Source organism: Tiliqua scincoides, chromosome 5 (assembly GCF_035046505.1).
Source record: "Tiliqua scincoides isolate rTilSci1 chromosome 5, rTilSci1.hap2, whole genome shotgun sequence".
NCBI classification, from domain to species: Eukaryota; Metazoa; Chordata; class Lepidosauria; order Squamata; family Scincidae; genus Tiliqua; species Tiliqua scincoides.
This window is the reverse complement of record NC_089825.1, coordinates 105172705-105244348: the sequence shown is the minus strand read 5'-3', so window position 1 is coordinate 105244348 and position 71644 is coordinate 105172705. Positions and strand designations below refer to the sequence as shown.

Below are 71644 nucleotides of genomic sequence, written 5' to 3'. Positions count from 1 at the left end.
AAAAGGCCAATTCGGGAGTGACAATCCCTTCCGCACTGGGAGCAAGTGCAGTCTGTCCCTGGTCTGTCTCCCTGGCTATGGGCCTTACTTCTTTGCCTCTTTGCCTCAGACTGTTGGCCAAGTGTCTCTTCAAACTGGGAAAGGCTATGCTGCACAGCCTGCCTCCAAGCGGGCTGCTCAGAGGCCAGGGTTTCCCACTTGTTGAGGTCCGCTTCTAAGGCCTTCAGATCCCTCTTGCAGATGTCCTTGTATCGCAGCTGTGGTCTACCTGTAGGGCACTTCCCTTGCACGAGTTCTCTTTAGAGGAGATCCTTTGGGATGCAGCCATCATCCATTCTCACGACATGACCCAGCCAACGCAGGCATCTCTGTTTCAGCAGTGCATACATGCTAGGGATTCTAGCTTGTTCCAGGACTGTGTTGTTTGGAACTTTGTCCTGCCAGGTGATGCCAAGTATGCATTGGAGGCAGCGCATGTGGAAAGCATTCAGTTTCCTCTCCTGTGGTGAGCGAAGAGTCCATGACTCGCTGAAGTACAGGATGCAAGCTCTGTAGACCTGGATCTTGGTATGTTCTGTTAGCTTCTTGCTGGACCAGACTCTCTTTGTGAGTCTGGAAAACGTGGTAGCTGCTTTACTGATGTGTTTGTTTAGCTCGGTATCCAGAGAAAGAGTGTCGGAGATCGTTGAGCCAGGGTTCACAAAGACATGGACAACCTCCAGTTCATGCGCAGAGATTGTAATGCAGGGAGGTGAGTCCACATCCTGAACCATGACCTGTGTTTTCTTAAGGCTGATTGTCAGTCCAAAATCTTGGCAGGCCTTGCTAAAACGATCCATGAGCTGCTGGAGATCTTTGGCAGAGTGGGTGGTGACAACTGCATCGTCGGCAAAGAAGAAGTCACGCAGGCATTTCAGCTGGACTCTGGACTTTGCTCTCAGTCTGGAGAGGTTGAAGAGCTTTCTATCTGATCTGGTCCGGAGATAGATGCCTTCTGTTGCAGTTCCAAAGGCATGCTTCATTAGGACAGCGAAGAAAATCCCAAACAAGGTTGGCGCAAGTACAAAGCCCTGCTTCACGCCACTTCGGATGTCAAAGGGGTCTGATGTGGAGCCATTGAAGACAAGAGTGCCCTTCATGTCCTTGTGGAAAGATCTGATGATGCTGAGGAGCCTGGATGGTCATCCGATCTTGGGGAGAATCTTGAAGAGGCTGTCCCTGCTGACTAGTTCAAAAGCCTTTGTGAGATCTATAGAGGCTATAAAGAGTGGCTGTCGTTGTTCCCTGCATTTCTCCTGCAGTTGTCTAAGGGAGAATACCATATCAGTGGTGGACCTGTTGGCTCAGAATCTGGACTACAATTCTGGATAGACTAAAGTGAACTACCTTCTTCTCAAAAGAGCCACGTTCCCCTTACTGCAAATCAGGAAAGGCCCTATTTGAATCTGTATTTTGACATGGATACAATGCCTCAGTCTACCCATCTGCAAGAGGAGCAAAATAGTGGTCACTTACCCTGTATGGTCATTTTGCTGATGACCACGAGATGCAATTCTCCAAGACTTCCATCTTCCCTCTCCCTCCCAAGAAGTCCCTGTAACCAGTGAGAGGGTTTCTTTGCCACTCTCTGCCATCTCCTCCTAGAAGGCTGCTATCAACCTGTTGATGTCATCTGGGTGATGGCCTCCAAATCACATTCAGTTGCTCAGCAAACACAGAAACAAAAGGAAAACAAAATATTTTGTTTGGAAGATGGGGCAGTTGCAAACTTGTCTTACTTAAAATGAAAGTTTGAAATGTATCAAACTAAGGGATGCATCCATGTATGGAAAGTCTATGTAGATTGGGCAATCTTCTGCCTCCACTTGTGTGGTCCTCAGGCATTATTTCATCCCTGAAAGTCATGCACCCTTAGATACTTTTTGGGAATTGTTCACAAATCAATACCTACCACATGTTTTGTTTAATTATTTGACTCCTACATTTTTTACACCATATCCCAGTTTCATGAATTTCAGATGTGGCTTCAATTAGGCAAACACCATACACTTACAGAGGCATATTTCACTCTGAAAATCAATGTGGTCATGAACTATAATTTGTATCTCTCTATCAGCTGCACCATAATAATTTCTGCATATCAGATTAATTAATTGAATTGGAAAAATAGATTAAGCAAAAGTTTTGCTTTTGTTTGGTTAATTTCTCTCATGAGAAAGTTAAGAATGCACCTATGGGGGAGTGAAGTTACTGCCTAGTCCTGTCCACATTCACAGCAAAAATCAAAGTCCAGACAGTCCTCAGTCTTCCCAATAATATACAGAATTTAAAGAACCTAAATCCCAATCCTGCAGCCATGCCAAAAATGAGCTTGCTGTATCGGGGTGGGGGGAGGGGGAGGGGTGGTTTGGGAGATACCGCTGCCCGAACGGCCCCTCCTAACCGAGGAGTTAAGTCAGATAGAGGTTAAAAGAGAAGATGTTTCAGACCTCATTGATAAATTAAAGATCAATAAGTCACCGGGCCCTGATGGCATACACCCAAGGGTTATTAAGGAATTGAAGAATGAAGTTGCAGATCTCTTGACTAAGGTATGCAACTTGTCCCTCAAAACGGCCACGGTGCCAGAAGATTGGAGGATAGCAAATGTCACGCCTATTTTTAAAAAGGGAAAGAGGGGGGACCCGGGAAACTATAGGCCGGTCAGCCTAACATCCATACAGGGTAAGATGGTGGAATGCCTCATCAAAGATAGGATCTCAAAACACATAGATGAACAGGCCTTGCTGAGGGAGAGTCAGCATGGCTTCTGTAAGGGTAAGTCTTGCCTCACTAACCTTATAGAATTCTTTGAAAAGGTCAACAGGCATGTGGATGCGGGAGAACCCGTGGACATTATATATCTGGACTTTCAGAAGGCGTTTGACATGGTCCCTCACCAAAGGCTACTGAAAAAACTCCACAATCAGGGAATTAGAGGACAGGTCCTCTCGTGGATTGAGAACTGGTTGGAGGCCAGGAAGCAGAGAGTGGGTGTCAATGGGCAATTTTCACAATGGAGAGAGGTGAAAAGCGGTGTGCCCCAAGGATCTGTCCTGGGACCGGTGCTTTTCAACCTCTTCATAAATGACCTGGAGACAGGGTTGAGCAGTGAAGTGGCTAAGTTTGCAGACGACACCAAACTTTTCCGAGTGGTGAAGACCAGAAGTGATTGTGAGGAGCTCCAGAAGGATCTCTCCAGACTGGCAGAATGGGCAGCAAAATGGCAGATGCGCTTCAATGTCAGTAAGTGTAAAGTCATGCACATTGGGGCAAAAAATCAAAACTTCACATATAGGCTGATGGGTTCTGAGCTGTCTGTGACAGATCAGGAGAGAGATCTTGGGGTGGTGGTGGACAGGTCGATGAAAGTGTCGACCCAATGTGTGGCGGCAGTGAAGAAGGCCAATTCTATGCTTGGGATCATTAGGAAGGGTATTGAGAACAAAACGGCTAGTATTATAATGTAGTTGTACAAATCTATGGTAAGGCCACACCTGGAGTATTGTGTCCAGTTCTGGTCGCCGCATCTCAAAAAAGACATAGTGGAAATGGAAAAGGTGCAAAAGAGAGCGACTAAGATGATTACGGGGCTGGGGCACCTTCCTTATGAGGAAAGGCTACGGCGTTTGGGCCTCTTCAGCCTAGAAAAGAGACGCTTGAGGGGGGACATGATTGAGACATACAAAATTATGCAGGGAATGGACAGAGTGGATAGGGAGATGCTCTTTACACTCTCACATAATACCAGAACCAGGGGACATCCACTAAAATTGACTGTTGGGCGGGTTAGGACAGACAAAAGAAAATATTTCTTTACTCAGCGTGTGGTTGGTCTGTGGAACTCCTTGCCACAGGATGTGGTGCTGGCGTCTAGCCTAGACGCCTTTAAAAAGGGATTGGACAAGTTTCTGGAGGAAAAATCCATTATGGGGTACAAGCCATGATGTGTATGCGCAACCTCCTGATTTTAGGAATGGGCTATGTCAGATGCAAGGGAGGGCACCAGGATGCAGTTCTCTTGTTATCTGGTGTGCTCCCTGGGGCATTTGGTGGGCCGCTGTGAGATCCAGGAAGCTGGACTAGATGGGCCAATGCCTGATCCAGTGGGGCTGTTCTTATGTTCTTATGTTCTTATGAGGCTTCAGAAGAGAAAGGGAATTGGGTAGTCCAATTCTAACCCCAGTGACTCCAACCAATGGCATCACTAGGATTCGCATCACCTGGTGCGGGAGGCCTGTGCGTCACCCCATGTAGTGGGTGGGGCAACACCCCAGGTGGTGGGCATGGTGATGTAGTATCGCCCCACCCACACTGGTTTTTTGGCTGTACCTTTTGTTACATAGATATTTCAATGTGGTTTGTTTCATTGCATTCTGCATGAAATTACGCATTTATTGATATATAACATGATGGTATTATTCCTCCAAACTCTGATTTTAGTGATTTTGAAAAGTTGTAGAGTCTCTCTCTCTCTCTCTCTCTCTCTCTCTCTCACACACACACACACACACACACACACACACACACACACACCTGTGTCAACTTATTAACACCTTATTGCAGCAGTTCTCAATCTTTTAGCACCAGGACCCACTTTTTAGAATGGCAATCTGTCCCGGACCCATCAAAAGTGTTGTCAGGGTCAGAAGTGACATCATCAAGCAAATTAAAATAAATAATTATAAATAATTAAATTAAAAGAAAAGAAATAATTAAATAAGGGGGAGCCAGTCCTCTTCCACCAAGTGAATTTTCTCTGTAGCCTGCCTGCAATAACCCCCCCCAAAAGAATCAGTGAGATTTCCAGCCCTCCCCAGTGCCCAGTTTCAAGTTCTTCTATTTCAAGCACGTCAAGATGAAGACCCACCTGGTTTTACAAGTGCAAAATAAAAAACTTTCCCCTTACCAGTTGAAGCCTCTTTTTTTTGTCCTTTTTAGTGGGGGGGGGGGAGGCTTCTTTCTGGAGCATTTGTTGCGCTCCAGTTCCATTGGATCAGGACCATTCTGGTGTCCTCACATTCCCCTTTGCCTGGTCTGACCACCAGCCAAGGCACGCCTGCCTAATTGCTAGTAAATGTGACCATGAGGCTGCTTTGCTTTCCATAGGGCTCAACAGACTCACAGCTGGGAGGGAGGGACATCCTTCTTGGGTGTTTTTGGGGACTGCATTCATTGGATCAGGACCATTCTGACGTCCTTGGAGTCCTCTCAGCCTGCCCTTTCCGATGGACTAAGGCAAATTCACCTACTCACGAGTAAACATGGCCACGTGGCTTTGTTTTGGGCTCAATAGATTTGCAGCTGGGAGGCAGGGGCCTCCTTCTCGGTTGTTTTTGGGGGGCTGTATTCATTGGATAGGCACCATTCTGGTGTCGTTGGATTCCTCTCAGCCTGCCCTTTCCAAAGGACTATGGCAAGTACACCTACTCATGAGTAAATGTGCGATACGGCTGACTTTCACTTTCCATAGGGCTCCATGCATTTTTTCTTTCTGGTTCTTTGGCCATAACCACTGAAGGAAAGGAGCTATCTTGCTCTGGTTTTATGCATTGCATTCTGCTGGACATTCTGCATCCAATGGTGTATGACACCCTCCAGGTGCCACGGACATGCCTTATGACACATTTGTGTCACTCAGCACCTGCACCGGATCTTAGTGCCAGTGCTTGAATTGCTTAGGATTGGACCCTCAGGTCCCTTATCCCTCTTGCTCTTTAGTAGGTCTCCTTGGACCTGCGCCAGCAATTTCACTGGTGCAAATCCAAGGAAAGATAGGGGATGGGGAGGGTGTAAAAATGAGGGATAGGTTCTGGTGCGCATCATTGCTGCTGGATCCACTTCCTCCCCAGCTGCCCCACCCCATTCCTCCTCCCTCCTGCCCTGAGTTGCCCTCTCACCACCCATGCCACTGCCTTACCTTCTCTGGCAGGTGCAGGCAGGTCTGACAATGGCCAGGGGCACTGCTACTTCATACAGCAATGCTGCCAAAATGACTGCCAATCTTCTCCATCAGCAGACATTTTTGACAGCGGAGGTCTCTTCCACTCTACAAAGCGCAGCATAGAGCAGCCCAGACCTTCCCAGAATTGGGCTGTCACTGATCTTGACCAGCTTCTTACATGGTGCATTTCAAAACCTTACGAACCTCCATTTTGCCTGATGGAGCTTTTGTGCTTTGACGTTGCTCCCAGTTACATCATACCAAATAGAGTAGGAGAAGACAAACTGTCCCTGCCCTCTCACATGCTCCTTGTTTCATCATATGGTTCCCTGTTCCAGCCATTCTCAATGGGATCCATATGGCCACCGCATGGGATTGAGCATGGAGTGCGGTGTCAGTTGTGAAAAAAGCTGGTCCCAAGAGACAGATAGAGCTGGGAGTTCTGATTGGACTCAGAGGAAGAAATATGCTTAGTCCAGGGTCAGGATGCAGACAAAAGCACTTTATTTCTCTTAAGTCTAAGGCAAAGCATACAGAGCAAAACAAAACTTACAGTGTTAGGTGGACTCAAGGAGTGATGCAGCAGCAGGCTGGTGTTGGGGGGAGGGGGGTTAAGTTATTGCAAGATTATATAGGCTTAAGTGGTAAACCAGTTTGGTAAACTTATTGGTAAACCAGTGCTAATTGGTAAGCAATAAGCTAAACAACAGCAAGATCTAGCCGGTGCATCTAAATTAATACGCATGAAAAATAGATCTTGTCTGGGGCTTTGAAGTAGACTCACATCTTATTGCCCCATCTCATAACATCAGGCAGGTGGAGAGGCTGAGGTTGGGTCCGACTTCTCTTGCTTCTCACGGAAAGAGCTCAGTGAGATGCAGGCAGCTCCCAGAGGCTGGGAGGCATGCAGAAGATCACTGACAGACATGGAAGATGCTTGATGGTTGCCGGGCCTTGCACTGGCCCTTACAAAACCAATGGTGTGCCTTGACAATTTTAGTGCTTTCTCATTGTGCCATGTGACGAAGAAGGTTGCAAATAGTTGTTCTAGAGAGAAGGGGGCAAGAACTTCCAGACAATCCATGCTGGTGGACCCCAGTAAGTGTCCCTCTGCTCATGGCAATCCCAGGTACTGACAGCTCTTCCCAGGTGAAAGTTGCTTAATCCTACTACCTCCAACTTTCTTCTGCTCTCTTCTCTGAAATTCTGACATATGGCAACATTCCTATAAGTTCAGGGAGGCTGGAGTTTGGGTTATGAATCATCTGCATAGTTTCTCATGACTAAAACGTTATTTCAGGCCTCTTATCTTACCTTGCAGGAGGTCCAGTCACACTTCACAGCCACAGGATGCCACATACTGCCCCTCCCTCAACATTTATAATACATACACTGATAATACATAACCCCTGCTGATTGGGTAAGAGGCACTTTTCAAGTGGGTGCTCCTCTTTTTTTAGCAGGGGGAGAGTAACTGACCCACCTCACCCCAGCACTGTCTGTTCTAGTGACTGTCTAGATTGTCTGTTCTAGTGACTGTTATTTGATTTTTCTCTGTAAACCGCTTTGTGAACTTTTAGTTGAAAAGCTGTATATAAATACTGTTAATAATAATAATAATAATAATAATAATAATAATAATAATAATAATAATAATAATAATTTTACACACATACAGAACTCACTCATACAAATAGAAGATCAAAACTCTATTTTTAGGTGTTCAGAAACCCAAAAGTCTTCTCACTGTGTTTTTGATCTCCTTATTTCTCATGCTGTAGATTACTGGATTCAGCAGGGGTGGAACCACAGAGTACATAATAGTTATTGCTATGTCCAGGTGAGATGGATTGTCAGAGGAGGGCCTCAGGTAAGCAAAACTTGCAGTAGACACAAAGGTGGAGAAAACAATAAGGTGGGGAAGGCAAGTTGAGAGGGCCTTTTTCCTGCCTTGCACAGAACGTATTCTGCGCACTGCAGTGAAGATGTGCACATAGGTTACAACAATAAAGCAGCCCAAGCACATGAAAATGCTGAATACAAGAACTCCCATTTCAATCAGGTATAAGTCAGAACAGGCAAGCTTCAGTAATTGAGGGATTTCACAGAAGAACTGGTTGACAATGTTGGAGCAGAAAGTGATTGCAAAAGTGCCACTGGTGTGCAACACTGAATAGAGAAAACCAGTGATCCATACAATGGCAATTATTTGCAGACAAGCGCCCCTGTTCATGATCAATTCATATTCTAACAGACTGCAAATGGCAACGTATCTATCATATGCCATGACTGTGAGAAGGGAAAAATTAGATGCTGTAAAGAAAAGGTACAAGAAGACTTGTGCCACACATCCAGAATAAGATATGTACCTGGTGTTCATGAGGGAGTTGGCCATGGATTTGGGAATAAAGATTGACACAAGCCCAGCGTCCTGTATGGCCAAGTTCATTAAAAATAAGTACATGGGGCTGTGCAGGTGATGGTCAAGAGCTATTGCAGTGATGATGAGAAGGTTCCCTGAGACAATCCCCAAGTATAACAGCAGGAACGCCACAAAATGTAGAATCTGAAATTCACGAACGTCTGAGAATGGCAGGAGCAGGTACCCAGATGCTGAAGACACTGAAGTTTTGTTGGACATTTTGCATTTGGTGTGCTATAATCTGTAGAAGGAAACAGAAGCCTTCAACAACTACATCCTGATTTAGTAACGCATTTATGACTATGATGATGATGATGATACAAGTGATGATTTCTCATCTGTTCACTTATTTTCTAGAATATTTGAAAACTCCAGTTCAGTATTGGTGCCGGATTTCTTGAAACCTCCAGGCAAAGCTCTGGAATGCCCACAGCACCACAGCCTGCCCTCTGATGGTGAATAGCCAACAGCTGAGAGTTCCTTGTCTAGTCTTTACCCGTTCCTGCTCAATCATTCCATGTAGTGTGGGGACCCCGGATATTAGACTGTACTCCAAGAATTCAAATTGTGTAACCCAAAGGAACTTAATTTTATACTCAGAACAGATCGTGCACAAACAGATCACAGACGTTTTCTGTATAGCAATCTAGCTTGGTAGCAGGGAAGTTATCTTGTGACTTGTGTCTTTAATTCTTGCCTGCTGTATGCAGCTGTTGTAATAAACAGATTTGCACATTTTGCAAGAGAGCCTTTGCACCAGCCTTTCTCCACAATATCAGTTAATATGTTTAACTAGCTGCTGTCCCTAGGTAGATATTCTCTGAAGCCTGCCTGCAATAACACCCCCATTGGGTGTCAAATGACCTAGCTACGCCTCTGCTGTGGCTGACCCCTCCTTGTGGCAGGTGGTGCGGGGTAGAAGGAGTGAACTGGACTTTGGGGTGCACCTTCAGGCAGCATAGGCAGAGCAGAACCCACTTGCAGACCTCAGGGGCCCTATGGCACGAGGACATAGACAGGACCCTGGGCCATGACTGCAGGGTCTGCCTCAGAGGGTCAGTGGCTGGAGGTGGCATGGCCCGCGGTCTGGCTGCCTTCCCCTTACAGGATAGACCTGGATGAGCTGCGCTGCCCGAGAAAGGGGCGTGACTTGGAGTCAGGTGCACAACCAACCTGGGGGACAGATGTGATTCTGGTGCCTTCCAGTGGTCCAGCCTCTGCACTACAGGGGCTTCACTGCCACAGCAACTGCAGGTCTCAGCCGCTCCCTTCTGTATTATAACTGCTAATAAAGTGGCCCTTTCTCCCATGTCTGTTGTCTTGAGTGTTCATTGGGGGGTGCACAAACAATGGAAAGTTTTGTTGTTGTTTTTAAAAGTGGAATACCTTTTTTTCTTTTTATAAAAAATGTATTTTGCTAGGAGCTGGGGTGAGACAGGGCATGGCATGAACCTGCTTTAAGTTGGAGGCTTTAGATTGAATCCTAGAAGATTTGTAATTCCACACAAACCTCTTTATAACAGATTGAATCATAAGAACATAAGAAGAGTCCCGCTGGATCAGGCCAAATACCCATCTAATCCAGATTCCTGTAGCTCACAGTGGCCCACCAAATGACTGAGGGAGCACACAAGACAACAGACACAACCTGCGTCCCGGTGCCCTCCCCTGCATCTGGCAATCTGAGTCAGCTTTCCTCTAAGACCAAGAGCTTACACATACCTACTATGACTTGTAACCCGTAATGAACTTTTCCTCCAGAAATTTGTCCAATCCCCTGTTAAAGGCATCCAGGCAAGATGCCATCACTACTTCCTGTGGCAAAGTGTTCCAGCAACTAATTACATGCTGGGTAAAGAAATATTTTCTTCTGTCTGTCCTAACTCTCCCAACACTCAACTTTTGTGGATGTCTCCTGGTTCTGGTGTTATGTGAGAGGGAAAAGAGCATCTCTCTATCCACTCTGTCCACCCCCTGCATGATTCAAGTTCAGCGGGCTCTTTTAAGACTCTGGTTGTCATGCTGAGGAAGGAAAAAAAATGTGGATAAAAAAAAATAGTACTTTAATTTTTGCCAACTTTCCAAGCCAGAAGAACTTGACCCCTATAACATCTATTGCTTCTCCTTGTCAATATTATTTTTTAAGCAGATCATTTATACCCTCAGGGAAAAATCAAAACAAACAAACAAAAAATCCCCAAATTTCTGATGTCAATTTGCCATTCTGCCTTGTGCAAACAAACCATTTCCACTTGCTAAATCTGTAACCAATCCCTATATTTCCAGTTTACTTTGATTAGTGCAGGATTTCATACTAATGAACCCTTGTGATGTGAGAAAGGCTGTTAGCGCCAATCAGGCGCTAGCAGCAGATTGCCCCCTCCCCGCCTCGTGCACCGAGGCTGAGGCTTGAGCCGCAAATGGTCTAGGCGGCTGGGGAGGCGGGATCAGAGCCGTGGCGTGGAGCGCATGCCCCAGCCAGGCTCAGAGCGTTCCTGGCCGGCAACCCCGCCCGCCTGCCCTATTAACCAGTCTGGGATTAGCTGGTCGCTTTCTAGGGCCGGGTAGGAATTTTTTGCGGTCAACCTGATTGGCCTTGGCTGGCTGTTTTTTCGTCTACCTCAGACTGGCGAACAGGTGGTGCGGTTTAGGTTAGGTTGGGTTGGTCACTCCCAGTGTGGGCAGGGTACGTGCGGGGCTGGGTAGGTAGGGACTTGGCTCGGTGTCTATCCAAGGCAGCAGGGTGAGGGGTAAGTCTGAACTGCTCCCATGATGCCTGACCGGCTCCAGGAGGCAGGCAGGCGAACCCCTGGCCTGGACAGACAGGATGGTGCGGCTCGGCCGGCTATCCTGGAGTCCGGCTGCCTTGCCCCCATTGGGGGTGGCGTTGAAGGACCTAAACTGGCGATTGACGGCTGGGGTGTCGAGCCAGGTGGTACGCCCAATGAGAATGTAGGGGGAGGCAGACGGCTAGGACCGTTTCCCCCATATTGCCCCGCACGATTGATGTTCAGTGATATTGCCCTGCTGCAGTTGAAGTTCAATAAAGTGGCCCATTTTCATCCAAGCCGAAGTCTGGTGTCTTTATTGCGGGTGTGGGGGTAAGAAGTCCCACTTATGCAAATGGGAGAAGAGGTTTCCCTTTCTGTTGATCCACCCTTCCTGCTGCAGCCCCTCATCTCTATATGTTGTATAGAGACACGACATACTACATGGGTCTTTTAGTACTCTCTGTTCAGTACTTGGATGTAGATTGGGGGGCACAGGGGGCTGCAGAGGGAAGGGGACAATGCTGAAATCAGGATTCAGTGTCACCATCTACATTGATTCCCAACCATTATAGCATGTATATTTGGTTCTAAGCTTATCAGTCAGCTGAAAACATAATGCAGATGCCAGATATTAAGAGTGACAAGCTCCTTCTCAGCCCTAAGAATCTTCCTAACATGATATTCCTAATACACATAAGATTACTTGTGTCTGAGCAGTTATTTGCCTGAATAAATTGGATGCAGTGAGAGAAAGCCTGAGTGAGAGAATGAATGAATGAATGAATGAATGACTTACCCCTTTGCTTCAGAGATATCTCCAAATCCACTCCAGATATCATGCTAACCATTCTTAAAACGGCAACAACACCTTGACTCAACTTCTAGAATTTCAGACAATCAGCAACATATTGGAAATAAAAAATCACTTTGTGCATATTTGTCCATCCACTTCATGGTATTTCCACCCTTTTGTGTTTCTTAACTAGGCAGTGTCCCCATCTCCATTGGCAGTGACACATGGTCCATGCTGAGACAAGATGTACTGAAATCTCTGATGCGTTCTTGGAGATTTGCTCCCAGGAGTCCACCCCAATTAAGCAGAAGAGGCTGTCAGGAAAACACACAAACACAACAAAACCTTAACTCTGGCAAAAAGTTTGCTAAAGTACTGAAATGGGAAGTCTGCCTCTGCAGGTGGTGTGAACAAGTCAACACTTCTGTTCCATAAGAACCACTTTATCAACTCCCCTAATGTCTCTCTATCCATATTGACCATATAGCACCAATCTGGTATCAGCTATTATCAGTCCCTGTTTGCTTCTAGGCCCAATTCAAAGGCTGGCATTACCTTTAAACCTCTACGTCAGTTATTTTCAACTGATTTTTATAGCACAAATTTTTATAGTCTGGCACAGGTATCCCACAGGAGTTTGAGGGAGGATCATTTATTAGTTGGGCCATTGCAGGATGTGAGCCCCCCACTGGCAGCATGGTATGCCTTGTCAATTGCCAAAAAAAGCAAAAAAACTAAGGGTGTGCACTTAAAATTTTAGTGTCTTGTCAGTATGCCATGAGATGAAAAAGAATGACACTGTGGATCTTGTGATCTGCTGCCATAAGGCCCAAGCTGCTGGTGTGCCAGGTACACTGCTGTTCTATGGGCTGCTGCCGCCAGCACAAAGCCCTAGAAGCTTTACATGTGCGACACAGGCCAGCAAAAATTCTGCTGCTGTTGGTAAGTCTGTGATGGGGACAGAGAGGGGCAGAGATATGGGGATTGGAATGGGGAGCTGGCCAAGCCAGAGGCAGGATGGGAAGAATCTTGGTGGCAGCCATATTCAGATCCTATTCCCCCTTCCTAGCCTGATCACGGCCCCTGAGTCTTACTAAGCCTTACCCCAGCTAAATTGCTGGGGTAGGTTTGAGGAGACCAATTGGGAACCAGGTGGTCAACGGGGAGGTAAGTAAAAATGTTCTTTGCTTACCTCCCCTGGGCTATCTGGTGACTTCCCACCCATAGCAAGGAGTGCGTGTTCCGTTGGTGGGACTGCCTGCTCTGGGCTGGCATAGGATTAGGCTGTTAGTCATGGATCTAGCCTAATATCTCTTTCAAGTCTCCTCTGCTGGCCACTTGCTATCATCATTCATTCTACACCTTCTCCCCTTGACTGAAATGCCGGCAACCTTCAAATTTCACTGTTTCAATCCTCCACGTGACCAGTGCGGCTTCAATGGGATGAGGGCAAGGCTGGCCCAAGTTTCCCTGATTTTGATCCCATTCCCCACATTCCTCTTCCTCTATGTTCCCCTCTTCCTTTTCCATTCTAGGGACTGGAAGGAGGACCAGTGGAGGTAAGAAAGCAAACAGAGATGAGTGCCTCTGACTAATCTGCAGCCTGACACAGCTGCAGTTGACTTCATGGATGGGCAGGATGGTTTGGAGTTATTTGGTAGCACTCATTTGTAATCCAGACCCCTTTGGTTGTGAAAATTACACTTACCGAATTGTGAAGATAGTTCAGTATAGTTCAGTACTGAAGTGTAGGAAGGTGCCATTAGCTGAATTGGGATAGAACCCCGAGTCATGAAAGAACTGGAGGTCTAGGTCACAAAAATTCTTTACTTGGGCCTTTGTTTGACAAATGGGCCCTGTCACCAAACTGTCATATCCTGCTGCTGGCAGTGGCTGCCCTCCCTTGACGGACTGGGCTTAGCACTGGTGCAGAGTAGTCAGCTTCATCTACTGACTGGTAGTTTTACAACTCCCAGTGGGCTTCAGCAGAATGTCAGGGGAACGTATGTAAGAATAGGCTTGGACGTTTGGAAGCGTCCTGTCCCTTCACTGAATCTGAAGTACCAGAGGTGGATACTGTGCATTACGCATCCCCTCACACTGGAGGCAAGGGAATAATATTTTCAGACCGATTGTCCATGCCAGCCAGGTGTCGGCATCCAAGACTTGGGAGTCAATCTCAACCAGCCTGCCAGTGCCTCAGTGCCCACCCAGGAGCCCAATGGATGCCCCTGTTACAAGGAAAAGCCACATGGAGCTTGCTGTACCATATGGTTCATAATGAAATGTGAGACCCCTGGTGGCCAAGTGCCCTTCCTGAAAATTAAATGGCAGCTGAGAACCAAAACTTCCTATTTTGCCAGTCTCCAAACTTAGACCAAAAGCACATACAGACATCCCTTGACTTTCATCGCTTTGCTCTTTCTACTGCTTTCAGTTAGAACTACATTTCAAATTTCTTCCACATGCTTTCCTATTTCATTGGATTTCCAGGATAGTCACCTATTTTTTAATTTAGATTTTATTTGCATTTGCACGTTACGTAATTAATTATTTATGGTTTTCACTGACACACTCAAATACCCAGGAGTTGAGAACCAGCCCCTTCATTTCTGTCTCAGCCACCTCCCCTTCTGCATCCCTCAGACCCAGCGGTAGGCTTCGTTAATTAATTGATTGATTGATTGATTCATACATTCATTCATTCATTCATTTCTCTTCCAGACAGAGACAAGAAAAAAAATGCCACCCCCATTGGCCAATCAATCACCCATCTCTTCCAAGATGAACAACATTGCACATCCCCCCCCCCGTCCTGGCTACCCCTGCCTTCTAACCATGAGGGGTAATGTCAAGCATAAGCTCCTGAGTGAAGATGTGACATGAAGGGAGGCATCATGCCCCACCCATTCCACCTGGGGACAGGACAACCACCCCAAGGATACTAAGGAGTAGACCCAGTGGAGGGGAAGCAGTGACACCCTCCCTGTTATCCCATACATCCCCAAAGCATCTGGATCAAGCTGAGGAACCTCATCTACAGCAGAAGAATCAATAATGGCAAATGTATAGCTTTAAGCTGGATTCTTGTAAGTCCTAGCATCTCTGACAGGCAGGGCAGCCAGGGGTGAGCTAGAATCAGCACATTTCTCAAGGGCAGCCACCCTAGAAGATACACCCAAGATAAGTTTAGCTGAGAAGGCATGCAAGCCTCACCCCCCATCACTACAGTTGGCAGTGCAAGTAGCTTTTTCCTGCTCAAGAGTGTCAGTTCATGTGATCAGGACCCACACATTAGAAGACTGATCCTCCTCCTCTGAGGAGGGAAAAAAAGAAACATGGACTTGATGAGCAGGAGGGCACTTAAACACTTTCCCACCAGACTTTTGGACCCTCTTTGGTATTTTGTTAAAATGTGTAAAATAGGCTTATTAATTCCTTATAGAACATTAATTGTAAACACTCCATTTGTAAAGATGAGATTTGGTGACAGCCTGCCTATGTGTACCACCAAGGGTCTGTAAGACTCTCACTCATTGTGAGAATTGGTGAGAAAGGTGGTATAGAAATACTATATGATGATGACGATGATGTTTTAGACATAGATTCTAAGAAAATTTGGAATCTGTAAGCACACCAGCTGTGAAATGAACATTAGCCAAAGCAAACCATGCTATGAATACCGTGTAATATTTATTTATTTATTTTATATATACAGGTATTTATATACCGCCTTTCTTTGGTCGTCAGATTTCTCTTCGGACTTTAATCCAAAGCGGTTTACATAGGCAGGCTGTTCTAAACCTTACAATTGAATAGTTCTAGTCTTCCATAGAACTCCTCGTTCCAGCTGGATTCCTTCCCGGTCTGGTCTCTCTCTGGCCCTTCGCCTCCCACGCTCCACTTGACGGCAACTCCCCTCTGCCACCGAGGGTCAGCTCATCAGTATATCAGTGTGTCGTCAGTTCTGGGGTACTTCCGGTTGTTCTGTTGTAATTCCGGCTTCTGAACTGTCTGTGACAGATCAGGAGAGAGATCTTGGGGGGTGGTGGTGGACAGGTCGATGAAAGTGTCGGCCCAATGTGCGGCGGCAGTGAAGAAGGCCAATTCTATGCTTGGGATCATTAGGAAGTGTATTGAGAACAAAACGGCTAATATTATAATGGGCCTATGGCCTGATCCAGTGGGGCTGTTCTTATGTTCTTATGTTTCGAACTGGCAGCCTCAGATCTTCAGGCATACAAGGGGGCAAGCTCTACCAACTGAGCCAGACCTCCTGCCATACCACATGTAATATGTGCTTTGAACTTATACTCTAAGCTTTCAATAATGGCAATAGCTTACACATAGAGTTACTTCTCATCTTCAACTTTCAAACGCTGAAGCCATAAATCTTACACACAAAAACCTAACTAATAGAGCTCCTTGGAGAAGTGCCTGTAATTATATTTGCAATTGTGATTGAGAACTTAGTTCTCATGATGGTTCTTTCATATGTTTACCCAGGGACAATACCTGGCAACGTATTAGCAGACGTACAGACCTGAAAGCTAACAATTCTCTGCATGCCTCTACTTCCCAGTTGTGTTGGGCTCCTGAGACCATATCTCTAGGAGCACCAAACATAATAATAACCAGCTGTCAGAGGATGACAACTTCTGGCTGCCATTGTAGACAGAGCTTTTTAGGGCTGCAACATGAAAAGAATAGGTGGACTTTTCAATAAATCTTCATCGGTGGTTGGATAGGAATAATACTTCAATATGGCTTGAGAATAATCTGCTTCTGGAAATTCAAATATACATGAAGATAAATAGTAAGTAATTTGTACATGTTCAACTTTACTGATTCTTGAGTAGTTTTGCAAAGGAACTAACATCCTGAGTTCAGCAGTGCTGTAACATAAGGTGCTCCAAGACTGTAACCATATCTTCTTTTTCCTCTTCATTATCAGTTTGGTTTTTTAAAAAACAGATATGTATTATAATTTTACATGAGAAATCAGTCTTTGTTCTCCCTTTATTTAAGATGAAATGAGACTATTCAGCAAGCTGCACATGAAAATCATGTAGAAACAATGGATGAACATACTTTGTTTTGTCTCAGGATTGTGTGTCATTGGAGGGAAATGGAATGTAAAGAATGATAAAAGGTTGAATCTGTCTGGAAAGATGCACAAATCAAATGTCCATAACCAGATGAGGCCTTGGACATTTTATCATATATTGCATACTTTGTTGTATCCAAAAAGTCTTGGGGGATAAAAAGCAGGACATTCTTTTTTTCTGCCAATATTGGAAATGGGAACACAGAGGGTATCAAGTTGTGAAGGGTGCACAGATATCAGAGAGCCCTTTTGGCCAGACTGATAACTGAAACTGCCACTCTGTTGGCTATTCACCGTCAGAGCTGAGGTAAGGATGCCATGGAGGTCTCAGTGCAAAGCTTTGCTTTTAGGTTCCCAAGAATTCTGGCACCAAACAGTGAAGTGGAGGATATTCTAGGAAATATTCTATATTCTATAAGAAATATATTTCTATAAGAAATATTAAGATATTCTAGGAAATATCCAGCAGCCTTGAAATCATCATTCATCATCATCAACAACATGTTACTAAATCAGTATATGAGCATTGACAGTTTCCATCTGTTTCTGTCTACAGTATGAAGCAGACCAAGTGCAAAATGTCCAACAAAACTTCAACATTTGGGTTCCTGCTCTTGACCTTCTCAGATGTTCAGGAATTGCAGCTTCTACATTTTGGGGCCTTCCTGCTGTTGTACTTGGGGATTGTCTCAGGGAACCTTCTCATCATCTCTGCAATAGCTCTTGATCGTCTCCTACACAGCCCCATGTACTTCTTTTTAATGAATCTGGCCATTCAAGACGTTGGGTTTGTTTCGGTCATTATCCCTAAATCTATGACCAATTCCCTTATGAATGCCAGGTACATATCTTATTCTGGATGTGTTGCTCAAGTCTTCTTCTTCATGTTCTTTTTAGCATCCAATTTTGCCCTTCTCACAGTCATGGCTTATGACCGGTATGTAGCTATTTGCAACCCATTAGAGTATGAAATGATCATGAACAGGAATGCTTGTCTGCAAATAATTGCTATTGTATGGATTACTGGTTTTCTCTATTCAGTGTTACACACCACTGGCACTTTTGCAAGCCCTTTCTGCTCAAACATTGTCAACCAGTTCTTCTGTGAAATCCCTCAATTACTGAAGCTTGCCTGTTCTGACTTATACTTAATTGAAATGGGAGTTCTTGTAGTAAGCATTTTCATGAGTTTAGGCTGCTTTATTTTCATTGTCATAACTTATGTGCACATCTTCAGTGCAGTGTGGAAGATCCGTTCTGTGCACGGAAGAAGAAAAGCCTTCTCAACTTGCCTTCCCCACCTCATTGTTGTCTCCACATTTTTGTGTAGTGCAATTTTTGCTTACCTGAGACCTTCTCCTGACAATCCATCACATCTTGATATAGCAATAACTATTCTGTATTCTGTGGTTCCACCCATGCTGAATCCAGTGATCTACAGCATGAGAAACAAGGAGATCAAAAATGCTGTGCTACGACTGCTGGGTTTCAGAGCATCTAAGAATATAGTGTAGAAGAGGCAATTGGACATTTTGGTGAGGCTACAGAACTGAGTGCTTCCTTCTCCCTTTCCAGTTAGTCAGTTTTAGTTGACGATGAGGACACATCAGTGAAGCTGTGAAATGGATCTTTTTAGGGATCCTGAACTGTGACACTTTCAGAAATGGATTTGGTGTGTTCACTGGTTTTCAGAACCAATACAAATGAAAACCAAGGTGCCCATAATTTTTTTCATTCATTTCGCCTTGGAAAGAAATGTGCTAGAACGGAAATTCATTTCTCCATTAAGATCTGTTCAGAAATTGTAGTTTATAGGAGAATCTGGGAATTAAATCCTTAGGAATTATGATTTTCTTAGAAAAGTGTGCGATGAAAGAAGGAGTGGACAATGAGTTCTGATTGAAGAGTGGATTTCAGACTCCAGCAACTACAAAGGTCTGGGTTACTTTTAGCCTGCCTGAAAATATAGCAGTTTTAAAACTTCCCTCTGAAACTTCATTGATATATTAAATTTCTTCATTGGGCTGTTTAGATTATGTCAAAAAAAATCCAGAATCTTTCAAGTGGCTCAGAAAATTCACTGTCTGTTTCAGGTGATGAGAATTTAGATGTTCTTATTTTTAGATCACAATTGAAATAAGGAAATGTTCTCCAATGTTCTTTTGCTGAGTCCCACTGGTATGTGGCATGGTGCAATGCCATTTGTTTGTTGCATGGTACAAGCCCCTCCTTGTATGTGGTGTGTTGCTGTGTGCTTGCAGAGTGTGGCTTATCATGGCAGCATACAAATACCAGTTGTTCTGGTCCCTGGTCATGACCTGGAGGATTAAGCCACAACCATAAGAAACTAAGAACATAAGAACAGCCCCCCTGGATCAGGCCATAGGCCCATCTAGTCCAGCTTCCTGTATCTCACAGTGGCCCACCAAATGCCCCAGGGAGCACACCAGACAACAAAAGACCTCATCCTGCTGTCCTCCCTTGCATCTGGCATTCTGACATAGCCCCTTTCTAAAATCAGGAGGTTGCACATACACATCATAGCTTGTAACACGTAATGGATTTTTCCTCCAAAAACTTGTCCAATTCCCTTTTAAAGGCGTCCAGGCCAGATGCCATCACCACATCCTGTGGCAAGGAGTTCCACAGACCAACCACACGCCAAGTAAAGAAATATTTTCTTTTGTCTGTTCTAACTCTCCCAACACTCAATTTTAGTGGATGTCCCCTCGTTCTCCCTCAGATCTGGCCTACAAGCCTTGAATACCTGGGGATTGGCAGCATAACCTCAACCACAGTGCAGCATTGTTACCAAAAGAGCTGATTTTAAGGGGAATTTTGCACAGCTCTGTTGGAACATGGGATCTTATGATTGGATATACAAATTGGCATAATGTAGAGAATCCCTTTCCTTCAAAGAAAAAACAGAGAAATAGCTTTCAAGAGACGAGATTGAGAGGGAAGGGGGCATAAGGAAAACTGGGCAGAAGGGTTTAACAGGCCACAAAGACCTGCACGAGGGCAACCCAATTGCTTACATTTAAAAGCTGGGAAATGGTAGGAAATAAACCCAGGGAGGAATGGCGGGGACAAAGACCAAGTCTCTTGCAAGAAAATAATGTCAAAAGAGCCCAAGAAGTTGGTAAAGTCATGGTCAGATTTCTTTTTCTCCCAACCTGCAATGTTCCAGGACACCAACTTGAGGACAGAGGTCAGGTCTGGATCAGTCTGGGGGTCATCCAATAGCCAACAAGTAGAGTTGGCCGGAGTTGAACCCTTAGTGGGGCCAGATGGGATGCTTCCCGTTGCGGAGGAGGGCACTCGTATAGAGGATCCAGTTGACAATAAGGAAGAACAGTTGACAGAGGTAGATGGCTGAGTGTGAACTGGGAGCGATGAAGAGGGCTCCATATGAATGGGCAATCTTCCCCCATCAGAGTTGGAACCTGAAAAGTCATAGTTCAGGGGGGGTTCGAGTTGAGGCATTGACGAGGAAAAAAGGACCACCTTGGGAGCGCCTGTCCACAATACAGGTGGGAGATAAGGGAATACTTGGTCGGGAAACAGAGGGGAGGGGAGAAGAAGTGCTCTGGATGGAAACAGGAGGTGCAGTTGGAATGCCACGATCAGGTGAAGTCCTCAAAGGACGACTGGAGGCCACAGAATCGGAACAAGGCTTCACAGTGGGGGAGCCAAAGTTGAGAAGTATGCCAGCCGGGCAATCTGGAGGATCCAGTTGGAGATCAGATGAAGCAACAGGATTAGTGGAGACAGCCAACGGGATGGAGGAAAGGTCAAGCAAAAGGGAGTGGTCCGGGGAGGGATCTTGCAGAGTGGATTTAGCTGGGAAAAGGCTCACAATGGCGGTGTTCCTAAAATATCTATGGAAAAAAATACCTGCCCCCTCCAGACTTCTGGCGCAGGAAAACAGCAGCCCTGGGATATAACTGGAATTAAAATATAGCAGAAGGCGATCTGAATACAAGGAAGATGTCAGTCTCTCGGTCCTTAGGAAGTTGATAGAAGTTGAAGGTATCTTCAGTAAGGTGGCCAGGTGGCTCTTGGCCGACTTAGTCCGAGACCAATCAGGAATCCTTCCTTGATAGAGAATACTGTAATCACAATGCATTTAGATTCGTAAATGAGCTGGGAGGAAACTTTGGGAAAAGCAGGAACGTGAGGAGCCTCCGCTGAGAGATTAGAGAAGGACTGGGGAACACCAGACTTGAGGTCAACAAGACTGCTGGAGTGGATGGAGTACATTGTGGAGACAGTTTGGAACAGTTCCTTTAAGAGATCAATAGCATGATCTAGCTGGAGAAATATTTGGCGTACAGTCTTGTCCATCAAAAGTGAGTGCTTCGATATCAGGTCTGGCATTCCATGTTTCGGGGGGGGGGCACAGTCATCAAAGGCTCCATCGCCAGGCAAAGGATTGTATTGTTGATTCTCCTGGCACGTGCTGGAGGAGGCACTGGACTCCAAACAAGCAACTCCAGGAGAGGTGGGGGATGGGCTTAGTGAGCGAGCTACAGGGAGTGAGGATTGAGAGGGGAGGAAATAAGCCTCCAGCCTTGATTGTTTGGTATTGGGTATAAGCACACCGGTGTCGGGTTTCCCCGGGGAGAGCATCCTTTTTCCCCCCATTGAGACAGAAAGAGATACTAAATAATATCCAGGAGGCACCCACTCACAGTTCAATATGGCGTCAGATAAGAACTATCCAGCTGGCAAGAAGAGATGAAAGAGATGAAAAAAGCTCCTTAAATCCTTATAGACAGGCAAAATTGGATGCAACAAGTTCTTGCAAGCCTTTCTATTCCAATTCAATGAGCTCAAGATTATAATGGTCAATATGTATATCCCGCCCTCTGTCCCTTCCCCTCATGTTTATTGGAGTGAAGCTAAGATCTTTGTTGAGAAATGTCTGGCCTCTATGCCCTCTGCTCTTCCCTTGATCATGGGTGACCTTAATACCAGATTAGGACCAAACAATTCTGCATTGGCCCGATCTATGAACTGGGACCTGGATGAACAAATCCCTCCTTGCTTCCATGGCCCTGGGTCCTCTAAAGATCTTGTCATTAATTGTTACGCCCCCTTCCTTGTTGATTTTTGCTCGGAGCTCAACTTAGTCATCCTCAATGGCTCTATTGGAAGGGACATCCCGGGCCAATTTACTCACTTCACTCCTAGGGGGTCCAGCGTTATTGACTATGTTCTTGCCTCCCCGGCTCTCCTCCCATCTTTCCCTGACTTTCTTGTTAGTCCCTGCTTGGACAGTGACCATTTGCCCATCCAATTATCCCTAGCCCTTCCCCTTTCCATGTTTTTGTCCAAGGAACCTTCATCCCGTATCAAATGGTCTGTTAGGATGGAGGAGGCTTATTGTCACTGGACCAGATTGGATGAGTCCAATAAGTCACTTGCTGGCTGAGACTGACTCGCCTTTTACTGCCATCCTAACCTATGATTCTCTCTCCGATTCCTTAACCCAATTTCTCAGAGCTTCCCTTCCCCCTCACCCCAATAATCGTGTCCCTGCCTGGTTTGACTTGGAGTGTTGGTTAGCTAAGGCTCAAGTCAGGCAGTCTTTCCTCTTAGTGCACAGTAACCCTTCCCCTGAGGCTTTAAGATCTTATTTTCATTTTAGGAAATGCTGCCAGATTCTTTTGGAGGAAAAAACAACAACACGTTTTTGCCTAGCACAAATGGCTCTGGCTTCATGAGGCAATCTTACGCAATGACCATAAATCTTTCTGGTCCCTGGTCACCCACGCTAACTTGCCTCCTTTTGGGAACGTATCCTCCCTTATTTCCCTGCCCGTCTGGGTAGCCCATTTTTCGGAAATCTTCTCTTCTACTGATCCCTGTGAATCTTTAACCCTTACTCCATCAATTCTCCTGGAAAAGCCTCCTGTTACTCCAGACGAGGTAGCGGGAGCGGGGTTGATTAACACCTTGAAACCCGGGAAAGCTCCCGGTTCTCACGACTTTCCGTGTGAAATCTTAATTAGTAACCCTCTTTGGTGGTCGGAATCTCTAGCTAACTTCTTCACCCTAATTAATCATTCTGGTCTTTTTCCCGCTTCTTGGCTTTCTTCAACTCTAGTCCCTATCTTTAAGAAGGGTGACCCTGCCCATCTGGAGAATTACCACCCAATTAGCCTCCTTTCCTTTATTGGGAAGCTTTATGCTAAATATTTACTTAACAGGTTATCATCTTGGGCTCTTACTAAAGGTCTTCTGGGCAGAGAACAAATTGGTTTTCGTTCTGGTGCTTCTACTGTTGAGCATGCATTTCTGCTCTCTTATCTGGCTGAGAAGCACTCTGTCCGTCATGGCGCCAAACTCTTCGCGGCTTTTATAGACCTCCGCAGAGCCTTTGATTCCATCAACAGAGACATGTTATGGACTAAATTGGCCAGCTTTGGAATAGTTCCCCGCCTACTTTTTTTAATCCGCCGGCTCCATTCATTTAATTTCTATAGGGTTCGGCTGGATGGTCGGGGTACTACTTCAGACAAAATTCCCATCGACAAAGGAGTACGCCAAGACTGCATACTCGCCCCTCTCCTCTTTAACTTATTTTTGGCTGACCTACCCCCTCACTTTCTAGTGGTCAGAACTCTGCTCCCTATCTCAATGGTGTTCCCCTCCCTATTAATAATAATAATAAATAATAATAATAAACTTTATTTCTATCCCGCCCTTCTCCTCAAAGGGACCTATTCTCCTCTATGCAGATGATGCAGTCCTATTATCTGTTACAAGATTGGGCCTCTGCCACTTGCTGTTTTCCTTTCACGATTATTGTTTATCCAACAATTTGACAATTAATTTGGAGAAAACTAAAATTTTAGTTTTCGCCAAATCCTGGGCCCCAACCCCCTGGAAGATAGGCTCCATTTCTTTTCAGCAAGTTCAAACCTTCAAATATTTAGGGATCATTTTTCACTTTTGTCGCACCTGGCGCTCTCATAGGAAATCTATTATCTCTTTATCATCATTGCACTTAAACGCGATTGCTCGCTTTCATTACTCCAGCGGCAATCAGTATGTTCCTGTTGCTCTTCACATATACAGAACTAAAATTCTTTCCCAATTATTGTATGGTGTCCCTATCTGGATAGAGGCTGTGAATCAGGATCTCGACAAAGTCGCTGCCTCTTTCCTTAGGCAAATTCTGGGAGTCCCCAATCTAATCAGACTATCCATCCTTGTGCTTTAGTTAGGGATCCACCTCCCTTCTACTATTGTGTGGTCCCTTACTTTTAAATTTTGGCTTCGATTACACTTAAACACCCACTCTGAGTCCCTTTTGGAAGACCTACTAAAGGATTCATATCTTTCTAAGTGGTTCCATCTTATCCATCTCAAGCTTTCATCACTGGGTTTGACCCCCGAACACCTCGCTGATATCAATCTCCATAGGGCCCAGTCAGTTATTAAAGCTAAACTTTGGGAACTCCAATCTATTCAACTTTTTTCTAATCTTAACCCTACCTGTTCCCCTCAGTTCTTTGGTCTTCTCCCTTCACGTGGTCGTTTTCTTAATTATTTTAGTATGTTGACTGATCCCATTAAGAGGAGAAAGTTTATGTTAGCGAGATTTAACATTTTTCCTTCAGCCGTTCACTCTGGCAGACTCTCCAAGATCCCATATGATTGCAGACTATGCCCTTTTTGCTCTCTAGAACCGGACACAGTGGTCCACATACTGTTACGCTGTCCAGCTCACTATTCCCTTTGAGATACACTCCTGATCCCTATCTTATCTTCTTTTTCTGGTCCTTCTGCTGATCCTCTATTCATCCTATTAAGTGATTGTTCTGTGGCTATCACTAATGTTGTAGCAGATTATCTTTCCGCTGTTCCTAAGTTAAAATTCCCCTCCTGATTTATATAGTTTCTTCATTTTCTGCCTGTTTTTTGTTGTTTTTTTCCTGTTGTATTCTTCTTTTTTTCCTTGGTATAGAGTCATTCACTGGCTTTGTTTTACTATTTTGTGTCGCTGACTGTTTCTTTTAATGCCAATAAGGGTTTTCAGACTTGACTTGAATACTCATAGCTTTCAATAAATGATCTTAGCTTTATTCAGAAAGAACAAAGATAGCAATATTGCATATAAAGGAGTAATAAAGATACGCTTCTTTGCCCTAAAAAGTATAAGATGTACCTGCCATAGAGCCCAATCCTGAGTTGTACCCGTCTGCTTACCGCCGGTGTACACTGTCACAAATATTTTGTAAGGCACATTAATGGGTCTTAGCACTGGCCCAGCACTGGAGCGAGCCCTCTAGGCTTGACACAGGACTCTGTTTCTCTGTGCCCGCTTGATAGCAGCGCAAAATCGAGTAGCCCCATTGTGGGGCTACTTTCCTTACGCAGGGGAAGGGGATGAATGTCCCCTTCTCCCAAGGAGGCAGCGGTAGCTGCCCAGCATGCTCAGGGTGCCGGGTAGTCCTTTTGGTGGCACAACAGCTCCGCGTGCCCGGCAGCTCAAGATTGGGCTGTTCTGGTGATTACGTTTAATGCAGAGTGCATTTGGTCTGCCCGAGGAAAGGGAAGGGGGGACAGGTTTCCAGCAGTCCTGGTTCTTCTAACCCATCTTCTAGCAACCAGAGACAGGGAGAGAGGGGGGTGGGGAAGGGAGTTTTCAACACAATATATATCTACCTATATTTTTCAGAAGATCAGGAAGTCCTTTGAGTAGCAAGTAGAAACTCTGTCCTGTCACAGCAAGAGTGAGAGAATCAACTGACTTAAACCTTTTCTTTCTAGCCTTCTTCCCTTCTTCTATGCTACCCTTCCCCAAGCACAACCAAAAGCCGCTAACCCCACACATGCTGGCCAGTTTTTCTTACATGTGCCTCCTTGGAACATGCTCAATCACCCAGAAAAATAGCTTCATCTCTTCTTTCCTGACAGATTAGCATGTGGATTTCCTGAAAGGCCTTTCTCTGTATTGACTTAGTCTTGGCCATCTAGCCCTAGATTCCCACAACACTTTGCACACAGAATTGGTGTCCGGCACAGCTTTGCTACTGTACCATAAAACCTGCTCCCATCTCATATGCAGAGAAGTTGATGACATGTTTAGTGCCTCTGAAATTTCTCTCCTGTGGGTATATGTGCATGGCGCATACATGCATTACATTGCTCCTTCCGAACATTTCTATTATCATCCCCACAATAAATATTGTATTGCTGCAATGTCTCCTTCACTCCTTCTTCCTTCCCCACTGAACCATTGCTGAGTTATGCCATTGGCCACAGCACACGGTTCCAGCAGATGGAATCAATGTCCTCTGTCTGTGCATACTAACATGTGTTCTGAAATGCAGACCCAGTAACACTATCTTCAGGAGGCATGAGAATGACTGCAACAATTTGAAAGTCAGCTTCTTGCTGCTGGTTGGCAGTGTCGTCCCATCCCCCCACCCCTTTGGTGAGTGTTGTTTATGTCATCTTCCAGGTACAGAGAAGGTAGACCATTTTAAACTGGCTGGTAGTTACAGCCACCAAGCATTTTGCTCCCTCAAAATCAGGTGGAAATATTGTGACATCATGATGTCATGTCACCTTCGTATATTGAATTTTAGGTGTGTAGAGTTTTAAAAAGTCAGTACTGTGCACGCATGCAAAGGAGGAAGAGGGCTGGGTGCTGGTGCCCTAAGAAGCCTTTGAGACCACCCGGCTCCCATCCCTCCTCCAGTCGCTGCACCAGGGAGGAAACTCTCCTGTTCCAGGCCATGCCAAACAAGCCCTAATCTCGCTGCTTGCATTGCGGAAGCAGCATACTATGTAGCTTGCTCTACAGTGCTGTAGTGTTCTTCAACTTGTAGGTTGTGATGCCAAGGGAATTGTGAAGCCTCATTTGGAGTTCACAGCAACCTTTCAAAGCCTGTCACTTACAGAAACAAAAATGACTTCACTCACATTTATTTTACACAATTATCCAATTGCGCAAAGGGGAATCCCAAGTTCCAAGGCCATGGTCGATAACCTGATCAAATTTGGCATGCCCAAAATACGCCTAAGAAAAGTGGATGCTACCTGGTCCAGATATTTATTCACGGCCTCAATCCATATGGGAACTCCATACAGAAGTTGGCTAAGGGTTTTTGCGCGAAATATCTGCAGGGCTGCAGGAATATATTGGTTTCCACAATTGAAGTGGAAACGAGCTACTGCGTTGAGGTGAAGTGTTGTTGAGAAAATGGTCAGTTTCCTATGGAGAGACCAACTGAGGCGGTAGTGGAAAGTAATCCCAAGGTACTTAAAGGATTTTACTTGTTGGAAAATCTTCTTCATTGCAAGATCCTACCCCCCTGTTCTGCAGCCTCCCTGCCCACTTTCCTTGGACTTCAGATACCAAAATTGCTAGTGCAGGTTCAAGGAGACCCTTTGCAGTGGGGGAGACTTCAGCAGAGGTAAGGGGTTTAAATCCTCCTTATCCATCCTCCCCCTGCTGGATACACTACTCCTGCTTTGGATATGGTTGCACTAGTGGAGGGGGGGATGATAGGATTAGATTGCTAAACATTTAAATGCTTAAGCTATAAAACTCACACACACACACACACACACACACACACACACACACACACACACAGACCTTTTTCTTCTACATATCTACCTAGGGACAGCAGCTAGTTAAACATATTAACTGAAGTGAAGACAAGTAAGTTAACTGTTCTCTGTGTGTCTCTAATGATTTGCTGTATTGGGCTCCAGAGACCAAGTCTCCAGGAACACCAGACATGATGACATCTTTGCCTGCATTGTAGACAGAACATTGCAGAGTTGCAACATTAAAAAGGATAGTTGGACTTCTTCATAGATTTCATTAGTGGTTGGATACGGATCCAGTGCTATGAATGGGCTGGAGAAGAATGTGTGTATGGAAATTCAATATCCCTGAAGAAAAATAGTAAGTTGTATCTGTTTAACTGTACTGATCCTTGAGCGGTTTCCTCATGGCCAAATGCCTACATAACTCTATCATTTGCATGTAAGTAATATGGGCCAGTTCCTATCCAATTTTCCAGTGCTGGTGCGGTTGTGTCATTGGGGTGTGTGCTGTATCCTGTGGTGGAGGGGCAGTCACTGGGGGCTTCTCAAGTATGGCAACATATGTTCTCTTACCATTGGGCTGCATTGTGACTTCACCGGTTCTGGAAAGTTGGACAGAATTGGGCCCTTTGTCACCTCGGTAGGAAATCCTGAGGGTAGATGCAGTGGCATAGCTAGGTCATTTGACACCCGGGGCCCATAAATTGTTGACACCCCCTTTTTACGCCATAATTATTTTCCGTAATAGACAGGATGCAAAATGAATAATAATAATAATAATAATAATAATAATAATAATAATAATAATAATAATAATAGCCAGAAAATAAATGCAGACAGTGAACATTTTCTTTTATTGAACTTTGTATATATAATAAACTTTCGAACACTCCCATTATTATTAACCCCCAATATTAACTAACTCCCAATATTATTAACCCCCTCCCCCGTGCCTTCCTCTCCATGATTCCAGGTTTACGGATGCATCTGAGCTGGCAACACTATTATGGAATTTTGAGTGCAATCCTAACTTACTTTCCAGTACCAAGGTAAGGGTAATGCAACAAACATTGCCTTACCTTGAGGAGACCTCCGTGATTGCCCCCCAACTGCAGGATGCAGCACATGCCCCATTGGAACAACTATGCCAATGCTGGAAAGTTGGTTAGAATTGTGTCCCAAATCTTTCTATTCCACCTAAATGGTGGAGTGGATTGTGAAAGCCAGAAAGGCTTCTGCAAATCACTTTGTGGAGAAAGGCTGGTGCAAAGGCTCTCTTGCAAAATGTGCAGATCTGTTTATTACAACAGCTGCATACAGCAGGCAAGAATTAAAGACACAAGTCACAAGATAACTTCCCTGCTACCGAGCTAGATTGCTTTACAGAAAAGGTCCATGATCTGTTTTTGCACAATCTGTTCTGAGTATAAAATTAAGTTCCTTTGGGTTACACAATTTCAATTTTTGGAGTACAGTCTAATATCCCAGCCCCAGGACTGGGTGCCCACACTACGTGGAATGATTGAGCAGGAACGGGTAAAGACTAGACGAGGAACTCTCAGCTGTTGGCTATTCACCATCAGAGGGCAGGTTGTGGTGCTGTGGGCATTCCAGGGCTTTGCCTGAAGGTCTCAATAACTCCGGCACCAATACAGAACTGGAGTTTTCAAATATTCTAGAAAATAAGTGAACAGATGAGAAATCATCACTTGTATCATCATCATCATCATAGTCATAAATGTGTTACTAAATCAGGATGTAGTTGGTGAAGGCTTCTGTTTCCTTCTACAGATCATAGCACACCAAGTCCAAAATGTCCAACAAAACTTCAGTGTCTTCAGCATCTGGGTTCCTGCTCCTGCCATTCTCAGACGTTCGTGAATTCCAGATTCTACATTTTGTGGCATTCCTGCTGTTGTACTTGGGGATTGTCTCAGGGAACCTTCTCATCATCACTGCAATAGCTCTTGACCATCACCTGCACAGCCCCATGTACTTCTTTTTAATGAACCTGGCCATACAAGACGCTGGGCTTGTGTCAATCTTTATTCCCAAATCCATGGCCAACTCCCTCATGAACACCAGGTACATATCTTATTCTGGATGTGTGGCACAAGTCTTCTTGTATGCCTTCTTTATATTATCCAATTTTTCCCTTCTCACAGTCATGGCATATGATAGATACATTGCCATTTGCATTCCTTTAGAATATGAAATGATCATGAACAGGGGCACTTGTCTGCAAATAATTGCCATTGTATGGATTACTGGCTTTCTCTATTCGGTGTTGCACACCAGTGGCACTTTTGCAAGCCCTTTCTGCTCCAACGTTGTCAACCAGTTCTTCTGTGAAATCCCACAATTACTGAAGCTTGCCTGTTCTGTCTTATACCTGATTGAAATGGGAGTTCTTGTATTCAGCATTTTCATGTGCTTGGGCTGCTTTATTTTCATTGTTGTAACCTATGTGCACATCTTCACTGCAGTGCGCAGAATCCGTTCTGTGCAAGGCAGGAAAAAGGCCCTCTCAACTTGCCTTCCCCACCTTATTGTTGTCTCCACCTTTGTGTCCACTGCATGTTTTGCTTACCTGAGACCCTCCTCTGACAATTAATCTCACCTGGACATAGCAATAACTATTATGTACTCTGTGGTTCCACCCCTGCTGAATCCAATAATCTACAGCATGAGAAATAAGGAGATCAAAAACACAGTGAGAAGACTTTCGGGTTTCTGAACACCTAAAAATAGAGTTTTGATCTTCTATTTGTATGAGTGAGTTCTGTATGTGTGTATGTATTATCAATGTTGAGGGAGGGGCAGTATGTGGCATCCTGTGGCTGTGAAGTGTGACTGGACCTCCTGCAAGGTAAGATAAGAGGCCTGAAATAACGTTTTAGTCATGAGAAACTGTGTAGATGATTCATAGCCTCCCTGAATTTATACGAATGTTGCTATATGTCAGAATTTCAGAGAAGAGAGCAGAAGAAAGTTGGAAGTCGTGGGATTAAGCAACTTTCACCTAGGAAAAGCTGTCAGTACCTGGGATTGCCATGAGCAGAGGGACACTTACTGGGGTCCACCAACATGGATTGTCTGGAAGTTCTTGCCCCCTTCTCTCTAGAACAACTATTTGCAACCTTCTTTGTCACATGGCACACTGAGAAAGCACTAAAATTGTCAAGGCACACCATTGGTTTTGTAAGGGCCAGTGCAGGGCCCAGCAACCATCAAGCATCTTCCGTGCCTGTCAGTGATCTTCTGCATGCCTCCCAGCCTCTGGGAGCTGTCTGCATCTCACTGAGCAGTTTCCATGAGAAGCAAGAAAAGTCGGACTCAATGTCAGCCTCTCCCCCTGTTTGATGTTATGAGAATGGGGCAATAAGATGCGAGTCTACTTCAAAGCCCCAGTCAAGATCTATTTTTCATGTGTATTAATTCAGATGCACCGGCTAGAACTTGCTGTTGTTTCGCATTTACTTACCAATTAGCACTGGTTTACCAATAAGTTTACCCAACTGGTTTACCACTTAAGCCTATATGTTGTTGGCATCCTTCAGTCTCGCAAGTCTATGGTGTCACGCTCTGAATGGTGGTTCTGGAACAGAGTGTCCTCTCCAGTGCGCGAAGCCTGTGTAAAGTAGGTATGGAGGATAGGCTGTTACCCATGGAGGGGGGTGTGACTGGCAGAGGTCTGCTCCTCAGTATCCTATGCTCTGTGTAGGGCTGCAAAACTAGACATGGAGGCTCTCAAGTCTGAATAGCCAGCTCAGACTTGAGAAACCCCATTGCAGGGCCTTGGGCTTCCCCTGGAAGAAGGGGACAAAAGTCCCCTTCCCCCAGAAGATCTCAGGTGGCCTTTGCAGTGCCACTGGACACAATGGTAGCCATTTCAGCACTGCTGCATCCAGTGGAGTTAGTGGCGTCAGACCGGGTGATATGTCGGGGGGTGCACCCTGGGGGGATGGTGCGCTAAAATTGCGGCATTAGGAGCTGCCCTGTCATGCCATACACCGTTGGATGTGGAATGTCCAGCGGAATGCAATGCAAAAAAACAGAGCAAGATAGCTCCTTTCCTTCAAAGGTTATGATCAAATAACGAGGAAAGAAAAAATGCATGGAGCCCTATGGAAAGTGAAAGTGAGCTGTATCGCGCATTTACTCGTGAATAGGCATATCTGCCATAGTCCTTCAGAAAGGGCAGGCTGAGAGGAATCCAACGACACCAGAATGGCCCCTATTCAATGAAGGCAGCCCCCCCAAAACACCCGAGAAATAGGTCCCTGCCTCCCAGCTGCAAGTCTATTGAGCCCAAAACAAAGCCACGTGGCCATGTTTACTCGCGAGTAGGTGAATTTGCCTTAGTCCATTGGAAAGGGCATGCTGAGAGGACTCCAAGAACATCACAATGGTCCTGATCCAATGAATGCAGCCCCCCAAAACACCCAAGAAGTAGGTTCCTCACTCCCAGCTGCGAGTCTATTGAGTGCTATGGAAAGCAAAGCAGCCTCGCGGTCGTGTTTACTCATGAGTAGGCAGGTGTGCCTTGGCTGGTGGACAGACCAGGCAAACAGGAATGTGAGAACACCAGAATGGTCCTGATCCAATGGAACTGGAGTGCAACAAATGCTCCAGAAGGCAGCCTCCCCCCCACTAAAAAGGACAAATAAAGAGGCTTCAACTGGTAAGGGGAAAGTTTTCTGTTTTGCACTTGTAAAGCCAGGTGGGTCTTTGTATTGATGTGCTTGAAACAGAAGAACTTGAAACTGGGCACTGGGGAGGGCTGGAAATCTCACTGATTCTTTGGGGGGGGGGGGTTATTGCAGGCAGGCTACAGAGAAAATGCACTTGGTGGAAGAGGACTGGCTACCCCTTATTTAATTATTTCATTTATTTTAATTTAATTATTTATAATTATTTATTTTAATTTGCTTGATGATGTCACTTCTGGCCATGACAACACTTCTGATGGGTCCTGATCAGATTGTCATTCTAAAAAGTGGGTCCCGGTGCTAAAAGATTGAGAACTGCTGCAATAAGGTGTTAGTAAGTTGACACGGGGTGTGTGTGTGTGTGTGACTCTACAAGTTTTCAAAATCACTAAAATCAGAGTGTGGAGGAATAAGACCATTATGTTATATATCAATCAATGCATAATTTCATGCAGAATGTAATGAAACAAACCACATTGAAATATCTATGTTCTAACAAAAGGTACAGCCAAAAAACCAGTGTGGGCGGAGCGATGGTACATCACCACGCCCACCACCTGGGGCGTTTCCCCACCCACTACATGGGGTGACGTGCAGGCCTCCCGCGCCGGGTGACGTGAATCCTAGTGATGCCACTGGGTGGAGTCACTGGGGTTAGAATTGGACTACCCAATTCCCTTTCTCTTCTGAAGCCTCCCAAGCTGCCCCTCCCTCTCCCCCAACCCCGATACAGCAAGCTCATTTTTGGCATGGCTGCAAGATTGGGATTTAGGTTCTTTAAATTCTGTATATTATTGGGAAGACTGAGGTTTGTCTGGACTTTGATTTTTGCTGTGAATGTGGACAGGACTAGGCAGTAACTTCACTGCCTCATATGTGCATTCTTAACTTTCTCATGAGAGAAATTAACCAAACAAAAGTTTTGCAAGTTACCCAAATTTAATCTATTTTTAGATTAAAATACACCTGAAATTCATGAAACTGGGATATGGTGTAAAAAATGCAGGAGTCCAATAATTAAACAAACAAAACATGTGGTAGGTGAACAATTCCAAAAAAGTGTCTAAGGGTGCATGACTTTCAGGGATGAAATATGTCCAAGGCCGAGGACCGCACAATTGGAGACAGAAGACTTCCCATACATGGATAAATAATAATACAGGTATTTCTATACCGCCTTTCTTGGTCCTCAGATTTCTCCTCGGACTTTATTCAAGGCGGTTTACATAGGCAGGCTAATTAAATCCCCGTAGGGATTTTTACAATTTGAAAGAAGGTTCTATCTTTCAAGAAACCACAACATTCAGATGTTTCTTTCTGATCTGGTCACAACATTCTGGCCTCCACCCTCCCATGCTCAGAGCAGATGGAATAACTCGACTCAGCTTGTCAGTGGCTTCAAGGTCGCATGGTGCCGGTGGCCTCGAACTGGTGACCTTCGGATGTTATCTTCAGGCAAATGGAGGCTCTACCCTCTAGACCAGATCTCCTGCCCTGAATGGATGCCTCCCTTAGTTTGATACATTTCAAACTGATACATTTCAAACTTACATTTCAAGTAAGACAAGTTTGCAACTGCCCCATCTTCCAAACAAAATATTTTGTTTTCCTTTTGTTTCTGTGTTTGCTGAGCAACTGAGAGTTGGAATGGAATGCTCTTTGCATGAAGGTGGGCTTTGTAAACTCCTGCAACTGGTCTCTCTCTGGCTGATGGATGGGTTCTTCCTTTGGTCTTGCCATGAAAAGAGGGCAGGAAGAGATGGCTGAGCCACTGTTTCCCTCTTCCCATGACCCTGTCCTAGACTTAAGAGATCATGAGGAACTCCATCCACAAGAGAAACCTGTGGTCCTTCACCATCCAAGAGGAAAAGTCCCAGGGGATAGATAGGTGCATATGTGGTTTTGGAGGCTATCACCCAGATGACATCAACAGGTTGATAGCAGCCTTCTAGGAGGAGATGGCAGAGAGTGGCAAAGAAACCCTCTCTCTGGTCACAGGGACTTCTTGGGAGGGAGAGGGAAGATGGAAGTCTTGGAGAATTGCATCTTGTGGTCATCAGCAAAATGACCATAGAGGGTAAGTGACCACTATTTTGCTCCTCTTGCAGATGGGTAGACTGAGGCATTGTAGCCATGCCAAAATAAAGATTCAAATAGGGCCTTTCCTGATTTGTAGTAAGGGGAATGTGGATCTCTTGAGAAGAAGGTGGTTCACTATTTATCTCTCAGTGTATAATTTCCTCTTCCTCCTAAAGGAGTTTGTTGAACAGTCTGACTCTTCCCATTTCAGATGACAGCTACTCAAGGAGGTAGCTCCTAGTTCAGATTTCTCAGCTATTTTTTACTGGCTTTGATGACAAAGGCAGAAAAATGCATGTTGAAACTTGACGTGCAGTTTTGGTAGTCAATGGGGAAGTGATGACAGGGGATGTTGACAGGGGAGGGTGAGGGGCCAGATTTGGGGACATTCCTACGGAAGTCAAACTAGTGCCTATGACTGATGGGCAGAGGGAATATACACTTGCTTCATCAGAATTTGCCAAATCCACATTTCAGGAAAACTTATTTGATGCTGCCATGGTTTAATTCCAACTGCAAGAAGTTGGACGGAAGGCTACTGGAGGGAAAAGAGCAAAGAGAACACCAGTGAAATGGGGAGGTTAAGGAACATGTGAGAGTCGAGTTGAAGAAATTCTGCTAGGTTCTCCTCAGTTTGTTCTCTCTTTAGTCTTTCTCCAGTCACTGACAGAGGAAACCTCTAAGACGCAGAGGTAAATGAATCCTAACAAAGACTTCATACAAAATGTGGAGAGGTATATATTTGTGGAGAGGTATATATGTCCAAGGTAGGGAGAAGCAAACTACCAGCATCTGCTCCCTCCCGGGCTGATGGATGAGGTTTTCCCCTAGTCTTCCCAAGATGGCAACTCAAGGAAAGAAGAAATAGTGAAGTCCACAGTTCTCCTTTTTCCCATGGCTCTGTTCTAGGCTGAAGTGATCACGAGGAACTCCCTCAGCAAGAGGAACCCAACAGTCTCCCCCATCTAAGTGCAAAAGGCTCAGGAGGCAGGCAGCTGCAGAGGTAGGTGGTTTGGAAGTCAACTGAACTAGGAACGCAGCCATTATCCAGTTTACTTCAACATATTGATAGGAGACTTCTAAAAGGGAAAGGGGGAATGGTGTGGAAATGTTCACTCTAGCCTCAGGTCCTTGATGGGAGAGAAAAGGAAGGCAGAGGACTTTGAGGCTTGCATCCTGTAGTAATCTGCAGAACTGCACAGAGGATAGGTGGCCACTATTTTTGCAGATGGGAAGACTGAGGCATTGTGGCCATGCCACAGACAAGGTTCAAATAGGGCTTTTCCTGATGTGCAGTGAGAAATAACTGTCTCTCTTTGGTAGGCCTGATTTATCTCTCTTTATATCTCCCCCTCTTCCCCCAAACAATGTTCTTGAGCAGTCTGACCCTTCCCCTTTTCAGACACCAGCTACTCAGCAAGATTTGTCAGCTGCTTTTATTGGCTTTGAAGACAAAGGCAGAGAAATGCATCAGATAAACAGAGAATGTGATGTACTCCATTGTGGGGAGTGCAGTTCTGAGAGTCAGTGGGAAAGTGATGGGGAAAGATGGACAGTGGAGGATGAGGGACTGGATTTGCGGAAATTCTTATGGGAGTCAAACTTGTGTCTGTGGCTAAGGAGTGGAGGGAATATAGACTTATGTGAACCAAAATGACCACATACAAATTTCAAGAAAATTGAACTGTTGCTGCCAAGTTAGTTTAGGAAAAAGAGTAAAGAGAACACTCGTGAAATGGGGAGGTTGGAAAGAGCAGGTGGGAGTGGGGTTGAAGAAGTTCTGCTACCTTTAGGTTCTCATCTGCTGTTTTTTCTTTCATCAGTTCCAGCCACTGACAGAGGGAACTCTCATGAGCCAGAGGGAAATAAACCCTCACACTAACAACACACAAAATGAGGTGAGGTATACCTTATGCAAAGCTACAAGGTACTGGCAGTGTGAGGATGGGCCAGGTCAGGAAGTGACATTTCTAACAACACAATCCTATGATTGAGCTGCTGTGTGGAGTGCATAACAACAGCATTACAACAGCGGAGGTGAATTCCATTTCATGCCTCCTAACCCGCACCACCTGACCTCTTAAAGTGACCGATGATAGTTGGAAGGGGAGAAAACCCCTTGCCCCTGACAGTCTGGGGTAGGCAAAAAAACTGCCTGCCATCTGACAATTTTGGTAGGCAGCAAAAAATTCCTACCCGGCCCAGAATGGCGGCCAGTAAAACTCAGACTGACAGAACGGTGGGCAGGTGGGTGTCCACACAGCGCCCACGTGTGAAGGAGAAGAGGGTTGGGTACTGTGCCCTTAAAACGCCCCTGCATCCGCCCAGCTCCAGCCCTCCCCCAATCCCCTCATGGGGGAGGAGACTCTTATAAAAATATATAACTGCTTTCTGCACTTCTCATTTTTGGAGAAAGAAAGAAAAGAAAAAAAACACGAAAATGTGCAAAATAATAAAGCCATTCTCTAATACCACTACATATTCTCTAACACCTCTACATACATGTGGCTGCATCTACTGACACTATACCCCCTACATCATCTACCTAGTACACTTTTAAAGCAATTATAATTTATAACTAGATTATAATTTATAATTATAATTTATAAAAATGTGCCCTTGGAATAAAAAGAGAGATAACCACTTTCTGCACCACTAACTTTAGAAAACAGCAAAATCTGTCAAAAAATAAAATCACTTTCACCCACCTCTAGTTATATATGCATAGACATATTGTATGTCATAGTTATCTATAAATTACAGATTATTATCATTCATAATGTTTCCTGCTCTCTGCCACACTTTGCAATTTTATGCCGATCAAGCAGTGCAAGCAGTTGATTGGGGTTTGTTTGGCCGAACCTGGAACATGAGAGTCTCTCCCCTGTGAGGGGATTGGAGGAGGGCTGGGGCAGGGCTGGCTCAGAGGGCTCTTAGGGAACCCGCACCCAGCCCTCTTCCTCCTATGCACGTGGGCCCAGTACTGACACTCACCCACCCACCCTTAGAGCAGTCTGAGTTCTTCTGGTCACCGTTTGGGGCTGGGTAGGAATTTTTTGCTGCCTTCCAGGATTGGCCGATGGAGGGTAGTTTTTTTCGCATACCCCAGACTGTCAGGGGTTGGGGATTTTTTCCTCTACTGACTAACATTGGTCACTTTATGAGGGCAGGTGGTGCAGGTTAGAAGGCTTGAGATGGACTGTGGCGCAGTGGCATAGCTAGCGGGGGACGGGGGGTGGTCAGCCCCAGGTACCACCCTTGGGGGGGTGTAACACCACAAATGCCCCAACATCGCTAACATCGTGAAGGTTAGGATTAACCCCATCATGCCATATAACGTTGGATGTGGAATTTCCAGTGGAAAACAATGCAAAAAATCGGATTGTAATATCTCCTTTCCATCAAAAGTTATGGCCAAAAAACCTGAAACCAAAAAATGCATTGAACCCTATGGAAAATTAAACTGAGCCATATGGCACGTTTACTCGCACGTAGGCAAATGTGCCATAGTTAGTTGGAAAGGGCAGGCTGAGAGGAATCCAATGACACTAGAATGGTTCCTATTCAATGAAAGCAGCCCCCAAAAAACACCCAAGAAGGAAGTCCCTCCCTCCAAGCAGGCAAATGTATTGAGCCCTATGGAAAGCGAAAGGAAGCCACAGTGTCACATTTACTCGTGAGCAGGAACATAAGAACATAAGAACAGCCCCACTGGATCAGACCATAGGCCCATCTAGTCCAGCTTCCTGTATCTCACAGCGGCCCACCAAATGCCCCAGGGAGCACACCAGATAACAAGAGACCTCATCCTGGTGCCCTCCCTTGCATCTGGAATTCTGACATAGCCCATTTCTAAAATCAGGAGGTTGCACATACACATCATGGCTTGTAACCCGTAATGGATTTTTCCTCCAGAAACTTGTCCAATCCCCTTTTAAATTCATCCAGGCCAGATGCCATCACCACATCCTGTGGAAAGGAGTTCCACAGACCAACCTCACGCTGAGTAAAGAAATATTTTCTTTGGTCTGTTCTAACTCTCCCAACACTCAATTTGGTTCTGGTGTTATGTGAGAGTGTAAAGAGCAACTCTCTATCAACTCTGTCCACCCCCTGCATAATTTTGTATGTCTCAATCATGTCCCCCTCAGGCAAAGTAAGCAAATATGCCTTGGCTCCTGTTCAAGTCAGGCAAAGGGGAATACAAGGCTAGCTGCATGGATCCCATCTAATGAAAGTGGAGCTCAACAAATGTTCCAGAAGGCAGCCCTCCAAGAATAAACCAGAGGCCTGAGCTGGTCAGGTGGGCACTGGGGAGGGTTGAAAATGTCACCGCTTTATATGTGGGGGGTGTAGATATATAGAAGAAAAAGGTGTGTGTGTGTGTGTGTGTGTGTGTGTGTGTGTGTGTGTGTGTGTGTGTGTAAGTTTTATAGCTTAAGCATTTAAATGTTTAGCAGTCTAATCCTATCATTCCCCTCTCCACTAGTGCAGCCATATCCAAACATACATACATACAGAACTCACTCATACAAATAGAAGATCAAAACTATTTTTAGGTGTTCAGAAACCCAAAAGTCTTCTCACTGTGTTTTTGATCTCCTTATTTCTCATGCTGTAGATTATTGGATTCAGCAGGGGTGGAACCACAGAGTACATAATAGTTATTGCTATGTCCAGGTGATATGGATTGTCAGAGGAGGGCCTCAGGTAAGCAAAACTTGCAGTAGACACAAAGGTGGAGAAAACAATAAGGTGGGGAAGGCAAGTTGAGATGGCCTTTTTCCTGCCTTGCACAGAACGTATTCTGTGCACTGCAGTGAAGATGTGCACATAGGTTACAACAATGAAAATAAAGCAGCCCAAGCACATGAAAATGCTGAATACAAGAATTCCCATTTCAATCAGGTATAAGTCAGAACAGGCAAGCTTCAGTAATTGTGGGATTTCACAGAAGAACTGGTTGACAATGTTGGAGCAGAAAGTGATTGCAAAAGTGCCACTGGTGTGCAACACTGAATAGAGAAAACCAGTAATCCATACAATGGCAATTATTTGCAGACAAGCACCCCTGTTCATGATCATTTCATATTCTAACGGACTGCAAATGGCAACGTATCTATCATATGCCATGACTGTGAGAAGGGAAAAATTAGATGATATAAAGAAAAGGTACAAGAAGACTTGTGCCACACATCCAGAATAAGATATGTACCTGGTGTTCATGAGGGAGTTGGCCATGGATTTGGGAATAAAGATTGACACAAGCCCAGCGTCTTGTATGGCCAGGTTCATTAAAAAGAAGTACATGGGGCTGTGCAGGTGATGGTCAAGAGCTATTGCAGTGATGATGAGAAGGTTCCCTGAGACAATCCCCAAGTACAATAGCAGGAACGTCACAAAATGTAGAATCTGGAATTCACGAACGTCTGAGAATGGCAGCAGCAGGAACCCAGATGCTGAAGAAACTGAAGACATTGAAGTTTTGTTGGACATTTTGCACTTGGTGTGCTGTGATCTGTAGAAGGAAACAGAAGCCGTCAACAACTACATCCTGATTTAGTAACACATTTATGACTATGATGATGATGATGATACAAGTGATGATTTCTCATCTGTTCACTTATTTATAGAATAGTTGAAAACTCCAGTTCAGTATTGATGCTGGATTTATTGAGACCTCCAGGCAAAGCCCTGGAATGCCCACAGCACCACAACCTGCCCTCTGATGGTGAATAGCCAACAGCTGAGAGTTCCCCGTCTAGTCTTTACCCGTTCCTGCTCAATCATTCCACGTAGTGTGGGCACCCAGTCCTGGGGCTGGGATATTAGACTGTACTCCAAAAATTCAAATTGTGTAACCCAAAGGAACTTAATTTTATACTCAGAACAGATTGTGCAAAAACAGATCATGGACCTTTTCTGTAAAGCAATCTAGCTCGGTAGCAAGGACGTTATCTTGTGACTTGTGTCTTTAATTCTTGCCTGCTGTATGCAGCTGTTGTAATAAACAGATCTGCACATTTTGCAAGAGAGCCTTTGCACCAGCCTTTCTCCACAAAGTGATTTGCAGAAGCCTTTCTGGCTTTCACAATCCACTCCACCATTTAGGTGGAATAGAAAGATTTGGGACACAATTCTAAACAACTTTCCAGCATTGGCATAGTTGTGCCAATGGGGCATGTGCTGCATCCTGCAGTTGGGGGGCAGTCACGGAGACCTCCTCAAGGTAAGGCAATGTTTGTTGCATTGCCCTTTCCTTAGTACTGGAAAGTAAGTTAGGATTGCACTCAAAATTCCATAATAGTGTTGCCAGCTCAGATGCATCCATAAACCTGAGCCTCAGACATGTGGGGGTGAGGGGTAAATGGGTGGAAGGTTCCTGCATGCTTCTCATGGTTTGGCTTGGATGCAAAGTTCCTGCAGCTTGCTGAATAGGAGGAATGAGTTGGTAGTTAATGTGGGGAGGAGGGAGGTTTGAGTGTTTTTGGGCTTAGATGACTTTTAAAGTGAACCCCAGAACCTGGTGAGGGGTGGAATCATGGAGAGGAAGGGTTAATATTATTGGGGGTGGTGGAAAGTTAATTATATATACGAAGTTCAATAAAAGAAAATGTTCTCCGTCTGCATTTATTTTCTGGCTATTATTATTATTATTATTATTATTATTATTATTATTATTATTATTATTATTATTATTATTATTATTATTATTATTATTCGTTTTTCATCCTGTCTATTACGGAAAATAATTTTGTCATAAGAAGGGGTGTCAACAATTTGTGGGCCCCAGGTGTCAAATGACCTAGCTATGCCATTGCATCTATCTTCAGGATTTCCTACCGAGGTGACAAAGGGCCCAATTCTATCCAACTTTTCAGCTCCGTTGTAGCCACAATGCAGCCCCATGGTAAGGGAACATATGTTGTCATACTTGATAAGCCCCCGTGACTGCCCCTCCACCACAGGATACAGCACACACCCCAATGACACAACTGCACCAGCACTGGAAAATTGGATAGGATCTGGCCCATATTACTTACATACAAATGATACAGTTATGTAGGCGTTTGGCCATGAGGAAAACTGCTCAAGTATCAGTACAGTTAAACAGATACAACTTACTATTTTTCTTCAGGGATATGGAATTTCCATACACACATTCTTCTCCAACCCATTCATAGCACTGGATCCGTATTCAACCACTAATGAAATTTATGAGGAAGTCCAACTGTCCTTTTTAATGTTGCAACTCTGCAATGTTCTGTCTACAGTGCAGGCAAAGATGTCATCATGTCTGGTGTTCCTGGAGACTTGGTCCCTGGAGCCCAATGCAGCAAATCATCAGAGACACACAGAGAACAGTTAACTTGCTTGTCTTCACTTCAGTTAATATGTTTAACTAGCTGCTGTCCCTAGGTAGATATATGAAGCAAAGAAGCAATCAAGACACAGTCACATGTTCAGGGTTCATGAAGGGAGCAAGACAGGCTGGCAAGCTTCAGGGAGAGAATGCACACCAGGCAGCCTCCTCCCCTTCTTTTATTCACCTCCCTTTCAGCCCAGTACAAAGGTCAGCAGGTAAACACTGTAAGTTCCTTAGCTCCACTCTAGCCTAGTACAAAGGTCAGCCGGGGAACAATGCAAGTTCCTCAAGGGATTTTTCCCTTGGTTGATTCAACCTGTTTACCCAGTCTGTTTCCTGACTCAGATCTCACCCAGTCTGCTTCGTGACTGGGCGTCACCCCGGAGTGTGCTCCAAGGGGCGGGGTTGAGTGTGCTCACTGGCCTTTGTCATGTAAGCAAAAGGGTAAGGTCCTGGTAAGGTCTGGTATTCCCCTGATTATTCCCTTCATCCCCACTTTTTTTGTTTTATTTTTCAGGGGGAGGGTAGTACCCCTGTAGGTGCTGTGTAGCAAGTCTAAGCCTTGTCGGCTGAGTAAAAGAGTACCGGGCTGATGTTTTGGGGTCAGCAAACTCATTATTTGACACAGTGAGGGGATACATTGAATAAAACCACTGATTATGATTAAAATAACTATTCCAAAAATCCCATACCCAAAAATCTGTCTAAGCCATTCAAAGTTTGGTAGCCATCCTGTAAACCAATCCTGAAGCCCACTAAAGTTTACCTCTTGTTGTATTTGTGCAGTAAGATTTTTTAGTTCCTCAAGTTGTCCTTCAATATTGCGGCTGTTGTCAGTCAGATTAAAGCAGCACAGATGTCTAAATGTTGAACACTCGTGATGATGTTTGAATAGTAAGAAATCAATGGCTGCTCCATTGTCTAGAATTGCCTCACGTAATTCATGTTGTTCTGAATTTAATAAAGCTATTGCTTGAGAGGTGGAATTAATGGCTTTTACAGCATAGCAAGCTAATTTGTTTAATTGTCTAGCATTGCCCACCCCTATTGCTAGGATTCCTACTAGAGAGGCTGCCAGTGAAACATACTCAGCTTTGCTTAACAATCTTACATTTGAATCGCAATCATTGTGGAGTGTTAGACCACATTTGGCCCGAGCAATTGGCTTAGGAGGTAAAGTGATTGCAAAATGACTAAGGCAGCACTCTGTGCCATTAGTTAGATTGGCTGGGCAATGTGGTATGTTTGTACACAAAGGAGACATTCTGGAAACTGGAACAATTGGCATCACCCCGGAGTATGCTCCAAGAGTGGGGGTTGAGTGTGCTCACTGGCCTTTGTCACCTAAGCAAAAGGGTAAGCTCCCGGTAAGGTCCAGTATTCCCCTGATTATTTCCTTCAGATATATAGAAGAAAAAGGTGTGTGTGTGTGTGTGTGTGTGTGTTTTATAGCTTAAGCATGTACATGTTCAGCAGTCTAATCCTATCATCCCCCTCTCCACTAGTGCAGCCATATCCAAAGCAGGAGTAGTGTATCCAGCAGGGGGAGGGGATGGATAAGGAGGATTTAAACACCTTACCTCTGCTGAAGCCTCCCCCACTGCAAAGGGTCTGCTTGGACCTGCACTAGCAGTTTTGTTATCTGAAGTCCAAGGAAAGTGGACTTTAACCCCTGCTAATTGGGTAAGAGGCACTTTTTCAAGTGGGTGCTCCTTTTTTTAGCAGGGGGAGAGTAACTGGCCCACCTCACCCCAGCACTGTCTATTCTAGTGGCTGTCTGCTGGTATTCATTTGCATCTTTTTAGATTGTGAGCCCTTTTGGGACAGGGAGCCATTTAGTTATTTGATTTTTCTCTGTAAACCGCTTTGTGAACTTTTAGTTGAAAAGCGGTATATAAATACTGTTAATAATAATTAATAATAATAAGTGGGCAGGGAGGCTGCAGAAAAGGGGGGTAGGATCTTGCAATGGAGAAGATTGATTGAGAAGTCCAACTGTCCTTTTAATTTTGCAGTCCTCAAAAGTTCTGTCTACAATGGCAGACAAAAGGCGGAACAGGGGAGCCACGCTGTCCCCCATTTCTCCCCCAACCTGCCCTGCCCTACCTGCCCCCTTCCTGCCTCCCTTGCCATCTTTCCTGCTTCAGCAGGTCCTCTTGAATCTATCCCGCCAGTCCTCCAGCAGTGTGCTACTTGGGCTTTGCCAGAGCATGTTTTTCTGCCCTTTTGCAGCTGCTGCCACCAGTAGAATGTGCAGCCTGCTGACAGCGAGGCCCAATGGCAGGTACTTTCAACCACTGTGCTGTATCACCATGTGCCGTGAATGGTCCACAGGTTGAAGAACACTGGTTTAGAGCAAACTACATAGTATGCTGATTCCGCAATGCAAGCAGCGAGATTAGGGCTTGTTTGGCATGGCCTGGAACAAGAGAGTTTCCTCCCCGGTGCAGCGACTGGAGGAGGGATAGGAGCTGGGTGGTCTCAAAGGATTCTTAGGGCACCAGCACCCAGCCCTCTTCCTCCTTTTCACGTGGGCACAGTACTGACTTTTTAAAAGTCTACACACCTAAAATCCAATATACAAAGGTGACATGACATCATGATGTCACAATATTCCACCTGAATTTTGAGGGAGCAAAATGCTTGGTGGCTGTGACTACTGGCCAGTTTAAAATGGTCTACCTTCTCTGTACCTGGAAGATGACATAAACACCACTCACCCACGGGGGACCACGACACAGCCAACCAGCAGCAAGAAGTTGACTTTCAAATTGTTGCAGTCATTCTCATGCCTCCTGAAGATAATGTTACTGGGTCTGCATTTCAGAACACATTAGTATGCACAGACAGAGGACACTGATTCCATCTGCTGGAACCGTGTGCTGTGGCCAATGGCATAACTCAGCAATGGTTCCGTGGGGAAGGAAAAAGGAGTGAAGGAGACAGTGCAGCAATGCAATATTTATTGTGGGGATGATAATAGAAATGTTCGGAAGGAGCAATGTAATGCATGTATGCGCCATGCACATATACCCACAGGAGAGAAATTTCAGAGGCACTAAACATGTCATCAACTTCTCTGCATATGAGATGGGAGCAGGTTTTATGGTACAGTAGCAAAGCTGTGCCGAACACCAAGTCTGTGTGCAAAGTGTTGTGGGAATCTAGGGCTAGATGGTCAAGACTAAGTCAATGCAGAGAAAGACCTTTCAGGAAATCCACATGCTAATCTGTCAGGAAAGAAGAGATGAAGCTATTTTTCTGGGCGATTGAGCAAGTTCCAAGGAGGCACATGCAAGAAAAAACTGGCCAGCATGTGTGGGGTTAGCGGCTTTTGGTTGTGCTTGGGGAAGGGTAGCATAGAAGAAGGGAAGAAGGATAGAAAGAAAAAAGTTTAAGTCAGTTGATTTTGTCACTCTTGTGATGGAACAGAGTTTCTACCTGCTGCTTAAAGGACCTCCTGATCGTCTGAAAAATATAGATAGATATATACTGTGATGGAAACTTCTTTCCCCACCCCCCTCTCTCTCCCTGTCTCTGGTTGCTAGAAGATGGGTTAGAAGAACCAGGACTGCTGGAAACCTGCCCCCCCTTCCTTTTCCTCGGGCAGACCAAATGCACTCTGCATTAAAGGTAATCACCATAACAGCCAAATCCTGAGCTGCGTGGCACGCGGGGCTGTCGCGCCACCAAAATGACTACCCGGCACCCTGAGCATGCTGGGCAGCTGCCGCTGCCTCCTTGGGAGAAGGGGACATTCATCCCCTTCCCCTGCGTAAGGAAAGTAGCCCCGCAATGGGGCTACACGATTCTGCGCTGCTATCAAGCGGGCACAGAGAAACAGAGTCCTGTGTCAAGCCAGGAGGGCTCGCTCCAGTGCTGGGCCAGTGCTAAGCCCCATAAATGTGCCTTACAACATATTTGTGACAGTGTACACCGGCGGTAAGCAGGCATGTACAACTCAGGATTGGGCTCTAAGGCAGCTACATCTTATACTTTTTTAGGGCAAAGAAACGTATCTTTATTACTCCTTTGTATGCAATATTGCTATCTTTGTTCTTTCTGAATAAAGCTAAGATCTTTTATTGAAAGCTATTTACCCCCATACCCACAAATAAAGAGACCAAACTTCGGCTTGGATGAAAATGGGCCACTTTATTAAGTCTTAACTGTAGCAGGGCAATAACAATAACATCAAGTGTGCGGGGCAATAGGGGGAAACGGTCCTAGCCGTCTGCCTCCCCCTGCAAACTCATTGGGCGTACTGCCTGGTTCAAGGCCCCAGCTGTCAATAGCCAGCCTAGGCCAGGGGTCGGCAACCTGCGGCTCTTTCAGCTGTCTGCTGCGGCTCCTCCGGGTGAAAGTGGCAAAGGGGGTAACAGGAGGCACCTGTGCTGGGAGAGCAGGCTGCTTCCCTCAGTCCCCTGAGCTCACTGCCCTCCTCTCCCTTCACCCCCACCTGCCCTGCATTGGTTTCCCTTTTCAATTTTGCCCACTCTGCAGGCTTAAGCTCCCTGTTTTTCCCTTCCCCAACTCTCCAGCAGGCTCAGCCAATCAGCATCCAGCAGGTTCCTGGATTTTTCTGTTGGAATGGCTCAGGGCCCTTCACTGGCAGACAGACCAGCCAATCCTGAGCCTCCCTCCTTCTCAGCCATTGCGAGCCCTTGCAGCCTGCCTTTCCCTGAGCAGGTCCCCACTCAGTGCAAGGAGAGGCTTTTCCTCCACAGCTGAGGAGACATCCTGTGTGTCTACTCAGAAGTAAGCCCCATTACAGCAGATGAAGCTTACTCCCAGGAAAGGGTGCCTGGGATGGCAGCCTTGGAGCCAGTGGGAGCCCACGCAGGTCTGTTTGAGAGTAAGCCCTGATGTAGTCCCTGGGCTACACCCAGGAAGGTGTGGAGGACTGTAGCCTCAGCCTCCTCCTGTACAGGTCTACTCACAAGTAAGCCCTGCTGTAGTCAGTGGGGCTTCCTCCCAGGAAGGTGTGGAGGGCTGCAGCCTCAGCCCCCTCCTATGCAGGTCTACTCACAAGTAGTCAGTGAGGCTTCCTCCCAGGCAAGTGTGGAAAGGACTGCAACCTGAGAGCTCCAACCAACTTGTCTGCTCAGAAGTCCCATTGTAGTCAATGGGGCTTACTCCCAGGATAGTGTGGAGAGGGTTGCAGCCTGAGGGAGGGAGGACAGGCAGGCAGGCAGGGCAGAAGCTGGCCTGCGTCTGCCCCCCCCCCCCGCTTCTTCTCTTCCCCACCTCTGGAGTCTGTGTCCTTTCTTCCTTCCAGCAGGGTGCCTCTGGAAGGTGGGGGGAGTTCGTTAGTATCCATGTAAGATAGGCAGATGTCATAACCGCCATATGTATTGGAATCCTGGAAGATCTGGTGAGGAGGTAGATGTGGTGTCAGCAGTGGCCCCTTTAAGGGTAAGGCCTGGGCATCCAGCAGAGTGTGCTGCACAGCTGCAGCCACTTGAAGGCAATAGGGCCCTCAGGGATATAAGGAGCACCTGAGGCAAGAAGGGGGGTGTGGGTTGTAGAGGGAGTGCAGGTTGGAGAGGAGACTGACTGGGCTTATTAACTTTGACTTGGATACTCTGACTGATTTGACTGACTTACTTTGGAATCTGACCTTGGACTGTGACTTGGCTTATTGACTTTGGACTCTGCCCTGGATACTCTGACTGACTTTGTGACTAATGGACTGCTGGAGACACTGGAGTTTGGTGTGTGGCTGCTGTGCCCAAGACCTGCTGAGGACCAAGGGTCTGCTGTAGTGGCTGGAGGCTGCTGGCAGGAGAGAGGACCTCTGCAGGTTGAACAGGCAAGCTACCCTGGAGGTGGGGTCCAGCAGGAGTGCAGGGCAGAACCAGGGTCATTTGTTGGTGGAAAGAAGGGGAGCTAATATGCTTAAAGTGGGCATAATTCTCCAGGCAGAGAATGGCCTTGGAATCAGGCAAAACACCATAGAGGACAAGGTGTCTGAAAACACAGGACAAGAATGTATGACAAAAATAACTAAAAGCTACAAGAGGGGGCTACATTATAAAAACAGAACCTATAAGAGCATAAAGGTAAAAAAACAAACTATATATGCAGTATTATCTTCATTTTAGATGTCATAAGGGTTTTGTGGCTCCTGAGGTTTTTTTTCCTTTGGAAAATGGGTCCAAATGGCTCTTTGAGTGTTTAAGGTTGCCGACCCCTGGCCTAGGCCTTTCAACGCCACCCCCGAAGGGGGCAAGGCAGCCGGACTTCAGACCAGTAGATGGAGCCCCACCGGCCTGACAGTCCAGGCAAGAGGCTTGCCTGCCTGCCTCCTGGAGCCACTCTGGCATTATAGGAGCAGTTCAGACTCACCCCTCCCCCTGCTGCCTTGGATGGACACAGAGCCAGATACCTACCTACCCAGCCCTGCACGTATCCTGCCACAGGGGAGGACAGCCTAGCACTTGTCATCCCCACTCCCCACAAGGATAAAATCCCTCAAGCCCTGCTGCAGGTTGGATAAAAACAAGTCATTGCCAACTGGTGACAGGTGCACCCCATCGCTATGGAACAGGGCAGGCTGCCTGAACCCAATAGCAGGGTGTTGGATCACTGCCCCGCCCTGCTCAACTACTACCCTCCCCAGGTAAGTGTTCACTCTTTTCCTGGTGACGTCTATTCTGTGGACGCTCTGCGCCCCGCGCCAAACATGCCAGGGGAGGAGATTGGACCAAAGGATGGCAATCCCCAGGAACCAACTTCTAAGCAAAGAGAACTCCCTATGGGCCTGGAGCCTCAATGACATCGAAGTCCTCTGACCCAGGTCGTTCTCCCCTAAGTGTACCACGATTACCTGGGGAAGGGGATGCTGTGCCAGATAATTAAGCAACAGTGGCATGATCTGTCCCCAGTGCATGCCCCTTCTGGCAGCCCAGGTGACACTGGCCAGACCTCCCAGTTCCAACTGGGAGCTGAAGCTGCCGGCAAACGTCCTCTTCCAAGCCCAAAAGATAATTGAGTGACCGCAGATCAGAACCCTCACGGGAGTCGACCAACAAAGACCTGCAACAGAAAAAGTAACATAAGCCACTAACACTGGAACGTAACAAGATGCCCTCAGGCAACACAGCGAGGGACTCCAACCGGACCATCCCTCCACATTAACACGAAGGCTAGAAATGCCAGTCAACACCCCCCCCCAACCACTGGGGGAGCCCGACAAACCCAGGCCCCACAACCAGTGGGCCTCAGCGAACAAAATATTTAAAGGTGCCTGAGCGTCATTGCCCGATCCTCTGGATAGCTCCGGCATGGAAGCCCAACCTGGCTGCCGTCGATGCAGCACCGATTCTAACGGAATGCAGGCCAAACTGCCTGGCTGCCATTCCAAGCCTCTGCAAAGCAGCATTAAAAACCACCCTGAACTGATACACTGTCAGGGGTGAGGAATTCTGGTGCCGAAAAAACGGCCCGTCCCCCCGGGGCACCACGCAGCGGTAGTCCACAACTGCCTGAACCGGGAAGATATAAACATCGGCAGCTCTTTTCAGGTGGACCCACTGGCCTTTACCTCGCTGGTCGGTCTTAGAGCAGCTTAAAAACAGAGAAACATGGTTAACAACCAACTGACAATCGCCCCATCGCAAGGTCCTGTCCCTGGGGGTGGCTTTAGAAATGGATAACACCTCGCTAGGGCAGGAGGCCTCAAAGAACAATACTAGGCTACAAGTCTTAAACAGCATCGCCTCATAACGCGATGCACAATGCAGGCCGAAGTTGGCACATAGGCCCTGCAGCAGGCCTGGGGTGACCGCCTTCCGGGCATATGGGAGCACGGGACAGCTCCTCCTAATTCCTTCCAGCATCCGCTTAACCCGAAAGTCCGATGTGTTGTCAACCCAACCCAAGGCCTTGGACTGGAAAGACAGAGCTGCCAAGTAGACTGAGATCAATCGTGCTGACAACCCCCTACTCCGAAGGGCAATCACAAACTTCATCAGGTGGCTCACCGGCAGAGGCCATGCATCCGCCAGACACTGCTGCCTGCAAAAAGCCAAAAACTCCTGAACCTTCTTCCTATAACTGTCCCTTGTAGCGGTTGCTAGGGAAGCCCAGATCATGTTTTGGGCGGTGCTGAGCCAAGGCTCCACAGCCATAGAGGCATGGGTTCTGGGTCCAAACGTGCTTCTGGAGCCAGCTGCCTGAAATGCTCCTCCTGAAAACGAGAGAGAGCGTTGGCAATGCTGTTTTGAACCCCGGGAACATGCCATGCAGAAAAGAGGACATTAACTGATAGGCACTGGAGAACAAAAGCTCTCACCAAGCGCATAACCCTGGGCAATTTAGACGTTTGCTTGTTGATGATTCTGACCATCGCCTTGTTGTCACACCAGAAGCGAATGGAAGAATTGGCAAACTCGGGGGCCCATAAGTGCACGGCCACCAGGATGGGAAAGAACTCAAGACAGGTCAAATCCCTTGTGATGCCCTCCTGCACCCATTCACTCGGCCAGCGGGCAGCGTACCAGCTACCCCTATAATAGGCTCCAATCCCCTGACCCCCTGCTGCATCAGATTGCACCTGCAACTTGGCCTCAACCAACCTCAGTGTTCTCCAAAACGAAACCCCATTAAATTGATCAAGAAACCGGAGCCATATGGCCACATCACCTCACAGGGCGGCAGTGACCCGTATGCAGTGGGAAGGCCTGCGCAGTCCTGCCATTAAGTCACACATGCACCTCAAAAAGGCCCGCCCCTGTGCCACGACCTGGCAGGCGAAGTTGAGGTGCCCTACTAGCACCTGAAGCTCCCTCAGAGTCATTTTCTTGGCAACTTGGGCCTGCCTAAGCAAACCAACCAGTCGCTGCAGCTTGGCTTCTGGGAGCCTACTGCACTGGTTAACCGTGTCAAGCTCGATGCCTAGGTATGTCAACTGAGTGGCAGGACCCTAGGTCTTGTCGTGCGCCAGGGGGACTCCCAGCTGCTCACACAGAGCGATAAAAGTCGAGAGCAGCATTTCGCATGTTCCAGTACCAGCCGGTTTCATGAAAAGAAAATCATTGAGGTAGTGAGCGAAAGTGACTCGCCCCATCTGAAACTGGACTGCCCACTCCAAGAAGGTACAGAAACACTCGAAATGGGCACATGAAATAGCACATCCCATAGGCAACACTCTGTCAACATAATAGGCACCTTCGAAACGAAAGCCCAGGTGGCAGAAATTATCCGGATGGACAGGCAACAGGCGGAATGCGGACCCATGTCCGCCTTCGCCATTAGCACGCCCACGCCGCATGACCGCAGCCGCCCCACTGCTTGATCTAACAAGGTGTACCTAATGGAACACAGATCACTGGGGATCCAATCGTTCACGGAGCTGCCCTCTGGGAAGGAGAGATGGTGAATTAGCCGGAATTCCCCTGGGGATTTCTTGGGCACTACCCCCAAAGGAGAAACCTGCAGGTTATGAATAGGCAGGGTCGGAAAAGGTCCAACCACCCTTCCCGCTTTAGCAATCTTTTTCCTAATAACATGCTCCAACCCTTTAACTGAACGCAAATTCTCAGCCAACATGGGCTCAACGGGCCTTGCTGCTGGAATTCGAAAACCCCAAGAACACCCCTCCACCAAATGTGCCGTGGCAACTTTGTTGGGGTAAGAGCCCAACCATAAACATAACTGGGCAACTTAATCGGTGTTGGCCCCCCTGGCTATTGGGCGAGGGAAAGAGGGAGTGCCGCCCCTGCGGCTACACCCTGCCTGCTGTACAGTGCCCTGCCAGGGCCCACCCAGCTTAGGGCAGGAGGCCACTGGGTGCTTGGCCCCGCACAAGCCGCATGCATGCAGGGAAGTGCAGTTGTTCCTTCTGCACTTTCCAGAGGCATTGAATTCAAAACACGTTCACAGGTTTTGAACCCATGCGGCACCATTGGGTGCCTTCCTGGATTCAGATTTATTCCTGGCAATAAGATGGCTGCTGTCAGAGAGGTCACTCCACGCCAGCCTGGAAGGGATGACCAACTGTGTCTACAGTTCCCATTGTGGAACACACCAATCCAATGCCGGATCATGCGCGGCACACAACCTAAAATAGTGGTCATAAGCCATCCAGGCCGTGCCAGGAAAGAACCTGAATGCCCTGTGCACAATGTCCAAGTACTTGAACAAAGCAGGGGCTCGGTTGCGATACATCTGGAGCAGCACAGAAGCGTAAATGACAAAACCGTTCAGCCAATTAGGCCAGTTCTTGTCAAACTTCTGCTTCCTCATCATCTCCTGGTCCCAAACTGGCTCACCCAACTTCGGGATGGGTTCTGGTTCGATCTGCAGAAAGCTGAACATGTCCAAATATTCACTTCTCCAGATCTTTTCTTTGACTGCTAGAGCCAAGTGACAACCCAAGGGGAGAGCCACGTCCCCATAGGAGACCCTGGGATGCTCAACCTGCTCCATGCAACCTACCAATGGCGCCCCGGGGGTGGGCAAAGGGGCCCATCAAGTTCCCCAAGGGGGAGGAAGCCGCCAAGCCTGGTGCCCCAGGAGCCCAGACAGGGGGTGGGGGAGTGGCCGCACCAACCGGTGCCACTGCAGCCTGTGCCAGCCTGTCCTGGGCTCCTTGCTGGTATAAGACCCCCGGGAAATATGGTTTGGGCGCCCCCCACTGAGACCAGGGCCACCACTGTGCCCCAAGGGCGGCGGAGGGAACTGCGAAGCCTTCTCACTCATCCCATATCGCTCCTATACTGCCACCTGCATCCAGTGCCATCTCACCTGAAGCACTCAGTGCCGGTTGTGCGCCCTTCTGCGCTACCTGCGTGGCACCTGTGATCTCTACTTTGGGCGTGTGGTCCCTTTGGGCGGAGGGTTCTGGAACATCAACAACCGCTTGGCCCCTAACACGCTTCCTGGAAGACAAAAGCTAGCTGAGACGGGCACTGTGCCCTTTCCTAGTAGACCTACGTAGCGGGGTAGCTGTACTGGATACCTCACCCCATCTCCTTTTCCTGCACCACGAAGGACTTTCTCCTTCTCTCTAGCCTCAAAGCACGCTAACAGTGCCCTCAGCTCATTGTAATCCTCCTCCCCTTCCAAAGAAAAAACTGGAGGGGAAGGAGGGGGTGCAGGTCTCTTGGGGGCTTTCCTGCCCCTCTTTTGACTTCTCTTACCCATTTTGAGTGTGAAAGAGAAATGTCCCCCCACCCCGAGTGCTAGAATTCACTGGAGGATACAAGTGCCGGAAAGCACCGAAAGCAGGGAATGAGGCAAAAGCCATGCTCACCAGACACTCCCACACTGCCTGCTTCGCTTCTCTGGACCCTAAGGTGGATGGAGGACTGGCAAAGCTTCCTCTGCACTCACGCGCCTCATGCGACAACGCCCTCCACAGCGGGACCACTACCTGCCAGACCGCCTCAGCCTCGCTGCTCAGGCCGCCCAAAACGTGCCGCTACAGCCCATCGTCAGCCTTGCACCTGCCTGCTCCTGCTCGCCCTTGCCTCGCAGCAAAGCACGCCTATCCACTTGGCAGGGCTGTGAGTCGCCCAGTTTGCTCCAACTGAGGACGCGTCTGCCCTCGTTGACGGCCAGGAGCGCACTGAGCCCAGCCGGAGCACACGCTCCAGGCAGGCGCTCTGGCCCCGCCTCCCCCAGCCACGATAACCAATCGTAGCAGAAGCCTCAGCCTGGAAGCACGAGGTGGGGAGGGGCGTAATCGGCCGCTGATGCCAAATTGGCGCCAAGAGCATTTCTCTCAGTTTTTTCTTTGAAGGAAAGGGATTCTCTGCGTTATGCCAATTTGTTTATCCAGTCATAAGATCCCATGTTCCAACAGAGCTGTGCAAAATTCCCCTTAAAGTCCGCTCTTTTGGTAACAATGCTGAACTGCGGTTGAGGTTATGCTGCCAATGCCCCAGTATTCAAGGCTCGTAGGTCAGATCAGAGGGATGGTTGTGGCTTAATCCTCCAGTTCATGACCAGGGACCAGAACAACTGCTATTTGTATGCTGCCATGATAAGCCACACTCTGCAAGCACACAGCAACACACCACACACAAAGAGGGGCTTGTACCATGCAACAAGCAAATGGCATTGCACCATGCCACATACCAGTGGGACTCAGCAAAAGAACATTGGAGAACATTGTCCTTATTTAAATGGTGATCTAAAATTGGAACTTCTAAATCCTCATCACCTGAAACAGGCAGTGAATTTTCTGAGCCACTTGAAAGATTCTGGATTTTTTGACATAATCTAAACAGCACAATGAAGAAATTATATATACACACACACACACACACACACACAGGGTGACCCAAAAAGTAGGTGGACAGTGTAAATTACAGGAAAAAATATGATTGCAAACACCTGAAGTTTTAGAGGGAAGTTTTAAACTTGCTATAATTTCAGGCAGGCTAAAAGTAACCCAGACCTTTGTAGTTGCTGGAGTCTGATATCCACTCTTCAATCAGAACTCATTGTCCACTTCTCCTTTCATCGGAATGCATCGCACACTTTTCTAAGAAAATCACAATTCCTAAGGATTTAATTCCCCAATTCTCCTATAAACTACAATTTCTGAACAGATCTTAATGGAGAAATGGATTTCCATTCTAGCATATTTCTTTTCAAGGTGAAATGAATGGAAAAAAATTATGGGCACCTTGGTTTTCATTTGTATTGGTTCTGAAAACCAGTGAACACACCAAATCCATTTCTGACAGTGTCACAGTCCAGGATCCCTAAGAAGATCCATTTCACAGCTTCACGGAAGCGTCCTCATCGTCAACTAAAACTGATTAACTGGAAAGGGAGAAGGAAGCACTCAGTTCTGTAGCCTCACCAAAATGTCCAATTGCCTCTTCTACACTATATTCTTAGATGCTCTGAAACCCAGCAGTCGTAGCACAGCATTTTTGATCTCCTTGTTTCTCATGCTGTAGATCACTGGATTCAGCATGGGTGGAACCACAGAATACAGAATAGTTATTGCTATATCAAGATGTGATGGATTGTCAGGAGAAGGTCTCAGGTAAGCAAAAATTGCACTACACAAAAATGTGGAGACAACAATGAGGTGGGGAAGGCAAGTTGAGAAGGCTTTTCTTCTTCTGTGCACAGAACGGATCTTCTGCACTGCACTGAAGATGTGCACATAAGTTATGACAATGAAAATAAAGCAGCCTAAACCTGCGAAAATACCTAACACAACAACAACCATTTCCACTAAGTATAAGTCAGAACAGGTGAGCTTAATTAATGCTGGGATTTCACAGAAGAACTGATTGACGATGTTCGAGCAGAAAGGACTTGCAAAAGTGCCAGTGGTGTGCAAAACTGAATAGAGAAAACCAGTAATCAATACAATAGCAATTATTTGCAGACAAGCACCCCTGTTCATGATCAATTCATATTCTAAAGGACTGCAAATGGCAACGTATCTATCATATGCCATGACTGTGAGAAGGGAAAAATTAGATGCTGTAAAGAAAAGGTACAAGAAGACTTGTGCCACACATCCAGAATAAGATATGTACCTGGTGTTCATGATGGAGTTGGCCATGGATTTGGGAATAAAGATTGAGATAAGCCCAGCGTCTTGTATGGCCAAGTTCATTAAAAAGAAGTACATGGGGCTGCGTAGGTGATGGTCAAGAGCTATTGCAGCGATGATGAGAAGGTTCCCTGAGGCAATCCCCAAGTACAACAGCAGGAACGCCACAAAATGTAGAATCTGGAATTCACGAACGTCTGAGAATGGCAGGAGCAGGAACCCAGATGCTGAAGACACTGAAGTTTTGTTGGACATTTTGCATTTGGTGTGCTATAATCTGTAGAAGGAAACAGAAGCCGTCAACAACTACATCCTGACTTAGTAACGCATTTATGACTATGATGATGATGATACAAGTGATGATTTCTCATCTGTTCACTTATTTTCTAGAATATTTGAAAACTCCAGTTCAGTACTGGTGCCGGATTTATTGAGACCTCCAGGCAAAGCCCTGGAATGCCCACAGCACCACAACCTGCCCTCTGATGGTGAATAGCCAACAGCTGAGAGTTCCTTGTCTAGTCTTTACCCGTTCCTGCTCAATCATTCCATGTAGTGTGGGGACCCCAGTCCTGGGGCTGGGATATTAGACTGTACTCCAAAAATTCAAATTGTGTAACCCAAAGGAACTTAATTTTATACTCAGAACAGATCATGCACAAACAGATCATGGACCTTTGGTGTATAGCAATCTAGCTCGGCAGCAGGAAAGTTATCTTGTGACTTGTGTCTTTAATTCCTGCCTGCTGTATGCAGCTGTTGTAATAAACAGATCTGCACATTTTGCAAGAGAGCCTTTGCACCAACCTTTCTCCACAAAGTGATTTGCAGAAGCCTTTCTGGCTTTCACAATCCACTCCACCATTTAGGCAGAATAGAAAGATTTGGGACACAATTCTAATCAACTTACCAGCATTGGCATAGTTGTGCCAATGGGGCATGTGCTGCATATGGGGGGAGGGGTAAATGGGTGGAAGGTTCCTGCATGCTTCTCATGGTTTGGCTTGGATGCAAAGTTCCTGCAGCTTGCTGAATAGGAGGAATGAGCTGGAAGTTAATGTGGGGAGGTGGGAGGTTTGAGTGTTTTTGGGCTTAGATGACTTTTAAAGTGAACCCCAGAACCTGGTGAGGGGTGGAATCATGGAGAGGAAGGAACGGGGGGGGGGGGTTAATAATGTTGCCATAGTTGAGGATCCCCCAGTGACTGCCCCTCCACCACAGGATACTGCACACACCCCAATGACACAACTGCAGCAGTACTGGAAAATTGGATAGGATCTGGCCCATATTACTTACATACAAATGATAGAGTTATGTAGGTGTTTGGCCATGAGGAAACCGCTCAAGTATCAGTACAGTTAAACAGATACAACTTACTATTTTTCTTCAGGGATATGGAATTTCCATACACACATTCTTCTCCAACCCATTCATAGCACTGGATCCGTATCAAATCACTAATGAAATCTATGAAGAAGTCCAACTAACCTTTTTAATGATGCAACTCTGCAACGTTTTGTCTACAACGCAGGCAAAGATGTCATCATGTCTGGTGTTCCTGGAGACTTGGTCCCTGGAGACCAATACAGCAAATCATCAGAGACACACAGAGAACAGTTAACTTTCTTGTCTTCACTTCAGTTAATATGTTTAACTAGTTGCTGTTCCTAGGTAGATGTGTAGAAGAAAAAGGTGTGTGTGTGTGTGTGTGTGTGTGTGTGTGTGTGTGTGTGTGTGTGTGAGTTTTATAGCTTAAGCATGTACATGTTCAGCAGTCTAATCCTATCATCCCCCTCTCCACTAGTGCAGCCATATCCAAAGCAGGAGTAGTGTATCCAGCAGGAGGAGGGGATGGATAAGGAGGATTTAAACCCCTTACCTCTGCTGAAGCTTCCCCCACTGCAAAGGGACTCCTTGGACCTGCACTAGCAATTTTGGTATCTGAAGTCAATGAAAAGTGGGCAGGGAGGCTGCAGAAAAGGGGGTAGGATCTTGCAATGGAGAAGATTGATTGAGAAGTCCAACTGTCCTTTTAATTTTGCAGTCCTCAAAAGTTCTGTCTACAATGGCAGACAGAAGGCGGAACAGGGGAGCCACGCTGTCCCCCATTTCTCCCCCAACCTGCCCTACCCTACCTGCCCCCTTCCCGCCTCCCTTGCCATCTTTCCTGCTTCAGCAGGTCCTCTTGGATCTATCCCGCCAGTCCTCCAGCAGTGCGCTACTTGGGCTTTGCCAGAGCATGCTTTTCTGCCCTTTTGCAGCTGTTGCCTCCAGTAGAATGTGCAGCCCGCTGGCAGTGAAGCCCAATGGCAGCTATTTTCAACCACTGTGCTGTATCACCATGTGCTGTGAATAGTCCACAGATGTCCTGTGAAAGTCTAGAGGAAGATCATTGGGGGAGTGTGAGGGAGAGGATAAGCATTATCATTCTTCAGTCAGCTGCTTTTGGGATTGGGTGTGTTATTCCATTTAAGCTTGTATTCATGTTTGGTCCGTTGTTTAAGCCTTTATCAATACTCTTTTTTAAAAAAAAATGATCCAATATATCACTAAAAAATTTATGGTGTACCTTGACCATTGTAGCATCTCATCAGTGTGCCGTGATATGAAAAGCATGAAAATTGCTGCTCAAATAGATTGGGCCATAAATTGACAATCAACTCTGGGTATATCCTATTGCCCTTTTTTAAAGTTTAGAGCAATGCTCTTCAACATTTTTCATGCCACAACCCAAAGAAACAAACAAACAAACGAATAAATTGAGGGCCCACCTGCCAATTCTGCTCCCTCTCTGGGTCCCCTTCCCCCCCTTTGCGCATGTGGATAATTGTGTAAAATACATGTGAGTGAAGTCATTTTTGTTTCTGTAAGTGACAGGCTTTGAAAGGTTGCCATGAACTCCAAATGAGACTTCACGATTCCCTTGGCATCACAACCTACAGGTTGAAGAACACTGGTTTAGAGCAAACTACATAGTATGCTGCTGCCGCAATGCAAGCAGCGAGATTAGGGCTTGTTTGGCATGGCTTGGAACAGGAGAGTTTCCTCCCTGGTGCAGCAACTGGAGGAGGGATGGGAGCTGGGTGGTCTCAAAGGCTTCTTAGGGCACCAGCACCCAGCACTCTTCCTCCTTTGCACGTGGGCACAGTACTGACTTTTTAAAAGTCTACACACCTAAAATTCAATATATGAAGGTGACATGACATCATGATGTCACCATATTTCCACATGATTTTGAGGGAGCAAAATGCTTTGTGGCTGTAACTACCAGCCAGTTTTAAATGGTCTACTTTCTCGGTACCTGGAAGATGACATAAACACTACTCACCCAAGGGGTGGGGGGGATGGGACAACACTGCCAACCAGCAGCAAGAAACTGACTTTCAAATTGTTGCAGTTATTCTCCAACTGTTACCCTGCACATGCCCGATCTCATCTGATCTGGGAAGCTAAGCAGGGTCAGGCCTGGTTAGTACTTGGATGGGAGACCGCCTGGGAATACCTGGTGCTGTAGGCTTATACCATAGTCTTTCAAGACTGAAGGTTGCCAACCAGTTATTCTCATGGCTCCTGAAAATAATGTTACTGGGTCTGCATTTCAGAACACATGTTAGTATGCACAGACAGAGGACATTGATTCCATCTGCTGGAACCGTGTGCTGTGGCCAATGGCATAACTCAGCAAGGGTTTAGTGGGGAAGGAAGAAGGAGTGAAGGAGACAGTGCAGCAATACAATATTTATTGTGGGGATGATAATAGAAATGTACGGAAGGAGCATTGTAATGCATGTATGCGCCATGCACATATACCCACAGCAGAGAAATTTCAGAGGCACTAAGCATGTCATCAACTTCTCTGCATATGAGATGGGAGCAGGTTTTATGGTACAGTAGCAAAGCTGTGCTGAACACCAAGTCTGTGTGCAAAGTGTTGTGGGAATCTAGGGCTAGATGGCCAAGACTAAGTCAATGCAGAGAAAGGCCTTTCAGGAAATCCACATGCTAATCCGTAGGGAAAGAAGAGATAAAGCTCCTTTTCTGGGCGATTGAGCAAGTTCCAAGGAGGCACATGCAAGAAAAAACTGACCAGCATGTGTGGGGTTAGCGGCTTTTGGTTGTGCTTGGGGAAGGGTAGCATAGAAGAAGGGAAGAAGGCTAGAAAGAAAAAGGTTTAAGTCAGTTGATTTTGTCACTCTTGTTGTGACAGGACAGAGTTTCTACCTGCTGCTTAAAGGACCTCCTGATCTTCTGAAAAATATAGGTAGATATATACTGTGATGAAAACTCCCTTCCCCACCCCCCTCTCTCCCTGTCTCTGGTTGCTAGAAGATGGGTTAGAAGAACTGGGACTGCTGGAAACCTGTCCCCCCTTCCCTTTCCTCGGGCATACCAAATGCACTCTGCATTAAACGTAATCACCATAACAGCCAAATCCTGAGCTGCCCGGCACCGCAGAGCTGTCGCGCCACCAAAATGACTACCTGGCACCCTGAGTGTGCTGGGCAGCTACTGCTGCTTCCTTGGGAGAAGGGGACATTCATCCCCTTCCCCTGCATAAGGAAAGTAGCCCCGCAATGGGGCTACAAGATTCTGTGCCACTATCAAGTGGGCACAGAGAGACTGAGTCCTGTGTCAAGCCAAGAGGACAAGCTCCAGTGCTGGGCCAGTGCTAAGCCCCATAAATGTGCCTTACGGCATATTTGTGACAATGTGCACCAGCGGTAAGCAGGCAAGTACAACTCAGGATTGGGCTCTAAGGCAGGTACATCTTATTCTTTTTTAGGGCAAAAAAAGTATCTTTATTACTCCTTTGTATGCAATATTGCTATCTTTGTTCTTTCTGAATAAAGCTAAGATCTTTTATTGAAAGCTATTTCTCTCAGTTTTAATTTGAAGGAAAGGGATTACCATGCATTCCCCAAATAAATACAGCCGACAACAGGTATGGGATTAAAATGGGCCACTTTATTGAATTACAACAAAAGCAACAAGGCAAAACAGGGTAAACAATACCCATCCTAAGTGCGGGGTTCTAAGTGGGGGAAATGGCCCTAGCCGTCTATGTCCCCCAATCTCATAGGGCGTCCACCCGACTCCAGGCGGAGCTCAATTGTTATTAAGCCCACCTTTCACCGTTGCCTGAAGAGCGTAAGTCAGCTGAACTGCTATGCCTTCAGGTCACCCCCGCAAGGCCCCCAAGTTCAGACAAGGGGCTAGCCAGCCTGCCTCCCCGAGCCGGTCAAGCATCTTGAGAGCGGTTCTGGTTCACCCCTGTCCTTGCTGACTTAGATTGGACACCGAGAAGGTCTTCTGCCTACCCACCCCGCACATCTACCGCCACAAGGGGAGGTCAGTCTAGCACTTGGCCTTCCCTGCACCCAAAAAGAGTTTCAAGCCCTGTTGCAAATCTGTTAAAAAGAGCCCACATCCCATAGGAGAAAGATGTACTCCATTGCCATGATAAAGAGCAGCATCCCCAAAACAAATTCCAGGATGATGGATAACCACTCCCCCGAGCTTCGTGACGACCCTGCCCAGGTAAGAGTTGACCCTTTTGCGGGCCACGTCGACTCTTTTAGCACAACGTGCCCACCGCCAGACACTCCTAGGCAGCATGTCAGACCACAGGATAGCAATCCCAGGGAACTGACTATCTAACAAGGTAAAATCCCTGCGGGCCTGGAGCCTCAAGGACATGGACGTCCTCCGGCCCAAGTCATTCTCGCCCAAGTGGACCACGATTACCTGTGGCAGGGGGTTGAGTGCAATGAACTCCAAAATGGCTGGGAAAAACTGACCCCAACACATACCCCTCTTGGCCAACCAGTCAATGTGAGCAACATCACCCAGCACCAGCTGAGAGCCGAAACTGGATGACATGGCGTGCTTCCGTGCCCAAAAAACTATGGAGTGTCCGCAGATTAAGACCCTGGCTGGGCACCTCCCTCGCGGACCTGTTGGAAAAAGAAGCACATCGTGAGGTAAGCTCACTGACCTACTCAGAATAAAGCAAGAGTAAAGAGGAATGACACAGTCCTCTAACCTTGTGCTAATACCCCAAATGGCCAGTCACGGTCGGTGACCTGGTCCGGCACCTACACATCATGCCAATCCTGGTGCTGCACATGGAGCTTACACAGTACCTGCACATCACGCCAAATGGCACTGCACATGCCAACATGGCGCTACCCATGGAGCCTTCATGGCACCTACACATCACACCAACATGGCGCTGCACACGCCAACATGGCGCTGCACATGGAGCCTTCATGGCCCTTCCATTACCAAACGTGGGCCTAATGCCCTGGGTGAAGCCCAAAAGTTCAGGTCTCAGACCTGACTGAGCCAACGCTCTTTTAAAAATGGCCTGAAACTGATAAAGTGAGGGGGGGGGGAACGATCCCTATGGCGAAACAGCGAGCCCACTCCTGCAGGAGTCAAGAAGCAGTACTGTTCCATGACAGATCAGAGCCTGTTTTAGCTGAACCCACTTCCCAGTGCCCACACCCCAACTGGTCCGTTTTGGACACCTCCAAGTGGAGGGACAAGCTCCCAGGCCTTAAAATACAGTCACTCCACTGAAGGACTCTGTCAGTGGGGGCAAGTTGTGACCAAACAAACCCTTACCCGGGTGAAAAGCCCCATTGAACATTACCAGAGTCACTGCTCGAACAGCAGGGACTCAAAGGCTAAGGAACACATGGCACTAAACTCCACGCTCAGCCCATGCAAAATAGTGGGCAGTGGATTGCAACCCCGCTCTAAAGCGCACAGTCCATTCCAAAAATGAACTGAACACCGCAGAAATTGCAAAGCCCTATCCACGTAATAACCCATTTCAAAATGAAAACCCAACCCAAACTGAAAACCCTCTAACAACAGTCTGGCTGCAAAACGATCATTACAGTATTGCAGCCATTAACTAAGTAGAAAATCTTAATCTGCGTTGGGCCCCTTGCTAACCTCTGTTGCGGGTGCACCCCCGGACCTTTTCCCCTGGAAGGGGCGGAAACCCTGCCGTGGACCACTGAGCCGTGGGCATTTCGTGACCGGGTGCTTGGAACCACACATGCTGCAGCCATGGGAATACAAGCATCCCTGCCTACTACATTTCCCCATGGCATTGAACTGGAAACATGCACGAGGGTTCTGAACCCACTGCGCACCCCCTGGTTCTGTAGGTTGTTCGGGCTCGGAACGGGCAATCAAATGCCCGCTGTCCACCCTATCCCCCAGTGTCGCCCTGACAGGCAGAACCAACTGCACCCAGAGTTCCCACTGGGGTACGGTCCAGTCCAGAGCTGGGTCCTGTGAGGCCCTGATGCGAAAATGATGGTCGTAAGCCATCCAAGCCACACCAGCATGATTGCGAAAAGCGTGATGAATGATGTCCAGGTATTTAAACAGCTTCCCCGCCTTTTTTGGGTGCAACTGGACTGTGACCCCAGAATAGACAATGAACCCATTCAGGCAATTGTTCCAATTTTTGTCTATCTTCCTCTGCCTAACGGTTTCCTTGTCACGCACAGGGTCGCCCACTTTGGGGGTGGGCTTGGGCTCAATATGCAGGAGACTGAACATATCCATGAAGTCACCTCGCCATATCTTCTCCTTGACAGATAAGGTGAGGTGAGAACACAGAGGGATGGCTATGATTCCATACAAAAACTTAGGTTTCTCCCTCTCCTCCACTAATCCCAGAGAATCAACCCCCCAGTCCAAATCCTGCTGTTCCAAATCAGGTTTGGGCACAGCAGGGTATTGGCAATAAGGGGGGGGTGTTCTTCGGGCCTTGGGTCCAGATTTGGGGTAGGGATATGCCCAACCAGGGGCCCAAGGGTACTGTGGGTAGCTAGGACCCTGCCAAAAAGAAGGAGACCAGGGCTGATCTGGGGCAGCCCAGCTAGGGGCCCAAGGATGGCCCTCCCACTCATCCCACACTGGCTCAGGATTTTGGGCAAAGTCATACCCTGTCTCACCTTGCCCACCGCTGACACTATAGGCCTGTGGCCGAAGCCTCTTAATTGGACAAACAACCTCCATATCAGGATAGCTGCTTTCCTGCGTGTCACCCTCATCGACTATGACATGCCCATCACCTAGGGTGGAGACCTGCTGGGGAGGGAGAGAGGCCACTTTAGTTTTCCTAACTGACCTATGAGGCCCAGGGACTATCCCAGAGCTGGAGCCCCCATCCCCCTGCCCCACCTTCCAAAGAGCCTTTTCCCTTTGTCTGGCATCATAGCGGGACATAAAGGCCCGCAACTCCGCCATTTGCTCCTCATCATCCGATGAGGAGGGAGGGGAGGGGGGGCCGTACTGGGACTGGTTTCTTGGCGACCTTACTGCCCGACTTCTGGACCCTCTTCCCCATGTCAACACCCCCAATGACTGTACAGTAAGGGGCCCACCACCCCCCTGTGTTCTTGCTTTTAACTGGAGGATACAATTGTCCTATAAGGGCACGATCACAGTAGAGACAGCCGCAGCACACCATCCACGACGCCGTCTTGCCCCACCATGCTTGCCAGATGCCCACTGGAGTTCCACCCAACCCTAGCAAAAGAAAGACCCAGGGGCTTTGAAGTTGCTCCAAATGGCTGCCGGGAGGTTAGGGAGCCACAAAATGGCACCGTGCCACAAGGCACCCCCCAATGGTCGCTGCAATGCACCCCCAAGCTGGTCCCCCAGGCAAGGGCCATGGGTCAGCTGCCCATCACAGGTGTCAGCCACCCCTCACGGACCCACGGGGACCCAGCAGCTGCCATCTGGGGGCGCACAAGCCCGCAGCTCCCCAGAGTGCGGTGGGCAGAGCATGCAATGGCCCACCCCAGGCAAGGGCCACAGGCCGGCTGCCCACCACAGGCGTCAGCCACCCCTCATGGACCCACGGGGACCCAGAAGCCGCCACCTGGGGGCATGTGAGCCCGCAGCTCCCTAGAGCGCAGCAGGCAGAGCGCGCAATGGCCCACCCCCACTGTCACCACTCGGGGGGCCGCATCTACTGCCCTCTGGAGTGACGTGCAGAGCGCGCAGCTCGCCTGCCTGGAGAGGCTACCCACTTCCACCAAAAGACGGGAACTTGTGCACCATGCCACATATCGGTGGGACTCAGCTAAAGAACATTGTGGAACATTATCCTTATTTAAATTGTGATCTCAAATAGGAACTTCTAAATCCTCATCACCTGAAACAGACAGTGAATTTTCTGAGCCACTTGAAAGGTTCTGGATTGTTTTGACATAATCTAAACCAGGGGTGCTCAATAGGTGGATCACGATCTACCGGTAGATCGCGAGGCAAAATGAGTAGATCGCGGAGCCCTGTCTCTCCAAACTGTTAATATGTCAGTTTCGTCTAGTGACTATACAAAACTGACATATTTAGCTGACACTAAACTGAAACTGACACTTTAGCTGCTCTTCAGGCATGCAGCAACAAAATTGACGAAACTGACTAGACTCCAGCAGGGGCTCCATACATTAAAGGGGGTGTCTGTCAGATGCTTCCTTCCCCCTTGGTAGATCTCCGGGCCTTGCTGGGTTTCAAAGTAGCTCTCGAGCCAAAAAAGTGTGAGCACCCCTGATCTAAACAGCCCAATGAAGAAATTATATATATATATATATATGTATACAGGGTGACCCAAAAGTAGGTGGACAATGTATATTTGAGGAAAAAATATGATTGCAAACACCTGAAGTTTCAGAGGGAAGTTTTAAACTTGCTATAATTTCAGGCAGGCTAAAAGTATCCCAGACCTTTGTATTTGCTGGAGTCTGATATCCACTCTTCAATCAGAACACATTGTCCACTCCTCCTTTCATCGGAATGCATCACACACTTTTCTAAGAAAATCACAATTCCTAAGGATTTAATTCCCCAGTTCTCCTATAAACTACAATTTCTGAACAGATATGAATGGAGAAATGGATTTCAATTCTAGCACATTTCTTTTCAAGGCGAAATCAATGAAAAAAAAAAAAAATTATGGGCACCTTGGTTTTTATTTGTAGTGGTTCTGAAAACCAGTGAACACACCAAATCCATTTCTGACAGTGTCACAGTCCAGGATCCCTAAGAAGATCCATTTCACAGCTTCACGGATGTGTCCTCATCGTCAACCAAAACTGACTAACTGGAAAGGGAGAAGGAAGCACTCAGTTCTGTAGCCTCACCAAAATGTCCAATTGCCTCTTCTACACTATATTCTTAGATGCTCTGAAACCCAGCAGTCGTAGCACAGCATTTTTGATCTCCTTGTTTCTCATGCTGTAGATCACTGGATTCAGCATGGGTGGAACCACAGAATACAGAATAGTTATTGCTATATCAAGATGTGATGGATTGTCAGGAGAAGGTCTCAGGTAAGCAAAAACTGCACTACACAAAAATGTGGAGAAAACAATGAGGTGGGGAAGGCAAGTTGAGAAGGCTTTTCTTCTTCCGTGCACAGAACGGATCTTCCGCACTGCACTGAAGATGTGCACATAAGAAAGAACAATGAAAATAAAGCAGCCTAAACACATGAAAATGCTGACTACAAGAACTCCCATTTCCACTAAGTATAAGTCAGAACAGGCAAGCTTCAGTAATTGAGGGATTTCACAGAAGAACTGGTTGACAACGTTGGAGCAGAAAGGGCTTGCAAAAGTGCCAGTGGTGTGCAACACTGAATAGAGAAAACCAGTAATCCATACAATAGCAATTATTTGCAGACAAGCATTCCTGTTCATGATCATTTCATACTCTAATGGGTTGCAAATAGCTACATACCGGTCATAAGCCATGACTGTGAGAAGGGCAAAATTGGATGCTAAAAAGAAGACAAAGAAGAGGACTTGAGCAACACATCCAGAATAAGATATGTACCTGGTATTCATTAGGGAATTGGCCATGGATTTAGGGATAATGACCGAAACAAACCCAACGTCTTGAATGGCCAGATTCATTAAAAAGAAGTACATGGGGCTGTGTAGGAGGCGGTCAAGAGCTATTGCAGAGATGATGAGAAGGTTCCCTGAGACAATCCCCAAGTACAACAGCAGGAAGGCCCCAAAATGTAGAAGCTGCAATTCCTGAACATCTGAAAAGGTCAAGAGCAGGAACCCAGATGCTGAAGTTTCATTGGACATTTTGCACTTGGTCTGCTTCATACTGTAGACGGAAACAGATGGAAACTGTCAATGCTCATATACTGATTTAGTAAAATGTTGTTGATGATGATGAATGATGATTTCATGGCTGCCCGATATTTCCTAGAATATCTGACTATTTCTTATAGAAATATATTTCTTATAGAATATAGAATATCTCCTAGAATATCCCCCACTTCACTGTTTGGTGCCAGGTTTCTTGAGAACCCAAAAGCAATGCTTTGCACTGAGACCTCCATGGCATCCTTACCTCAGCTCTGATGGTGAATAGCCAACAGAGTGGCAGTTTCAGCGATCACACTGGCCAAGAGGTTTCTCTGATATCTGTGCACCCTTCACAACTTGATGCCCTCTGTATTCCCATTTCCAATATTGGCAGAAAAAGAATGTCCCTCTTTTTATCCCCCAAGACTTTATGGATACAACAAAGCATGCAATATATGATAGAATGTCCAAGGCCTCATCTGGTTATGGGCATTTGATTTGTGCATCTTTCCAGAGGGATCCAACCTTTCTTCATTCTTTACATTCCATTTCCCTCCAATGACACACAATCCTGAGACAAAACAAAGTATGTTCATTGTTTTTCACATGATTTTCATGTGCAGCTTGCTGAATAGTCTCATTTCGTCTTAAATAAAGGGAGAACAAAGACTGATTTCTCATGTAAAATTATAATACATATCTGTTTTTTAAAAAACCAAACTGATAATGAAGAGGAAAAAGAAGATATGGTTACAGTCTTGGAGCACCTTATGTTACAGCACTGCTGAACTCAGGATGTTGAGTTCCATTGCAAAACTACTCAAGAATCACTAAAATTGAACATGTACAAATTACTTACTATTTATCTTCATGTATATTTGAATTTCCAGAAGCACCTTATTCTCAAGCCATATTGAAGTATTATTCCTATCCAACCGCCGATGAAGATTTATTGAAAAGTCCACCTATTCTTTTCATGTTGTAGCCCTAAACAGCTCTGTCTACGATGGCAGCTAGAAGTTGTCATCCTGGGACAGCTGGTTATTAATATGTTTGGTGCTCCTAGAGACATGGTCTCAGGAGCCCAACACAACTAGGAAGTAGAGGCATGCAGAGAATTGTTAGCTTTCAGGTCTATACATCTGCTAATGCATTGCCAGGTATTGTCCCTGGGTAAACATATGAAAGAACCATCATGAGAACTAAGTTCTCAATCACAATTGCAAATATAATTACAGGCACTTCTCCAAGGAGCTCTACTAGTTAGGTTTTTGTGTGTAAGATTTATGGCTTCAGCGTTTGAAAATTTAAGCTGAGAAGCAACTCTATGTGTAAGACATTGCCATGATTGAAAGCTTAGAGTATAAGTTCAAAGCACATATTACATGGTATTCATAGCATGGTTTGCTTTGGCTAATGTTCAGTTCACAGCTGGTGCACTTACAGATTCCACATTTTCTTAGAATCTATGTCTTAAACATCATCATCATCATCATTATATAGTATTTCTATACCGCCTTTCTCACCAATTCTGACAATGAGTGAGAGTCTTACAGACCCTTGGTGGTATACATAGGCAGGCTGTCACCAAACCTCATCTATACAAATGGAGTTTTTACAATTAATGTTCTATAAGGAATTAATAAGCCTATTTTACACATTTTAACAAAATACCAAAGAGGGTCCAAAAGTCTGGTGGGAAAGTGTTTAAGTGCCCTCCTGCTCATCAAGTCCATGTTTCTTTTTTTCCCTCCTCAGAGGAGGAGGATCAGTCTTCTAATGTGTGGGTCCTGATCACATGAACTGACACTCTTGAGCAGGAAAAAGCTACTTGCACTGCCAACTGCAGTGATGGGGGGTGAGGCTTGCATGCCTTCTCAGCTAAACTTATCTTGGGTGTATCTTCTAGGGTGGCTGCCCTTGAGAAATGTGCTGATTCTAGCTCACCCCTGGCTGCCCTGCCTGTCAGAGATGCTAGGACTTACAAGAATCCAGCTTAATGCTATACATTCACCATTATTGATTCTTCTGCTGTAGATGAGGTTCCTCAACTTGATCCAGACGCTTTGGGGATGTATGGGATAACAGGGAGGGTGTCACTGCTTCTCCTCACAGGGTCTACCCCTTAGTATCCTTGGTGTGGTTGTCCTGTCCCCAGGTGGAATGGGTGGGGCATGATGCCTCCCTTCATGTCACCTGTTCACCCAGGCGCTTATGCTTGACATTACCCCTCATGGCTAGAAGGCACGGGTAGCCAGGACAGGGGGGAATGTTGTCCATCTTGGAAGAGACGGGCGATTGATTGGCCAATGGGGGTGGCATTTTTTTTCTTGTCTCTGTCTGGAAAAGAAATGAATGAATGAATGAATGAATGAAGCCTACCACTGGGTCTGAGGGACCCGGGGGGGGGGGTGGCTGAGACAGAAATGAAGGGCATTTGAGTATGTCAACTCCTGGGCATTTGAGTATGTCAGTGAAAACCATAAATAACTAATTACGTAATGTGCAAATGCAAATAAAACCTAAATAAAAAAAAAATAGATTAATATCCTGGAAAGTTGAATGAAATCCAACGAAATAGGAAAGCATGTGGAAGAAATTTGAAATTTAGTTCTAATTGAAAGTAGTTGAAAGAGCAAAGTGATGAAAGTCAAGGTATGTCTGTATGGTATGGGTCCCTTTGGGGAGAAGGGCGGGATAAAAATAAAGTTGTTTATTATTATTATTATTATTATTATTATTATTATTATTATTATTATTATTATTATTATTATTATTATTATGTCTGAATGTGCTTTTGGTCTAAGTTTGGAGACTGGCAAAATAGGAAGTTTTGGTTCTCGGCTGCCATTTAATTTTCAGGAAGGGCACTTGGCCACCAGGGGTCTCACATTTCATTATGAACCATATGGTACAGCAAGCTCCATGTGGCTTTTCCTTGTAACAGGGGCATCCATTGGGCTCCTGGGTGGGCACTGAGGCACTGGCAGGTTGGTTGAGATTGACTCCCAAGTCTTGGATGCCGACACCTGGCTGGCATGGACAATCGGTCTGAAAATATTATTTCCTTGCCTCCAGTGTGAGGGGATGCGTAATGCACAGTATCCACCTCTGGTACTTCAATTCAGTGAAGGGACAGGATGCTTCCAAATGTCCAAGCCTATTCTTACATACGTTCCCCTGACATTCTGCTGAAGCCCACTGGGAGTTGTAAAACTACCAGTCAGTAGATGAAGCTGACTACTCTGCAGCACTGCTAAGCCCAGTCCGTCAAGGGAGGGCAGCCACTGCCAGCAGCAGGATATGACAGTTTGGTGACAGGGCCCATTTGTCAAACAAAGGCCCAAGTAAAGAATTTTTGTGACCTAGACCTCCAGTTCTTTCATGACTCGGGGTTCTATCCCAATTCAGCTAATGGCACCTTCCTACACTTCAGTACTGAACTATCTTCACAATTCGGTAAGTGTAATTTTCACAACCAAAGGGGTCTGGATTACAAATGAGTGCTACCAAATAACTCCAAACCATCCTGCCCATCCATGAAGCCAACTGCAGCTGTGTCAGGCTGCAGATTAGTCAGAGGCACTCATCTCTGTTTGCTTTCTTACCTCCACTGGTCCTCCTTCCAGTTCCTAGAATGGAAAAGGAAGAGGAGAACATAGAGGAAGAGGAATGTGGGGAATGGGATCAAAATCAGGGAAACTTGGGCCAGCCTTGCCCTCATCCCATTGAAGCCGCACTGGTCACCTGGAGGATTGAAACAGTGAAATTTGAAGGTTGCCGGCATTTCAGTCAAGGGGAGAAGGTGTAGAATGAATGATGATAGCAAGTGGCCAGCAGAGGAGACTTGAAAGAGATATTAGGCTAGATCAGGGGTGCCCAAACCCCGGCCCTGGGGCCACTTGCAGCCCTCAAGGACTCCCAATGTGGCCCTCAGAGAGCCCCCAGTCTCCAATGGGCCTCTGGCCCTCCAGAAATTTGTTGGAGCCCACACTGGCCCGATGCAATTGCTCTCAGCATGAGGGCGACTGTTTGACCTCTCCTGTGAGCTGTGGGATGTGGGCTCCCTCCACTGCTTGCTGTTTCACATCTGTGATGCAGTCGTGGCAGCAAAGAAAAGGCCAGCCTTGGTTTGTTAATGGACTTTTATAGGCCTTGAGTTATTGGAAGACCTTCATTCATTCATATAATTTCACCTTTAATATATTCATTTATGTAAACTTATGTAAATTTATTCAAATTTTAAATGTAAATTAGTTCTTTTTTCCTGGCCCCCTACACAGTGTCAGAGAGAAGATGTGGCCCTCCTGCCAAAATCTTTGGACACCCCTGGGCTAGATTCATGACTAACAGCCCAATCCTATGCCAGCCCAGAGCATGCAGTCCCACCAATGGAACACGCACTCCTTGCTGTGGGTGGGAAGTCACCAGATAGCCCAGGGGAGGTAAGCAAAGAACATTTTTACTTACCTCCCCATTGACCACCTGGTTCCCAATTGGTCTCCTCAAACCTACCCCAGCAATTTAGCTGGGATAAGCCTTAGTAAGGAGCCGTGATCAGGCTAGGAAGGGGGAATAGGATCTGAATATGGCTGCCACCAAGATTCTTCCCATCCTGCCTCTGGCTTGGCCAGCTCCCCATTCCATTTCCCATATCTCTGCCCCTCTCTGTCCCCATCACAGACTTACCAACGGCAGCAGAATTTTTGCTGGCCTGTGTCGCACATGTAAAGCTTCTAGGGCTTTGTGCTGGTGGCAGCAGCCCATAGAACAGCAGAGTACCTGGCACACCAGCAGCTTGGGCCTTATGACAGCAGATCACAAGATCCACAGTGTCATCCTTTTTCATCTCATGGCATACTGACAAAACACTAACATTTTAAGGGCACACCCTTAGTTGTTGTTGTTGTTTGTGGGTTTTTTTGCAATTGACAAGGCATACCATGCTGCCAGTGGGGGGCTCACATCCTGCAATGGCCCAACTAATAAATGATCCTCCCCCAAACTCCTGTGGGATACCTGTGCCTGACTATAAAAATTTTCGGCTATAAAAATCAGTTGAAAATAACTGACGTAGAGATTTAAAGGTAATGCCAGCCTTTGAATCGGGCCTAGAAGCAAACAGGGACTGATAACAGCTGATACCAGATTGGTGCTATATGGTCAA

General features: G+C 46.4%; 4 protein-coding genes and 2 pseudogenes across 4 annotated transcripts; 3 read left to right on the top strand and 3 right to left on the bottom strand.

The window, feature by feature from the left end:
* Positions 1 to 7706: 7706 nt before the first annotated feature.
* LOC136652896 (olfactory receptor 14A16-like) lies at positions 7707 to 8624 on the bottom strand. The gene has a single exon (XM_066629821.1). It carries the CDS (start codon positions 8622 to 8624, stop codon positions 7707 to 7709), a length of 918 nt encoding a protein of 305 aa, XP_066485918.1.
* A 9030-nt stretch (positions 8625 to 17654) lies between these two features.
* LOC136654294 (olfactory receptor 14C36-like) lies at positions 17655 to 18590 on the top strand. Its single transcript, XM_066631246.1, has one exon. It carries the CDS (start codon positions 17655 to 17657, stop codon positions 18588 to 18590), a length of 936 nt encoding a protein of 311 aa, XP_066487343.1.
* Positions 18591 to 29467: 10877 nt separating this feature from the next.
* On the top strand, positions 29468 to 30391 carry LOC136652895 (olfactory receptor 14A16-like; annotated as a pseudogene).
* Positions 30392 to 39008: 8617 nt separating this feature from the next.
* Positions 39009 to 39941, bottom strand: LOC136652894 (olfactory receptor 14A16-like). Its single transcript, XM_066629820.1, has one exon. It carries the CDS (start codon positions 39939 to 39941, stop codon positions 39009 to 39011), a length of 933 nt encoding a protein of 310 aa, XP_066485917.1.
* An 18798-nt stretch (positions 39942 to 58739) lies between these two features.
* LOC136655011 (5S ribosomal RNA) lies at positions 58740 to 58856 on the top strand (annotated as a pseudogene).
* Positions 58857 to 65535: 6679 nt separating this feature from the next.
* LOC136654326 (olfactory receptor 14I1-like) lies at positions 65536 to 66492 on the bottom strand. The gene has a single exon (XM_066631288.1). It carries the CDS (start codon positions 66490 to 66492, stop codon positions 65536 to 65538), a length of 957 nt encoding a protein of 318 aa, XP_066487385.1.
* Between the last annotated feature and the right edge of the window lie 5152 nt (positions 66493 to 71644).

Coding starts and splice junctions, on each gene's coding strand:
- LOC136652896 (XM_066629821.1), bottom strand. CDS start 8,624: ATGTCCAACAAAACTTCAGTGTCTTCAGCATCTGGGTACCTGCTCCTG.
- LOC136654294 (XM_066631246.1), top strand. CDS start 17,655: ATGTCCAACAAAACTTCAACATTTGGGTTCCTGCTCTTGACCTTCTCA.
- LOC136652894 (XM_066629820.1), bottom strand. CDS start 39,941: ATGTCCAACAAAACTTCAATGTCTTCAGTTTCTTCAGCATCTGGGTTC.
- LOC136654326 (XM_066631288.1), bottom strand. CDS start 66,492: ATGAAGCAGACCAAGTGCAAAATGTCCAATGAAACTTCAGCATCTGGG.